General features: G+C 41.2%; 1 protein-coding gene across 1 annotated transcript; it reads left to right on the forward strand.

The window, feature by feature from the left end:
* The first annotated feature begins 2,148 nt into the window (after window positions 1–2,148).
* E2F7 (E2F transcription factor 7) lies at window positions 2,149–38,440 on the forward strand. The gene is made up of 13 exons (XM_087814525.1): window positions 2,149–2,357; window positions 3,034–3,126; window positions 11,140–11,430; window positions 14,864–15,032; window positions 18,943–19,233; window positions 20,628–20,783; window positions 22,229–22,363; window positions 29,528–29,713; window positions 30,202–30,271; window positions 32,204–32,702; window positions 33,775–34,030; window positions 35,590–36,008; window positions 37,363–38,440. Exons 2-13 carry the CDS (start codon window positions 3,034–3,036, stop codon window positions 37,531–37,533), a joined length of 2,736 nt encoding a protein of 911 aa, XP_087670651.1. The 5' UTR covers window positions 2,149–2,357; the 3' UTR covers window positions 37,534–38,440.
* Window positions 38,441–72,089: the final 33,649 nt, after the last annotated feature.

Genomic DNA, 72,089 nt, shown 5'->3' on the forward strand with positions numbered 1-72,089 from the left:
TTCCAGGTCACCCTGCAAGTTCCTAGCCAAGCTTAGTCTAGAACTATGTCTCTCTACCCCTCAAGTTAATCCCTTCCCTTCTGGGTAAGGTTCTGGAGATTAAGGAGAGAAGCTTGTCCCCATTTTCTCCAGAATCTCAGTTCTAGGACAGTGGTCAATACTCATTTTTACTGTCCCAACCACTGTGGTCCCTCCAAAAAACCACACCCAAACCTGCAGCATAAAAATGGCACCACATAAAGGGGTACCCATGACACTCTCCATCATCCCACTGTTCCAAGAAACACCCAGCCTGGCTGAAAATCCATCCTATTTGTTGTGCCCTGGAATGTTTATTACAACATAATACTTACCTTCAGTATGCACACACAAGAACACACACGCACACGTACACCAAATGTACTATCCTTTCTTTTAGTGAGAATGCAAATTACATGCTCTTTAAGGAAACAGACCTTGCTCCATAGGGCTAAAAATGAAAATGTGTCTGTAAAGATAAAGAATGAATTCCCTCTGTACTCTATGGGACAGGGAATCACAGCTTAAGCACCTCCTTTTGAACAGCTGGACATCTGATGTCATTTGAAATGGGAGCCATTACTGCCCTTTGGCATTAATCTGTTGTTGTTGTTGTTGTTGCTAAGGCCATGAGTGGGAAACAATCATGGACTCATTCTCCATCTGACATTGCTTGGGGTCAGTGATTTTTAGGCTGTATTTATGACCAATCTAAACAGAGTACAAAGTGAACGGCTAGGTTGAGCATTCTGAATTCTGCAGTTTGTTTAAAAATATATGTATCAGGGAGGGGAGGGGTGGAAAGTGGAACACCTGGTACAGAAAAGATAGTAAGGAAGATATTCCTGCTATAAAGTATATGATTTGTAGGGAAATATCTGTAGACATGCTTTAAAGAAGGCTGTCTCAAACTCCAATAGTGGGACATCCTACCAAATGACTTACCGGTACTCTTCAAAACTCCCAAGGTCACCAAAAATTAAGAAAGACTGTCACAGCCAAGAGGAAGGAGCCTAAGGAGACACGAGGACTAAATTTAATGTGGTATCTTGAATAAGGTAATGACTTTGGTTAAGAATAATATATCAATATTGGTTCATTAATTTTAACAAAAGTATTATACAAACGTAAAATGTTGATAAATAGGTGAAACTGGTTGCCAGGTGGACGTATGGGAACCCTGTCCCATCTTCTCATTTTTTCTGTAACTTTAAAACTGTTCTAAGCAATAATGTCTATTAAAACGCACTTGCACACACGCCCAAGACTGTCTCTATCACTATTCATATTTTAAGTAAGACACTAAAGTTGAAGGAAGTGAAACATTTAATACAAATCAGTAACGTTGAGGAAATTTTCTCGACTGTTTCCCAGAATGCTGGTCCTTATTGCATAGAATTCTTTAATACCGCTTTTCCTCTAACTATTAGCGATGTCCTGAAAGGCGACCACCACCCCAGAAACTTCTCCGGACTTGCAAGAAAAGAAAAAAAAACCCAAACAGCTGGCTGCGCTCCCAGGCCGGTTTCCAGGGCTGAGCGGCGTGCCATCTGCTCGCAGCAGAGCGGTAACCATGGTGCACGTGTCACACCAGCGTTAGGTGTCCGCAAAGCTGCCCCAACACGCCCGGGCAGCTTCGCCGCTGCGCGCGGGGCCGGGGCCGGGGCCGGGGGGGGGGCGGCAGCATCCAGCGCGCGTATCTCGTTTTCCAAACTCCATCTGCCTTCCCCCCGCTCCGGCTGCGCCCGCGCGCTCCCCGCGCGGCAAGTTCAGGGGACTTGAGCGGGTCTTTTGCACATAACAAAAGAGCCGTCCTCCTCGCCCCGCGCGCCCGCCCCCACCTCGGCTTCCCGCGGCCGCCCGGGCCCGCGTCCTCCGCGGGAATTGGCTCCCGCGCCCAGGGTTTCCAGGTGCCCGGAAGGGGGGCGGGCCGAGGCGGCAACAATTGGGCGGGTGAGGGCGAAACGCGCGGCCAGGAGCGCCAAGACCCGGAGGGCAGAGAGCCCGGGCCGTGCTGCCGCGTGATTGGCCGGAGCCGCTCCGCCGGCCGCCGCTGATTGGTCGATTCTCAAATTCGGTCTCTAGGCGCCAGAGGAGGTGTTTTAGCGGGGACCGCGATCCTGGGCTGCAGTCGCCGTGGGCGAGTCGGGACGCCGGCGCCGTGCGGATGCCGCGGGGTCCGGGACATCGCGGGGCGTTCGGAACCGGGGTCTGCGCACCTGGCTTTCCCCGCCCGATGTCGCCGCCCGGCTGCTGATCGCCTGGCCCCACTGATCCTGCGCGGGCGAGAGGCCGTAGAGGTCCCAGTAGGGAAGGGAAACCTCCTTCGCAAAGCCGGAGTAAGTAGCGCCGGCGGGCGGGCGGGAATTGGGGGGAAAGGGAACCCCCCCCGCCCCGGCCGCCACCCCTCCCCTCCCCTCCCCTCCCCTCCCCCGCTGAAGGCGAATAGAGGAATTTATGCCGCCGGACCAGGTGCGCGTGGGGTGTCCTGGCTCCAGCCCATCCGCTGGCCGGGCAGCAGAGGGGACCTGCCTTTCCTCACTGCTTGGGGGGCTACACTGGAAAAGTTTATCCTTGGGCTCTGTTTGGGAGCCTGGAAAGGGGCTGCGCTACGAGCAGAAGGGTCTCGGTCTAGCGATCAGGTTTCCTTCCCCCGATTCAAACCTCCTTAAAGCCGAATTCCTCGCAGTTCTTTGCGCCAAAATTAACTGACCTTAGGAGACTCTGTACTTTCTAACAGATTTGCCCTACACCTTCTGACTGGGTAACTTTACTTTGTTCTGTTGCTCTTCATAAAAAATTACTATTTTTGTCGATTTTTTTTCTTCCCAAGTTTTCCCTAATTGGTGTTTGTGTTCGTTCGTTTTAGAGAGCTGGAGGTGGCTACGCTCCTAGAAATTCCCAGGATGAGTTTAGGGAAGGGAAGGTCATGTTCACGAGCGAAAAATAGATATTTTTGTTGGAGGAGAAAGCATCTAATTGTAAAATCATTTCTAATGTAATTGTGCATTACAGATGGAAGTAAATTGTTTAACACTAAAAGACCTGATCAGCCCCAGGCAGCCCAGACTAGATTTTGCAATTGAAGATGGGGAAAATGCACAAAAGGTAAGTGCACTAAGGTCTAACATATTTAGGATGGTGATGTCTAATTCAGTTAAGTGTTTCAATATGCCACTTGTTTTTGTCTTATAAAACCTAATGAATATGATGAACATTATAGAAATATACTTTTTTTAAATGGAGGCATCCAAACCATTAATAATTGAGTTTCTCAGTCATTGTGCTGTGGAAAGGGGCTAGGTTAGATGCAGTGTTGGAAACAATTTATATGAATCAAAGTTATGCTGGACACCTCAGTCAAAAGTTTGTAGTAGTCGTAGCTACCAAAACTGGAATTAGCTAATGCTGTGTAGGGACGTTAAGCCTCAGTACCCAGGAAAATAGACCCTTTGCTATAAATGCTGGATTACTAAAGTACTGTGAAATATTCTTCATACCCATTAATCAGCTCTTACAGGCTGTCCCATTACAGTACTACTGCTAGTCTGGTTTTGCACTGAGTCATTACTCCTCTTTTGCAACCCTATAATTTGTAAGACCATGGTGGTGTCTTCAAGAAACATTACCAAGTAAACTGGCCATAGCAATATCTAAACTATCACTGTACCCACGTCAACACAGTTATACTCACCGAGTGCCCTCCTGAAACACTGAAATAGCTTGTTAGTATCAAACATGTAAACAATTTTAGACAAAGGCAAATAGATATAATAAACCTGGATGTAGAAACTTCGAATATAAACCTGAGCATAGCAACTTCCTTGGGCATTGAAATTCTCTAGGATCCTAGTCTAAATTTTAGATTTAGCATCAGCAATAAAACTGCCTGGTTGCAAAGAACCTATTATGTGACCCTTTGAAGAATATTTGACAACCATTAATTTTGGATAGGTGTGAAATTGTATGCTTTCCTGTGTAGGGTCCCCCCCCCCTTTGCATTCGATTTACCTCTGTTAGGAAAAGAAGTATACCAAAGCATTCTTGTTTTAAAGAGGACTTTTTAAAAAATTACCTAAGCTATATGAGGGTGAAAATGCTCAGACTTTAGGAGTTTCAGAGCAAAATTTTGTTATGTTTTATAATTTGGATGGGATAGCCTTTAAAATACATATATACATTTATATAAAGCCTAAGTCAGTGTCCACTTTTTCCATTCTGGGTCAGTGACTTCTTATCAAGTGCCTTCAACTTCTACTCTAGTTAGCATCAGTAAGTACTATGTCCAGATGAGCTTTTACATTCTAATGGATATGGGGAAAAACTCAAGTGACTCCAGAGAGATTGGGAAAGTGGTTACAATGTTTGAAATGGAATATCTGAGCAGGAATTATTTCACCTCTCAGAGAGAAAGCAAAGGATAGAACAGAGTGCTTCTGCCTAGGTACTTGGGACTTTGTCTCTCTTATCCTGTTGCTGTGAAAGGATTTCTAAGGATAGTGAGAACATGGGATTTGGAGTCAGATCTGGGTTTGAGTTTCTGCACTGCCATTCATTAGCTATGTCACCTTGAACAGATATATTTATTTAGTCTTTCAACAAATATATCAAAGGTGCTAGGGGACAGAGGTTTAATAAGTCTCCTAACTTCTCCTAACCTGTTTCTTTTATAAATTGCAACTAATAAATAGCACCTCCCCCTTTGGCTTTTTGTTGAGCACTCAGCAACACATACTGTTCACACTATACTCAAACTGACAGCCCAAGACAAATATGATTCGGGCCCTGCCCTCCGTAACCTGAGAGACTTTCAGGAACTCAGATGTAAAACTAACCAACTGTATTATGATTTGATAAGTGCTGTAATATGAGTGAGAACAAAGTGGCCCCCACGGAACAAAGGAGGAAGAAATAAATTCATGGGGAGTCTAGGGAGAGTTGGAAGGCTTCAGATGAGCTAACATTAGAGTTGAAGATGTTCAGCCTACAAGAAAAGAGTGAATGAGAGGGACGTTTTAGGGAGGAGAAACAACACAAGGTGTGGACATTTAAGAAATGTTCAAGAGATTCAGCATGGCCACAAACTCACGGTGCTGAGTTGTTTCTTCTTAAAACCCTCTGAGGGATGTTTGCTTGCTACAGTGTCCTATGCATCAGTTGGCATATAGAGCACTTAATCTTTCTGGACTGGTCAAGAACTCTTACAAGTTCTGTATTATACATGCATTTTCTTACTACCATGGAGAAACTTAAAACATAAAGGAGTTTCAACTTGATTACCCAAATTTACTGTGCCCAGTTGTGGGATTATAAACAACTCTCCTAAGTTTACGGTGCATTTAGGCATGACAAAAGTAGAAAATGGATGATTTGGGACAAAGAGGTGAGCAATGAGGACTGAGCTGTTGGGAAGGCTTCGTGAGGAGGTCACACTGAGCTAGGGCTTGAAGAAATGAAGGTTAGACTTAGGCAAGTAGAGAAGAACTAGTAAAGAAGTAGAAATAAGGCTCTGGCTGGTTAGCTCAGTTGGTTAGAGTGTTGTCCTGATATGCCAAGGTTGCCGGTTTGATCATCAGTCAGGGCACATACAAGAAGCAACCAATGAAAACATAAATAAGTGAAATAACAAATTGGTGTTTCTCTCTCTCTCTCTCTCTGTCTCTCCTTCCCCCTTCCTCCCCCTTCCTCCCTCCCTCTCTCTCAAATCAATTTTTAAAAATAGTAGAAGTGAGTGGTATATTTGGGGACAATGTCTAGACTTAGTGGTCACTGGTTTTTTCTGGTCACTCATCTCTTTTGAGAGTGGTTAAGAAAGAATGTCAGTTGAATTTGAAATATATATCTGTACCTGTGTAATCACAGGTAAATAAATATGTGCAGAAGGCAGCTGGTTGCCTCACTTTGGAATTCATGGAAGGTGCTAGCCAAACACAAACTTGAAAATTATCATTATACCAGTTGGTTTTAAAACCGTGTACATGAGAGTGGTGATCTACCCCAGAGAGAGCAAGTTGAGAAGAGTGTTGGGCTGAGGTTTGTAAGAGTGGAAAAAGAGGAACCAATGAAGGAGACTGAGAGGGAACAGAGAAGTAGGAAGAGAACCAACAGAGAAAGACTGCTATCTCAGAAGGACTGACGGTTTTACAGAGCAAAGAACAGTCAGTAGTCTTAACCACTGCAGTGAGGTCAAATGAGGTATTCTGCCGTTGCTTTCGCACCTGGAAGGTGACCTCGGTGAGAAGCAGTGGATCGGAACACACTGATAATTCGAGGAACCCCTGGGATATGGGCATGGGAAAGCCCTCAGTGTGGATTACTCATTCCAGAAAGTATGCTCTGATGGGAAGGAGAGTCGTTAGTCACTAGCTGGGGAAACTTCCCAACAGGTAGTTTTTGCAGTGAGCCTTAAACAATAGGTAAAGTTTCAACAGGCAAGGCTTAGCCGATGGTGTTAAAGACATGATGGTGTGAGGAACAGCCCAGGCCTGGCTCAGCGGTTGAGCATCGACCTAGGATCCAGGAGATCACGGTTCAATTCCTGGTCAGGGGCATGAAGGAGGTAGCCGATCGATGATGACTCTTTCATCATTGATGTTTCTATCACTCTTTCTCTCTCCCTCTCCCTTCCTCTCTCTGAAATCAATAAAGATATATTAAAAAAGAAAAGAAAAGCAAGTGGACTTTTGGGGCAAAATGTAGAGTTTGCGTGAGATGAAACTGGAAAAGAGGTTGGCATGACATTACCAAAGGCCTTGACAAGGCTGATTACTATATTATTTGAGATAACATGATCAAAACTGTATCTGAAACAGAAGCAAGACCAAAACCAAAATCTTTTAACTACCAACCCTTTTCCAAGGCAACATATGGCATGGTTTTAATTCGGGTGTAATGAATGATGAACATTAGTAAAGCACTTCACAGATTACAGAATACTTTCACCTTCATTATCTAATCTGATCTCATCCTCACAGTAATTCTGGCAGGTAAGCCAGTGTGTATTACCTCCGTTTACATATGAAAACTAGAGAAACCTGTGTCATGGGTTATTTCTCCAGGCTATGTCTAAGGGAGGAAGTGATTTCCAGGGTGTTATAGCTTGAATTTCCTGACAAGCAGTTGTGACATGGAGCTTAGTGTGCAGGAGGTTTATAGGGAGTATTCTAGGAATTGGTGCCTGGAAAAGGGAAGGCAGCAGAGATGGGCAGAGGAAGAGGCAGATCTGCAGCACAGTTTCAGTGGAAGTCTGAGTTTAGCCTATGGGGAGTTCCAGGATAACCCCTCAGGGTGGTCCTGAGTCAGGCAAGGGGGCCAGGCTTTTACATATCAGGGCTCCGGGGAGGGGCAGGACCCCAGGTGAGTCAGCCCACTTGGCCAAGACATTCCAGGTAAGGGCTTCCTGTTGGCATGACTTCCAGCAGTTGGAATGAATCATTCATTCCTGAAGAGGTCTGGTTGCATCCCAGTTTCCACCACATAGCTGGGCAACCTTGCTGGCAAGCCTTGGAGAGAGAGACTTTAGCCTGAGTTCCTTATTTTATGGAACAGGAATCATGGTCCCAGACAGAACGAACAGTTTGTTCAGGATCAAAAAGATAGAGAGTTGAGACAAAAACCTGGTTTCCAAATTCTTGTTTCAATCGCCTTTTCACTGCCTTACACAGTGTGAGGATTGCAGGATAAACAGCTGGATGGAGCAGGGTCGACCAGATAGCAGTTGACTTTCTACCCACCTGAGACCTTGTAAAACAATTTGCTAGACATTTTTTCCTTTTGATATGGAGGTGTGATGCAATCACAGCATATCAGGTAACCTAACTCTCCTCCTACCTTAAGTACAGATGGTCCTGACTTAAGTTCAGCTTACAAGTATTCGACGTTACAATGGTGTGAAAGCAGTACGCATTTGGTAGAAACCATACTTGGAATTTTGAATTTAGCTCTCTTCCTGGGCTAGTGATATGCTGTAGGATACTCTGTGGTGATGCGGGTCAGCGGCAGCGAGCCGCAGCTCCCAGTCAGCCACGTGGTCGCAGGGTAAACAACCCACACTCGACAGTGTGCTGTGTTGCCAGTGTTTCTGGATACTGCGTTTTGTTTTTCCCATCCCATCATGTCTACAAAACACCCGCCTGGGTCTCCTGCTTCTGGTGAGAAGAAGAGGAAGTCAGTTACAGGTGCTCCTCGACTTACGATGGGGTTCCATCCCTGCAGTGTAGGCATTAAGGGCACAGTTAAAGTGGGGTAGGCTAAGCTATGATTGTCGGTAGGTTAGGTATAGTAAATGCTTTTTCAACTTACCATATTTTCAACTCGCGATTGGTTTATCAGGACATAACTTCATAGGTCGAGGTGCATCTGTATTACTTAAACTGTAGTGAAAATATATCAAAGTGTTGGAGGGAGTGATCTCTCTGAATTGCTCCTCGGTAGGGAGAAAGGAGGAGGCGCGCCTTGTTCCTTGACTCCAGGTGCCATGGACGGTAGAGAGGGAGGGAGAATCTCCGTCTGCCTCAGCAGGCCTGGGCCACGCCCTTTGCTGTAGGGATACCTTTTTGAATATCTAGATAATCAAGGCACAGTGTTCTCCATGCACCTGTACTGGGCAAGGCATTGTGCCAAAAACTGTGAGGAATGAGACATGCGGAACTTACTCCCTGACCTCCAGAAGTGCACAGTCCCGTGAATGAGACAAGACATATACCCGGGAAGTTAAATATATTAGCTCTGAGTGTCAGCATGAATGGTAATAAAGAATGGGAAAGAGAGGAGAAGATAATAGCTAAGTTTTATTGCATGCTCACTATGTGCCAGGAACTATTCGCATAACCCTTGAGGTTGATATTTTTATGAACTTCATTTTCAGTTGAGAGAATTGGAGACTAGTGAGGAGAAGGAGCTGGGCCTCCCTCATACTGCTAAGTAGCTGGCCCTGGAGCCTGCATGCAGACCGCTTCCCCATTCTACCTCTCCATCCATCCTAGTGGGGCTTGCTGGGGCCAGCTGTGTGTGGGAGCTGTGAAAAAGGTAGCTTCCCTAGGGGCACCCAATTCAAGCTTATTTCTAGATGCAGAATTTCAGAAACTCCTGCTTTCAGCTATTTCTTGCATACCAGTTACTTTTCTACGGAATAAGGTTGTATGTAACCTCAAGCACGTTATTTAACCTCTCTGTGCCTCAGTTTCTTCAGCTGTAGACTGGAAAACTAGTAGTATCCAGGTCACAAGATTAGATGAGTTAATATACATAAAGTTCAGGAAACACAGTGTGGCGCATAGTAAACACTCAATACTTTCCCTGGAGGGTTCCCTTGCAGAAGACTGAATCAAAATTGCACACTTGTAGGAACTTGTTAAGAGATGTTGGTAGAGAGGGGAGGAGAGTGGTAAGGAAGAGCTCAGCCAGAGAATGTATATGCATATATGCATAGCCCATGGACGTAGACAGTTATGTGGTGAAGGCCTGGGGGGCCTGGGGGGCAGAGAGGGGAAATGGGGGACATCTGTAATAGAGTCAGCAATTAAAAAAAAAAAAAGTTAAATGATAAAAAATAAAAGAGAGAGAGATGCAGTGCCCCAGGCTGGACGCTTACTGCTGTTGTGGTGGGAGAAACCAACACTCACTCCTACCCCCACCCCCTTCCTTCCTGTTACAGAAGGATAGAACCACCATGGCTAGCTGGCAGACTCTGCTAATCCAAGGAACAAGAGTTGGCATGCTAATACAAATTCCAGTTTCTCCCAGTCTTTTCCCTCTTCACATGTTGCTCATTTATAAGAAAGCACTTTTTTAAAACCACTGTTCAGCCAAAATCCAAGCATGCAGTAGCTATAGAGCGATACATGTACAGGAAAGGGAGCGACAAATACTTAACTACCCACCTTCCTAATTATGTAAGATGGTATTGCCTGGAGGTGAAGTCTTCTATAAGATGAGCTGAATTGCCCAGCTGGTGTTGCTCAGTGGTTGAGTGTCAACCCATGCACCAAGAGGTCGCCGGTTCGATTCCTGGGCAGGGGGCGTGCAAGAGGCAGCTGATTAATGTTGCTGTTTCTCTCTCATGGATGTTTCCCTCTCTCTCTGTCTCTCTCTCCTCCCCTCTTCCTCTCTCAAATCAATAAAAATATTTATTTTTTTTAAAAATCGAATCTTTCTGATTTTGAATGCCAAAAACTGGTTTTAGGGGAAAGAAATTTGTTATAATTTCTTGGTAGTTGGGTCAAATGTAGGTTCTCTATGCTCAGTCCTTTTTTACAATGGACTAATGGACATAATGGACCCATCATTAATTTTTCCATATAATTGTCTAAGATATTCTACTTAAAGTATACTCAGGGTAGGTTCTACTCCACAAACTGTTGCCAAGCTGGAAAAAATTGAGAGTTAAGCACTTAGAAATCTCTATTGCAATTTAATATCGCCCCCATGATATCTGAGCCTGTGATCAGTGGCCTCTTCTTGTTGAACAGGCTGTATGTAGATCAGTTTGATTGGCAAATTCAAGTGGAGAGTCACATGGAGTGAGGGTTGCATGAGTCCTGTGAAGTAAGACCACATATCAGTATGTGGGAGTTAGAAAATTAAAAAACCTGGTCCACCATGGATGATTTGAGAACTGCTTTGGGGGAATAGCATTAGACAGCTCCAGGTTCACTTAAATTGTGGCATTTTGTTGGATGTGCTTCCATTTAATTGGTCCTGCTAATTGCTATATTAGTGCTGGTGAACACTGAACTACAAAAGCATAATTTCTCTTCACTGGTTAGTGCAAACTTAAAGTGTTTAAAAAATATGGCACTTAGGAGCATATGGACCCAGCTCACATTTGCCCTTCTCATCCCCAACTATAACAAGCGTCCACCAGTGACAGATACACTCATGACTTCTTTCACAGAGATGCCATGAAAACTATGCATAAAAGAAGTAGCAGATTATAATCAGTTTCTCATTGGAGCCCCTCCTTGAGTCCCATGAATCTGTCTGTTTTCATTAGTCCTATCCTAATATTTTTCAGCCCTGAACATATGGTCTCTTTGTATTTTCATGGTGGGAACTAACTGTTCTCTTAGCTTGATTGCTGACCTTTCTCATTCTTACTAAAAGGTCTCTTTTTTAAAATAGGAAAATATATTTGTTGATCGATCAAGGATGACCCCGAAGACTCCAATAAAAAATGAACCAATTGACTTATCGAAGCAAAAAATCTTCACTCCAGAAAGAAATCCCATTACTCCAGTTAAGCTTACTCCAGTTAAGCTTGTCGACAGACAGCAGACAGAACCATGGACACCCACAGCTAACCTGAAGATTCTCATTAGTGCTGCCAGCCCAGACATAAGAGATTGGGAGAAAAAGAAGGGACTGTTCAGACCCATTGAGAACAAGGAGGACGTGTTTACAGACTCTCTGCAGGTAAACAGGCTGTGCTCCCAAGGGCTTTTATAGAATTATAGAATTAATTTTTTTACTTGATTATTTAAAAAAATCATAGAATTCTCAGTTTTTTAGCTACTGTTGAGCCAAAAGCACTATTAAACTTAATATCTTTTTTTATATAGCTGAAATGGAATTCTCACTCTGTATCTCATGTTTCACAATGAATGCTTTCTTCTCTTTATGATATTCCCTTGACCAGTACACATTTAAAAATCAATTTTTAAGCAATGATATTTAATAATTTTGATTTAATGAGGGAATTTGTTTTGTTTGTTTTTTCAATGTAGCTGTGGATTTAATTCTCCAATTTTAAGGATATTAATCTAAATATTTTTTACTTGGGAAGTGGTGTTATTCTCATATATGTCCAGTTTGTTGGGTTTGGGCTTTGACGTTATCTTTAAGTTACGTGTCCTGTGGAGAACCAGAGCTATTGAATAAGTGATATAGCTGTACTTTTTTAAGAAAAAAATCAGTGTTCACTAATTTTTCAGTCTCCCATCAAACTTTTGCTGAGAAATACTAAGAAAAATTACAGATGTGAATGTTATTTCTCTTCCATTTTTCTTTGTTTTGGTGGATTCTTTTAATCTGTAAAAATTACCAAAATGAATAAATTGGGACAGAAGACAAAAAGATGCCCCAAATTACAGCTTGAAATTTATAGACGAAAATGAACTGAATGTGCTGTACACTTTATTGCAGTGGTAGTCACAGATTCCTTTACGTGACTGAGTACACATCTGATCACACATTGGGAATCACTGCCCTAGAGAAACTCCTGCGTATGTACACTAGGGGACATGAACAAGAATATCAGAGCAGTATAGTTCCTATTAGCCCAAGTTGGGAACAACCCAAATCCTTATAAACAGGAAATGTTCAAATAAGTTGTGGTTTATTCATGCAATGGTGATCATACACACAAGAACCTGAATGAATCTTAGGATGTACAGTAAGTCCTCACTTAACGTTGTAAATAGGTTCTACGACTTTAAGCCAAATGACAAAAACAAAACAAAACACCAAACCAATTTTACATAGTTAATTGATATAAACAAGAGTTAAGTTCCTACAGCATCTCATCAGCATTACAGGAAAACAATGTTGAACTAAATGACATTATTCAAGGCGAGGACCTGTTGTATGTTGATTGAAAAAAGCAAGTCTCAGAAGGACTAAAACCCAAACAAAACCAGCCTAAGTGATATATTATATAGGAATACACATCTGTATGACAGAGTGATTTAAAAATGGCAAGGAAATGATAAATACAAATTCAAGAGATGGGTTACTCTATTAATGTAAACTAATAGTACTATTCTGGTTTGGGGATTGGTTGGGAGGTAAAGTCATGGTTACTAAAGACATTATATAAATGTTAAGTGGATTTTATATGACCAACTATTCTATCAAAAGGCAATAAAGAACTAGTATTTTTTTAAAGATATTCCTTAGTATTTTTTAAGAACTTAAAGGGATCCTGTGACCACAAAGTTTGAGAACTACTGTTCTAGGATATACACCAAATTGTGCAATTACTAGGTTATTGGATATTCACATACTCACAAGATAACAGTGAATTGTTTTCCCAAGAGCTGTTTGCGTCCACCAGTAATGTATAAACATATATTGACCCACAGCCCCTCTGACACTTGAAATTCTCAAACTTATTAATTTCTGCCAACCCAGTGAGGTGTTCATTTGCTTTTTCCTGGGTTACTGATGAGGGTAAGCACCTTTCCATATCTTTACTGGCCACCATGTTTTTTCCTCCTCTGTGAAATACCTGTTCATGTTCTTTGCTGATTTTTATTGATTCGTAGGGTTTACTGTATACCTGTGAAACTAAACCTTCATCAGTTATACGTGCTACATTTCAAATTGGTGCCTGCCTTTTTCCTCTTTATGTTGCTTCTTATAATCAATTGTCCTTGTATCATTTATTCAGCTCTTCCTCTTCCCTGGAGCTGGCAGTGCTACCTCTGTCACCTGTCAGAGTTCCATTTGTGTGTACGTCTGTTTCTGGGCTCTTTCTGTTCCACTGGCCAATTTGTCCATCACTGAACCAATCCCATACTGTAATAAGCCTTCATATCAGGTGAAGCAAGAACTTCAATTTGCTTTCCTTCAGAGTATGTGGGCTATGCTTTGCCCTTTTTTCTTCCATATGTACTTTAGATTGGATTTTAATTGTAATTGCATTGCATGTAGATGAATTTGGGAATTAACCTGGTTATGGTACTGAGCCCTCCTATCCATGAATATATGTTTCTCTGAGTTTTAAGTCTATTTCTTTAAAATGTAAATTTTAATATTTTATGCAAATAAATGTTTGTTAGATTTGTTCCTAAAAACATTATCATTCTTTTTGCTAATAGAAATCATATCTTTTTAATTCATTTTCTGTTGCTGTTGTATAGTGATGTAACTGACTTTTTAAAATAGTCTTCAGTTTTTCGTGTAACCAATCATGTGTTCTGCAGAATGAAAGTTTCGCTTACTTATTCCTTCCAAATTCCTGTGCCTCAGTTTCTTTTTCTTGTCCTCATGCCCTAGCTAGACCTCTAATATGATGTAGAAGAGGGGCATCCTTATCATTTTCCTGATTTTTAAGGGAGCGCTTCCCAGGTTTGCTCTTTAAGACTGATGTTTTCTGTTGGGTTTTTATAGACACACTTCATTCAAGCTCTCCATTCCTAGTTTTCTAAGGGCATTTTTGAAAATCATGAGCTGGTGTTAAATGTATTAAATGTTTTTTCTGAAGCTATTGAGATCATCATATTGCTTTTCTCCTTAAATATATTCATTGAAAAACCTTTTACTTTCTTGGGGTTGAACTCAGCCCTTTTCAAATGTGGGTTGATGAGACAAGGACATTTGTTTTGTGTACTTGCAGCAAGAAAGAGTAAAGAAGAGTAAGGTTTATCTGCTCTTGTTCAGTTGCGTCAACCCTTGGTCATTTGTAAACATATGAAACTGTTTAGTGACACAGTGGAGGCCAGTGCATCTTAAATTTCATGTCAACAGAAATCACATAGGATCTATGAGGACAGATTCTGATGGATCAGGTCTGAGATGAGTCCTGAGATTCTGCATCTCTAACAAGCTCCTAGTGATGCTTGATCTACAGTCCAACAAACATACAGTCAGCAAGAGTATAGCAGCTTATAAATGACTGCACTGTTCATTGTTTTAACCAGTATGCTCAGCCTCAAATTGCAAAGGAAAAAAATTCAGTCCAGAGAAGGCAATAGGTAGAAAATTACTTTAGGAAATGTATTTTAACTGGAATCTAGGATGGTATGGATTGGGATGTCCCCCTGACTTACCAATACTGCCCTTTGCAGTTTCTCTACTAGGATGTTAACCGTGACATCTTCCACTCCCTTCTATCTGCCCTCTGTAGCTTTGTGTGGTTGGGGACAGTGCTGTGGACAAATTTGAGAAGCGAAGGCCAAGCAGAAAACAGAAAAGTCTGGGACTCCTGTGCCAGAAGTTTCTAGCTCGCTATCCAAGTTATCCTGTGTCAACTGAGAAAACTACCATCTCCCTAGATGAAGTTGCTGTCAGCCTTGGTATGTATGGTCAGGCTACCTAGAGGTCTGTCCCCAGTTATAGTGGGAAACTGGTTCCCGCGGGCAGGCTCTAGGCATCAGATTGCCTCTTTTATTAAGTAAAGGAGTAAGGACGGGCAGGTGGAGCTTCCTTCTTCCATGATCATTATGTGTAGGATTCCAGGGAGCCTTCTTGGCCTGAGGGTCAAACAAAAATTTGGTTTTCTTAACCTTAAAAAATACTTTTATAGGACTCACATTACAGAGTCCTATCACATATTTTAATTTCATCTTATTTCAGGCAGGCTCAAAAAATATTTTGAAATATCCTGTTGTTTATTTTTAATAATGCCTCTACGGGGTCAGAACTGGTGTTATTTCTATTATAAAGCAGGATTCGAGAGCAAGAGCATTCATTACGTTTGAAGCCTTGTGCTGTGCTGTTCACAGCAAGCCTGCCAAACTAGGGAAAGCACATCTGGACATAACTCAAACAGCTAAATCTTATAACAAAGAAGAGTACATGTGTTCACATGGGATGGGTATGTGTAATGTGCAATGGTGTATGTTCTATAAATATGTACAGCAGCTTCCGAATAGAGACCCCTAGTGGACATGGGTCGCATTTGGTTTCAGGATGAACATGACTGTTGACAATCATTAAATAAGCAGGAATCACAAAGATTTGCAGGTGTGGGGTGTCTCCTTAGGAGGTTTTACATACATAATTTTAGATATTATTTTTAGTTTGTCTGTTAGTTCTATTTCTTCCCATAGCCCAGAGAAATATGCACCAGTAGATGATTGTCAGTCTGAATTATTCAAACTGATGGCTAAAAAGATTGTGTTTGCTGGAAACCGAAATAACAAGGAGGCAATGGTTGGTGATGGGAAGACCACAGGATGGGCTTTAGATCAGGTCAGACAGGGCTGGATTTGGGGCCGAGCTCTCTAATTTACAGGCTGTGTGAGCTTTAAAAAGATAATTAACCTTTTCTCATAGGGACCGTAGCACCTACCTGGCAAGGACTTAGCCAGGTTGGGGTAATGTCAGTAACATGCCTAACTTGGGGCCTGGCGTGGGTAACTCTTATTGTTACATGGAAGTTTTCACTAAGCTGTCCTTTCAACCTCTGCAATTAGGAAGAGGGAGTAGAGTGCTTTGATTGGGGAGCCTGTTTGAAGCCCAGAAGTAGAACACAGTATTTGGCACAGGTAGCAATGAGACAAGAAGGGGAAAGTGACCCAGCTGGAAAGAGGTTTGGTGTAGACCCATTTGAGGCACAGCATCCTGGAAACTAGTCTTACAGAAGATGAGGGTAGAACAACAAATCAGTGTCCTCACTGGGGTTCAGGAAACCGGGACCTTGCACTGATATTAATGCAGAAGACGAGAGGTTAGATGTTGGGAGGCTGTGTTACAGGACAGACTCCTACTCCTGGGCTGCAGGTCATTCTGCAGATCCCCATGTTATGACTGCCTGGGACAGAACTCAGAGATGTTTGCAGCAGCTTCCTAATGCCTCACATCATCCAGACCTGCCAGGTGACCTTGCCATCTCTCTTTACGTGAGGTTGAAAATGAGGTCCCTTCCTGGAAATTATTTCAGTGGTGATCGTCTCTTCGGTTGAATATAAACTCCCTGCTACATCCCAGGTCACTAGCTCTAAGACCATATTTTAACCAAGGATGTGCAGAACATTCAAATTGCAGTTTCCCATATTCTGGTCCCATGTAGATTTGACATGGATGTTGTAGGTAAGAAAGAGCTGGAAGTGACTTTATTAAATGGAAAATAGCTCAGCCTAAGAAACTCACCTGCAGGGCTGAGAGATGTTCTTGATAAGTTCCGTCGGGGACTAAGGGTAGCCTGGTAAACATTGGTAAATCCTTGAGGGCATAAATAATGCAATGAGTAGGATTAATAGGATCGCCTTTGTACAAAAGGAAAAGAAGGCTGAGTGCCAGGGAGAACCCTCCTGGCAGGGCAAGGCCCAGAGTAACCTGCACGCATTGAGACCTGTGAAATGGGACTTTTCAGTGCACCAGCCAATGGACAGTTACACTCAGTCAGATAGAAAAGGTGAGTGACTGTGCAGGCAAGCAGCTGCACGTGCTCTTACCAGCATCACCTACTAGACACCTGTTGTGCACATTAAATAGCTTCTTACTCTCCCAGTGGTCAGAATCTTCCTTTATTTTCCCTTCTTGGGATGTCTAGCCACTAGATGGAGACTAAACAGATTGTATCTAATACAGAACAACAAAATGGCAGGCACATGGCTGGCCCTGGGGTGTCTCAGTTGCATTCACGTGACATTTCTAATGGGAAGGCTTATAGAATGCTACACTCTGAACACGATGTGTTAATATATGAAAACAGCCTGGAATAAGGAACCCAGCGGGTCTGGACAGGGGGCTGCTGACTGCCCCTGCCACCACCTTCCAGCAGACATCTGGCCCTGAAGCTGGAGAGTTGGAGGGTAAGGAGCCTTTCAGGGTCATGAGCTGAAATGCTCTGATGGACTATGAAATGCCTCTTCATGCATGTGATGGAACTTTCTCTTGGCGAGGCAGTGCTCATTGTAATTCGATCTGTTTCTCCTGTTAAGTTTTTGAACGGCCGGAAGCTACATTTGCTGAGTCTGCCCTGATTATATAACAGTTCCTGGCACATGCACAGAAAGAGGGCATCTTTGTAGCTGGGCTGGTTTTCTAGGAGGTGCCTGGAGGCCTCTGTTACGGATACTTACCTGAGAGCACAGAGGGAGGTGGGTTCCAAAAGCTGAAGGGCCTGTTGCACAACAGTATGAGTCACAGACAGGAGATTTCAAAAACCTGCTTCTACTAATCCACTTGTGATGCTAGCAGAGATCTTAGGTATCCCCTGTGCCATGCAGGAAGTATTTGCAAAATAATATACAAATAGTAGATAAAGTAAACATCTGTTGGAGATACATTTGTGGTCGAATTTAACCCTCATCGTCTTACGAGATAAATCCTAAGGCACAGACAGGTTCCATAACTTCCCAGGATCACCCAATTGCTAAGGGACAGCACAGGGATTCAGATCCAGGCAGTCTAACCCCACAGTCCCCACGCTAACCACCATGAATATTTTGGGTAAATTCAGTAGACAGCTCATAATCCTAGCTATCTGGGGAATGTTGGGCAAGGAGTAGGGAATTGATGAAGTTGACGGTACAGAGACTACTGTACACGAAGTCTCTGTTTCACCACTGGCTGCTTGGCAGGGTACTGTGAATGAGAGCACCGGGAGAGTTGTCAGCAGCCATCGTGAGCCAAAGGGTACTCAGGTGTGGTCCCAGCCCTGGCTGTAGCTTCCTCCATCAACTTGAGAAGGGGCCCAAGCTCTTGACTCTTGAGTTTCCAGTGTAAAATAGGACACAGAGTATTTACCGTATTTTCCTTGCTGGACCATTAAGAGAGTTAACAAGATAATTCTTTCACATCATTCAAGCTCCAGAAAAGGATAGTGTTGTCCAAACAAGGTATCAGTTCTTGGACACTATTTTATAGTCTGCCTAATTAGGAATATAAGTCAAAATCAGCCATCCAGCATTCATCAGGTGTCCATCGGGTATACTAGCCTTGTGTTGCTCAGTCGCACCCATTTTAACTTGCTAACAGGCCTAAAGAAAAGACATAACCACTTGTGTAATATAGACGGGACATCAGGCTTCTCTGGGTGGAGGTTTTATACTATTCTTAGTGGGGATTGGATCCTAAGAAAAGGAAAGAAAAAAATTTCCATTACTTTCATCCTTGCAGGATGAATTTGTGGCACATCCACGCTTGCTGGGTATCCCACCGGGCATCACACAGAGTAGTTCCTAGACATGGTCCTGGCTCTCAAGGAATTTATCTGCATGTCTGCATGGTGATGGTCGGCTTCTGTTTTTCAAACAGGCGTTGAAAGGAGACGCATCTATGACATTGTCAATGTGCTGGAGTCGCTGCATCTGGTCAGCCGGGTGGCCAAGAATCAGTACGGCTGGCATGGGCGGCACAGCCTGCCAAGAACCCTGAGGAACCTGCAGAGACTAGGAGAGGAGCAGAAGTATGGGGAGCAGATGGCGTACCTCCAGCAGAAGGAGCTAGAGCTGATGGATTATAGATTTGGAGACCGTAAAAAAGATGGCTATGCAGATCCCCAAGACCAACACTTGCTGGATTTCTCTGAGCCCGACTGTCCCTCTTGTGAGTTCAGCGTAACCACATGAGTAATAGCACAGAGACAGGGATGGTCTCTTCAGAACAGAGTCACTGCTGAGGTGGGAAGTGCCAGATTGACAACCCTGGAGGGAGGTGTCCTGTTACTCTCTCCACTGAAGAGAGGGAGACAGATGGCTCCCCAACTGGGTTGCCCACTCAACCTCACTGAAAACCTGTCTGGTTTACTTGGTATTTGGTGTTTGGACCATAGATCGCTAGCAGAGCTCCTGTTTCAGATTGGCAGCCCCATGCTGATTTCTCTTTGTGAGCCTTTAAGGAAAATTTACTTTGAAGAAGTTATCGTTACAATGAATTCAATTTTTCAAATTATATATAGGAGGCTACTTGGAAAAGAACCTTGTTAGCCGCAGATGTTGATGAGAAAGATAGACGGCCCCGCTTTCATTCGATGCAGAACTTTTTTCCCTTACACCTGCATTGTTCTTCCCCTCCTGACTCATTTGTCCTAGGCCTGTTTTAACCGTTGGTCTTCATCGTTCTCACACTGCTACCCCTGGCTAAGATGATAGAGTGCAAGTATCACCCTCATTTCGCTTGCAAATTTAAGAAATAGGAATGGAAAGGCGGGCCTGGTTTTCATTCAGTTTACTGCCTCATGCCTTTTAGTTCCACCCCATGAGCCAGTTCTTATCTTAATAACCAGGGGAGATAGCCATCTGTCGGGATGGTTTGCCTGCCATCCACAGCAACACGTATCGCATCAGTGTCTCCCATTTAGTTATAGTTTATTTCTTCACCTATTTCTGAAAAGAAATGCAAGAGGTGGGCACCTACTGTGTGTACCATGTATTCTAGATACAGACACACTTCAGAGCTGTTGTGGGTTTGGCTGCAGTAAAGTGCATTGTAACCTTTTTGCTGGTGGAGCGTTCTTGCCTTCATTCTATTAAAAAAAAAAGCAATATCTGTGAAGCACAATAAAACAAAGTGCAATAAAACAAGGTCTGCCTGTATTGTGGGCACAGAGAAATTAAAGTGGAATCCTTGCCTCTGAGGGAAGAGTTGATGTTTAAAAGCAGTTCATCCCTAGCCTATACTTTTCTCCTACATTAATCCTGGCAAAAAAAATTGCTTTAGGAAAACTACCTCCTGCATCCTATTCCATGAAGTATGAGTATAAAGCATTAAGAGTATTTAACATGCACATTTCAGAGTCTATTGCTACTGAATATGCGCAGCAAGAGAATCCGTTTTTTTTCCCCATGAGCCATCGTTTGTGATGTGTGTCCAGAAGGCTCCTCTCTGTAACAAAAGTGATCTTTCCACCAGCAGAGGTAGATAGTTCTGACAAACTCTAAGTACAGTCTTTCTTGTGATAAATTATCTTCTTTGATGCCTTCGTTTCGTTTCCTTTATAGCATCTGCAAACAGAAAAGACAAGTCGCTGAGAATCATGAGCCAGAAGTTTGTCATGCTTTTCCTCGTGTCTAAAACCAAGATTGTTACTCTTGACGTGGCTGCCAAAATACTGATAGAAGGAAACCAGCATGCGCTGGACCATAGCAAATTTAAAAGTAAGCACCTTCACCTAAATCCACCTCGCACAGAAAGGATGGGATTCATAGGTTGATGTTTTCTGCCTCTGAAAGTAAAAGAATTATTTTTTTTGGAGAAGTGCACTCCTTCCTGCATCCCAGGGTTCTTGGTGCTGTGAGAGGTAAGTTGATCACATACTAGGCTTCCCATTGACGCTTCCTCGGCAGTTAGAGTGGACGGTGGAAGCAGGATGCCATCCCGCAAATGCAGGTCAGGGAGGGTGTGAGACGCTTTGCATTTCTCGTTAGTATCGCTGTATCCAAGACAGAATGTCTGAGTTTTCTTTCCCCTTTCTTCCCCGCCCCCTGCTTACTCTTCTGATGGGTGGAGATGAAAGTTATCCACAGGTAAGAACCAGAGGAATGACCAGAGTAGGGGAAGGGTGGTGGGACGTGGCTGCCAGATGAGGAGAGCGTTTCTGAGTTTCATCCTCCGCGCATCTTCCTCTCTGTTGAGCATGGGTCCCGAGCCAGGTGCCCTTGGCTGCTGGTAGCCCTTTCAAGCCCTAGGAAGCCATGAGCTTAACATACCCTAGCTATTTGTTTGTTTGTTTGTTTGTTTTCAGCTGGAATTATAGCCATCCTGTGGGAGAAATGACTAAATAAAATATAGCTCTCCCACAGTTGGGAAGAAAATTGCATCTGGGATGAATGCTTGCTGTTTCTAGACTATAATCAAAGCTCCTTTGCCTGATCTTAGCCCTGAAGCCAAGTGGATTTCCTACCCATAAATTGATTTCTTAAATAGAAATTACTTTGTGGGCATCACCCTGCCTATTTAATGTGTTGCCACCCCTTCTGAATTTCTCCTCTAGTCCATGCATTTTCAAATGTGTCCCAAAGCCCCTTAAGACTCAGGGATTGTGCCTCCCACCCCTCCCCTACTAGGTAGCCAGAAGGCCAGGACTTCAGGTGAGGAACTGCCTCTCTTCAGCACAGCTGTACCTCAGAATCTTGAGCCCTGAATGCCTTATGTACCCAGGATACAGCCTTGCAGGAAGCTCTGGGGAATCCCTGTCGTTTTCACAGCCCAGCTGCCTGGTGAAGCTGGTGCCACAACCTCCTGCCGGGAGAAACTCAGGGCAAGCTATCAACATGCCACACATCAGAATCGCATTTACTAAGCCTCTAATTACAGCCTGTTTCCCTCCCTCGGGTGTTTTTGCAACCATGGCACTCCTTGCTTGTCTGTAAAGGTGTGAAGCTGTGGAAATGGAAGGACACACCGACCTTAATGTGTGTCTGCAGGTACATCAGGTACATAAATCCTGGGATTCCCTGACAGAGCCATCACTCATTTCAGCCCACCCCACAGCTTTCCCCCTGAGGCTTATGTGGTGGCCAAGAAAAGTGACCTATCACATAAACTAAAATGTAGTGGTGTCAGAGGCAGTGTGACCATAATTGTGTTTTATATCTTCAAGCAAAGGTACGACGTCTCTATGACATCGCCAATGTTCTCACCAGCCTGGCTCTGATCAAGAAAGTGCACGTCACAGAAGAGAGAGGCCGTAAGCCAGCCTTCAAGTGGATTGGGCCTGTGGACTTCAGTTCCAGTGGTAAGGCTTGCTTTTGTGAGGGACTATTTTATTTATAACTCCCAATTCCTTTTCTAAACCATACATCTATTACAGAATGAGATCGATCTTCTTCATTTTCCATTACCCAGGTCACATTCAAATTAGACTGGTGATGTCACCCTTGGAAAAATGAGTATTAGTCTACTAATGGTGTGCTGTTTGGCTAACACAGTAGGAAGGAAAATAGTGAGAACTTATAATGTGGGAGTTTCTGTAACTAGTAAATTACAGCTCTTTAGTATTTTCTGTTTTATCCAGAAGTTTTTTTCCTGGAGGTTTGGGACTGAGGATTAAAAATGACACTTATGAACTCGGATTATGTCTGCATTAGTGGAATAAAATGTTGTTTTTCTTTGAAATTCCACATGATGTAAAAATTATATATTGCTATCACAAAACTGATATGTGGTAAAATGGCTTCTAAATATAGTATAGATGTAATGAACATCTTTTTTTGTAATTTGAAAGGCTATAAATGTCATAATTTTACTAAACTGGAGCAGAAGAGGGTATTATCTTCTCCCTATTTCACAGGTAATAGCTGAGCAATTGGAGACTGGATTCTACTGTACCAGCTACTTTACATACAACGAAGCTGCCTGGGAAAAAGCCATTAACGTGATTTTTAAATTACTCTTGCAATTTTGGTGTTAGTGATATAAATTCCTGCCACTTAACCCAGGCTTATGAAAGATACAGCTCTCTACCTCATTGTAGCACATTATTCACTTAGGACCTAGATGAAACCACTTGAAATCTAGTATAACTAATTCAACCCAGCAAGTACTCGCTGAATATGGACTGTGCACGGTTACTATGCTGAGTGCCTTGAGAGATTTAAAGCTGTATAGGACGCAGTCCCTGCCTACGTGCAATACACAACTTTGCCATTTTCTATTGCTCTGCCTTTGGCTTCTCTTCATCCTTTCACCTGTGAAGCCCTGCCCTCTTCTTTCTGACATGGATATATTCTGTTCACCTTTCAAACTTTGCCACAAATGTCAGCTCCTCCATAAAGCTTTCCCTGATCACCCAGAGCAGAGAGTTTCTCATCTAAAGTATGTCAGTTTAGTGTTGTGCTGTTGTACTTGGCGATGTTGATGTTGGGCTCTTGTCCCTGCTCCATGCATTGGAGGGCAGAAAAGGTCTTTGTTCATCTTTGATTACCTGAAGTACCCAGATCTGTGCCTTGCTCACTTTAGTTGGTTAATGAGCTTCTACTGAAGTCGTATGATTAGCACACATTTGAAACTTAGAAAATAGTTAAGCACTACACGTGGTGGTAGTGGCTCTGCAGGAAATCAGAGAGGATATGGGTTAAGTTCTGATGAACTTCTAGGTTTTGGAGGGATGGAGTGCTTTTTAGTTGAAGGAACTGAGACTTAAAAACAAATCTGGTCTGTGTTGGAGAGATCAGCTATCCTGATTTAAGTGGAGGGTTTAGGTAGAGAATGGTGAGATAGGAAATGTGGTCAGTTGGAACAGCATTTTTGGAGGGCCTCAAAAGTTAAGCCAAGTTTGCACTAGATATAGTAGACTAAAGTGACAAAGGGTCTTTAGATAGATTATAAAAGAGGAGGGACTCAAAGGTGGTGGCATCATTGCAGAAAATGAGATGGTTGGGGAAATGAGCTGGAGTTGGGAAATTGAGTTCATGTATTTGCATAACCAGTGGAACAGCAACTGGGAGAGCTCTGATCTGATGAAGGAAAGAGGGCTTGGAACCAAGTCAGGAACCTCGAAAGTAACTTATCTACCTTTCAGAAATGTGATCCTCTTTCTGCATTCCCTAGTTTCTACTGACAACACCAACATCATCAACCCAGCAGTCAAATTTGGAAAGTCAAGTTACGTTTGATTCCTTAATTCACTCTCCTTCACTCCTTGAGTAACAATTCCTCACAGTTAAGCTTCATAGATGTCTTTCCACTTCTCCCTTCCCACCGTTATGCCTTTTCTTCCTTTTAACAGCTTTATTGAGGTAGAATGACACACAATAAATGGCACGTGATTAAAGTTACAAATTGATAAGGTTTTGTGTCGTGCATAATCACCACAGTCAAGATAATGAACCCATCACCCTCCAGAGTCTCCTCCTGACCCTTCAAAGTTCCTTCCTTCCTGTCCTACCCCCAGGGGAAACCACTGATCTTTCTTTCATTCTAGATTTGTATTTTCTAAAAAATTTTATCAGTGAGTCACACACAGTCAATGTTTATTATTCACAGATTTCCATATTTGTGAATTTATCTACTAATTAAAATGTATTTGTAACTTCAAATTTAATTCAGCATTTTCTAAGTTGTTCACAGATACGCAGAGTGGCAAAAAATTTGAGTTGCCAGCACACACATTTCCAGCTAAGGTCAAACAAGGCAGCGCTCTGCCTTGATTCAATTTTCATACTATAAACAAGTGTCCTTTTCACGATCTTTTTAATGCCATGTTTCACATTTGTATGCTTTGAGTTGGAGATTTCGCTTTTAAAAATCGTTCCCACATGTTGTACTGAAGAGTTGTCTAATGTTTCTAAGTGATGTACCTTACAGAAAAAATATGTACATATGTTAGAGGAGCTTCCGTAGGCATGAGTTCTAGTGCTCTTGGCTATGAGTTCAGGGCTAATGGATCAACAATATATATTAAATAAGGTGTCTTTGAACAGAAACACATAAAACAGGGTTATATATTGATGAGTTGACAAAAATGTTTTGACCAGAGGCTCGCAGGAACCTAACTTGGTATTTCCTCTAGGAGCAATGATTTGGTGCATGCTAATTCATTGTTCATGCTTACTTTATAGAACACACAAACCACAAATAACAAGAACAGACTATACTCTGCATACTCTTTACCAGGTATCTTTCACTCAGCAGAATTATTTTGAGATTAATCATGTTGTAGCATGTATCAGTAGTTTATTCCTTTTATTGCCAAGGAGTATTCCAGTATATGGATAGGTCATTCTTGACTCATTTACTTGTTGATGGATATTTGGATTATTTCTGGGTTTTGGCTATTATAAATAAAGCTGCAATGAATATTCATGTACATGCCTTTATATGGCAGATGTGGGCCTGCAGTTTCCTATATGAGAAGGTTTTTAACAACAGATTAAATTTCTTCAATAGTTAGAGGGTTATTCGGGTTCTCTCTTTATTAGTTTCTTCTACTTAAAGTTCCATTTGTTTTTTTCTAGTTTCTCACAATAGAAGTGGAGGTCATTAATTGGAGACCATGCTTCTTTTCTAATAGCTATTTGGTGCTATAAATTTCCCTCTTTATCTCTGTACCACAAATTTTGACTGTTTTCATTGTCTTCCAATTCCAGATACTTTGAAATTTCCCTCTTGATTTCTTCTTTGATCCACAAGTTATTTAGATGTGTGTTATATAGTTTCCAAATATTCTGGGATTTTGCAGATATATTTTTCTTATTGATTTCTAATTTCATTCCATGTGGACAGGGAACATACTTTGTATAACTTGAATCTTTTAAAATTCACTGAAGCTTGTTTATGATACCAGATATGGTCTATCTTGGTAAATATTTCATGTACACTTAAAAAAAATGTATATGTTTGCTTTGTTGGGTGGAGTAATCTATAACAACTAGGTCAAATTGGTTGATAGTGTTGTCTAATTCTTCTATGTCCTTATTGATTTTATGTTTGTTTACTTGTTCTATCAGTTATTGGTAAAGGATTACTGAAATCACTTATAGTTGCAGATTTGTCTATATCTTGCAGTTCTGTCAAGTTTTGCATCATTTATTTGAAGCTAGATAAATATTTATGATTGATCAATATGTCTTCTTGAAGAATTGACTCTTTTATCTTTATGAAATGACCCCTCTTTGTGCCTGATGGTACTCTTTGCTCTGAAATCTACTTTATCTGTCACTTCAGCTTTCTTTTGATTAGTTAGCATAGTGTATATTGTTCATCCTTTTATGTTTAAACTATTGGTACCTATATTTAAAGTGAGTTCCTGGTAGGCAGTGCAGAGTTGAGTTTTTTTAAAATCTAACCTGACAATTTCTGCTTTTTAATTGGGTTGTTTAGACTATTTTCATGTAATGCAATTATTGATACATTTGGATTTTAGTCTATCATCTTGCTTTTGATTTCAATTTGTCCTACCTGCTCACTGTTATTTCTTTTACTCTTTTTCTCCTTTCTTTTGGATTTATTAAATATTTTTTATGCTTCCATTTTACCTCCTTTATTGGCTTGTTAGCTATAACTCTTTATTGCGTTATTTTAATGGCTGCTTTAGGGTTTATAGTATGCACCTTTAACTTATCATAGGCTACCTTTAAATTTTATACTATTTATATTGTATAAGAACCTTACAATAACGTATTTTCACTTCTCCCTGCCTGCCTTTGTACTGTTGTTGCCAAACGTTGTACTTGTTCTATACATTATAAACTTTATGCTTTAAACATGTGATTGTTTTTTACGAGATTTTACTAAGGGGAAAAAATTGATATCTAGCCATGTAGTTACCTTTTCCAGAGCTTATCATTCCTTTTTGTAGATGCAAGTTTCCGTCTAGTATCATTTTTCTTGGGTTGGTGGACTTTATAGAGCAGGTCTGCCTATAATGAATTCTTCCAGTTACTATATGTCTAAAAATGTCTTTATTTCACCTTTGTTTTTGAAAGATATTTTAGCTGGGTAAAAAGATTCTAGGTTGGAGGGTTTTTCTTTCAGCACTTTGAAGAAGTTGCTCCACTGTCTTCCAGCTTGCATTGTTTCTTGTCTTTTTTCTTTTTTATAGCTTGCATTGTTTCTGACAGGAAATTTACTGTTGTCCTGTTTCTCTGTATGCAATGTTTCCTTTTTCTCTGGTTGCTTTTAAGATATTCTTTATGACTGGTTTTAAGCAATTTGACTATGTGTGCCTTGGTGTACTTATCTTCATGTGTCTTGTACTTGGGTTTGTTAAGACTCTTTGGACCTATAGATTTAAAGTTTTCATCAAATTTGGCAAATTTTCAGCCATTATTTCTTTGACTATTTTTTCTGTCTCCTCCTCTCCTGTCTTTTGGAGTCTCCAGAGATGTTTATATTTGGCTGCTTGAAGTTGTCCCACAGTTCACTGTCATTTTGTTTATTTCTTTCCATCTCTTTTCTCTCTGTGTTTAATTTGGATGGTTTCTGTTGCTTTGTGTTCAAGTTCACTAATTTTTTCTGCAACATCTGATTTTCCTTTAATCCCATTCACTATTATTTTCATCTCCAACATTGTCATTTTTATCACTAGAAATTTGACTTGGGCCTTCATGTTTTCAATGTTCTGTCTCTCCTTTACTTCTCATGTTCAGTCTTTCCTCCAATTTTTTGAATTTATGGAATACAATTATAATAACTGTCTACTAAGTCTATCAGATATACTAAGTCTATCAGATATAGACTTAGTAGACACATTTAAGTCCATTTTAATTGATTTTTATCATCACTGTAGGTTATATTTCTTTGCTTCTTTGTGTACCTGGTAATTTTTAATTATATGCCAGACACTGAGAATTATATATTGTTAGATGCTAGATTGTTCTGTATTCCTAAAAATGTTCTTGAACTTTGTTCTTGGATACAGTGAAGTTACTTAAACAGTGATCCTTTCAGGTCTTGCTTTTAAGCTGTGGTAAGCAGGATCCTATCAGCATTTAGTCTTAAGGACATTGTCCCCACTATTGAAACACATACTTTTTAATACTCTAACCAGTGATGCATAAATTAGGAGACTTTTCCACTCTGATTATTGGCACCAAGCACTATTCCCAGCCCTGTATGAGCTGCAGACAGCAGTCCTTCTGCTCCTTTTGAGTTGTTCTTTCCCCCTGGCCTTGGGTGGTTTTCTCATTTGTGTGAGTACTCTACTGAATACTCCTTCTGCTGATCTCCAGCATTCTCTTTCTATATGGCTCTGCTCTCCAATATTTTGACATACAGACTTTAGCTGCCTTGGCTTTCCTGGCCTCCCAGCTCCATCCTCAACTTGGAGAGGCTTCCAGGCTCCCTGTAGGTCCCTCTCTCTGCATCACAACCTGGAAACACTCTTCAGGCAGTAAACTGGGGCAGTCATGGAGCTCACCTCACTTGATTCCTGTCTCTAAAGGATCATTGTCTTTCACGTCCTTCTGTTCAGTATCTTCAGAGCCATTGTTTTATGTATTTTGTCCAGTGTTTTGTTTCAGGATGGAGGTGAATTACAATCCCTGTTGCTCTTTTAACCCATTCTCTTTTCTTTGAGTCTGTAATTTCTGATTTTCTAAAAAGAACATTTATTGGGTTTTTGTTATAAGAAATAGAAAGCCATAAAGGTGATTTTCTTTTTCAATTTTTGTGTGTTCTAGAGAATGTAAGTGTAGCTGGACCTTTCAGTCTATTTAACCAGTCATATTAAAATGTGCATGCTTTGAGCTTAGAAAAAAATAGCACAGATAAACAGGGTAGGAATAACTGTGTGAGCAACAGGGACTATTTCTATATAGAAATATAGGCCTAGTTCTATGTAGAAATTCTGTCCCGACTTCATATAGGCTGCTTTAAGCATAAAATGGTCCTCTAAGGCCCAGCCTTTTATAATCCTCGCTGTTCTGCAATATTTCAACCACGAGGTTTCTGCTCACCTTATTCCATTTCTTATGCAGCCTCCCTGCATAAGAAATAATAAAGCGACAGAAAATAGAAATTCTTCTACTCATTGCCCTAGAGCTATGGCATAAGGGGCTGATCTCAACGTTAAAAATCTCAAAATGTGCATGTTGGGCTGAGCATAGCTGGGTTTTCATTTGATATGCTGCCCAAGGAAAGTATCTAAAATGTCAGGTCCATTCTTATTTGGGATGAGGAATATCTTCCTCTACTTTTAAGTAGTTGCAATTAGATAATTTTAGAATATATATGGATTCAGTCTCACTTTATAGTCATCCACTAACTTAAAAAAAAAATCTACATCGAAAGAAATTGGGCTTTGAGATGGGCTTATAAAATTCCTTTGAATGTGTTAGTTTTTAATTTATAGGGTAGCTCCATTACAGTTATAGGCTCGCATAGCCATATCTTAAAAAGGGTAAAACTACCCGGAATTATAGCTGTAATAACAACACTGTAAAATCTCTCGTTTATTTAGATGAAGAACTAGTGGATGTTTCTACATCTGTGTTACCAGAATTGAAAAGAGAAACATATAGCAAAGTTCAAGTCTGTGCAAAACAGAAGCTGGCCCGACATGGTTCTTTTAACACAGTTCAGGCTTCTGAGAGGATTCACAGGAATGTGAACTCAGAACCCAGCAGCCCTGCCAGAGAGGAACAAGGTATATATCTGCCTTTGCATAATCCATGGAATCCATCAATCCATGTCATTGTAGCCTTACCCGTGCATTGACACTTTAAATGGAGCTGACTCTATCCCCTGCCTGTTTTTTCATTTACCTGAAGTGAAACAGTTACTGGGGGTAGAAGAGTTGGTAACTTCACGGGGTATGAACGTGGCCCCATTTCTTGACATTGATCCTAGTCAGCCTTGAAGATCAATTAGCTTGCCTTGGTTGGCCTGTTTGATGCATCTCAAAAATTCATTCAGCGTACAAAGCAACACTTGTTTTGTTTTTTTCTTACCAATTCTCAATGAGACCTGAATTTGCCATTAACAGATAGCTTCTGAAAATTTCTTTGAATCAAAACCAGAGTGCATTTGAGATGGTCTTATTATCCCTGAGCTGTGAATAATGAGTCCTGCTGTATATAATTGGTATGTATAAGTCTCTTGCTATATTTGTTAGACCTTTATTTTCCTTTATAGGACCAGGTGGCTTCTTAGAAATTGGAAGTCTGGCAGCTATTTACCAACAGAAAACAGAAGACAATTCACAGTAAGTAGTAGTCTTTGAAAAACTCCAGGTGTATTCTTTACTATTTCTGAGTGTTAACTTTGACTAAGTTGAAATGCCACCCATCAAAAGGTAAATTTAAGTTTGTTAGCTTTCCCATTGTGCAAAACACTGTTCAGGGTGTAGCATCAGGGACACAAAAGTACAAAAAATTTAACCCCTAAACTGAAGCATATAGGGGGGGAAAAATAAAACACATTGAAAAAAGATAAATCACTACTAGTGTGACACTGAGAAATGATGCATCATAGTTCGTGAGTCCCTTTGTCATCATTGTAACATGTCTACAAGGTACTGTTCAAAAGTTCTATGTATATTAACTCATCTAATCACAGCAGTCTTTGGAAGTTGGTACTGTTATCTTCATTTTACAGAAATCACATATCACCAAAGGAGGCAGGGGAAATGCTAAAGAAGACAAGTTTTTAACAATAGAAGTGGGAAGGGTCATGGAGTTGGGGGATAATAAGCTGATTATCAATAACAATTTATCCAAATAGGATAGTAAAAGGAAATCTCATTCAGAAGAAAAGCTTGGGGTGTTGGAGGTAAACAGGTCAAGTTGGCAAAAAGCTTTGAAGCCCAGGTAGAGGAGTTTGTATTTATGAGACCAACAGTACAGAGTTGTTCCACATTCACTGGGGAAGACCATTTTGGCTGCTTTCTACAGGTGGGACTGAAAGTAGAGAAGGCTCTCCAGGTGAGCGTATCGCAGAGCAGAACATGTGCAGTCATTCTGGTCTGTGGTTCAGGCCTGAGCCAGGTCAGCCGGAGATGGAAAGCAGTGTAAGATGGTGAGTCAGCAAGACCTAAGACCTACCAGAGTAGAAAGTCATCACAAAGAAGTCATCACCTGGGTCTCGGGTGATGGTGATAGTGGTGAAGGTGGAGAGTTGACGGTAGATGGCTGGAGGTAGGACTCTGGACACATTGAGTTTCACAGAGCTGAGTAATTGGGATGACTTAGAGGGGGCTGTGGCTGAGAGGTTACTCATCTCTAGCCCAGTGCACTCAGGGTTATTCCCAGCAGCACAGTGGACAATGAGATGTGGGCAATACAGGTCTCAGCCAGCGATTCCATCAGAAAGGTTTCGAGAAATCCCTGTCCCCTGTTTACTGGTTCCAAAAGGAGTCTTAAAAGGAGTTTCCTCATCTATTTCCACAAATATACTGAACACATAAACATGTTTCAATATTTGAAAATTTTTCTGTATAAAAAGCCAGACATTTTTTATAATCTCACATATTGATGAGCCTTAATTTTGAATGTGTGTTGCCTAAAAATTCTATAGTAATATTGAGCAGAATGGGACAATTTTGTAGCTAAGTTTCTTACTCACTGCCCACTTCCTTTATCTCACAGTGGATTTGAGACAAATGAGATGTGTCCTTGAAATCAAAGTCTGGTCCTGTCTCTTATGCACCCAGGATCTCTCACAGTGACAGTGTGAGGCCCAGCTGGGTGACCTTCAGCAGGTTGTTTAGTCTCTGAACCTCAGTGTTGCTCCCTAGTAAACAGGGGGAATAAGAGTGGCTATCAATATAGTGATTATGTTAATTATTATAATATTATGCTAATTATTGTAGTATCTGTGTGCCTGGTAAGGGGTACGTGCTGGGTAACTGATAACAGATGTGGAAGCAGCAGGTGAGGAGCCAGTATTCGCTCTAACCCGAGATCCGCCCAGAGCAACTCCCACGGCAGCTCCCCCGTCCCTAACTGTCCATCCCGGTTATACCTGGTTGTCCGTCTCTGTGGTTAGGTTAGCTAGTGTGTGTTCAGGGGATACACTTTAACATCAGCCTGGGCAGTACAATCTCACTCCTGCTTTGGTACGTCTCCAGAAAAGCAGTCAGGAGGTGGTAGACTGTGCTAAATAACTCAGTGGTTCCCGCTTTGTCTCTTTATTACAGGGGGAAACCCTCTGAGAGTAAGAGAGCGATGCTTCCCTCGAGCAGCCTGGGTGCCGCCGCTCCCTTCCCTGTCCACCCTGTGGACTCCGAGTGCTGTGTTAACCCTTCAGCCCACCAGGCCTTGTCCGTGCCTCAGATGGACTTGCAGGCCCTCTCCATACAGAATGGCCTGAACGGACAAGTGGGTTTCTCTCTCGCTTCCGGAGCCTCAGATGTGGAGAGCCTGAAGCCAGCCCTGCTGGCCGGCCAACCCTTGTTGTACGTGCCCTCCACCTCTCTGTTCATGCTCTATGGGAGCCTGCAGGAGGGACCGTCCCCAGGGCCCGGGTCCGAGATGGACAGCAGAAGCTCAGAGGTCCCGGCAGCAGCAGAGCGCTCAGCCACACCTGCAGCCCAGAAGCGCCTCAGTGAGGAGAGGACGCCGCAGCAGGAGGAGCCGGCCGCCAAAAGACAAGCCAGGGACCACGAAGACGGCCCTCTAGCTCTTGTCATGCCCAAGGTAAGGGAGCCCGGGTGGACGTGTTTAGTGATGTCCCGTTAACCGAGAGCTTCTTCCTAATAAGGCCACACAGATGTTAATAAGCCACTGAGTCTAGAATGTGAGGTGTTTCATATGTCACTTGTATAATTAAGCCCTGAACTAGCTTTCCCAAAAAATCTTACCATAAAATAGTACTGTAAGTAAAGTGGTTTTTAGAAAAGTCACACTTCATATAAAATGATAAGTTTAAAGGGAAAAAACCTACCCATAGTGCCACCACATAGAGGCAATCGCTTTTAACATGCTTGTAGAGTCCCTCCCAGTCTTTTTGCCATACTTCTGTTTTAAATATGTCGAGATCCCTGAAATAATTTTAATCCAGGACACAGCCAAGTTCCAGAGTCAGGAATGTAGATGCTGTTTGACTTTCAGAGTCTGCTCGGTCAGTTTTCGTCTCTGCTCAGAGAGCCTGTTTCCCTGGCCACAAAATGAACAAAAACATGAGCTGCCCATGTCTCCCGCTTAGTAGCCACTCAGAGGTCACTGTGACGTGACCAGGGAAACTCAGAAAGCAGGAGCACTGTCATTAACAGTGGGTTGTGTGGATCAGCCAGGCACACTTCATGGGAATTGGTTCATTAATTAATACCTTTTCCCCTGCCAGAGTGACTTTTGCTAAGTGTGTATATAGCTCTGTTGTAGAACAGAACTGAAAGATGACTGGTATATGCCTTAGGTGACCAAGACAGCTTTGGGCCCCCCTGCAGTTTTTATCAGGCCCCTAAAAGACTGTGGTATTGGCACCCTTTCTGTGTTAGCAGCTCAGAAATTCATTTCACAGTCTGAACACCATGGCCAGTTTTCTATTGTTACCTAACCTGTGATAATTTCTATGCTCGAGATGTGACATTGATTTTTCAGGTCACTCCTGTAAAATGACTGAGACAACTGACATAAACACATCCCTGTGGTGCACAGCTGTGTTTGACCTTTCTGCTTATATGTTAGCTTTTTTGATTAAGCTGTTATTTTAATATTTGCTACTGGGATTTTGACTTGCTTCTCTCATTCCTGGTTTGGTTGTGCTTAGAAATCCTCAGATTACAGAGACATTGCCTCTCCCAAGATGCTGGGTACGAGGGGGTCTGTGCCCCTTGAAGACATGCACATGAATAGCCAGCTCCCTACTGCAAAGGAAGTTTGGGGAAAGGCTACAGCAAACAGCTTCGTTTCTGCTGACTGGGGGAATCTTTCCAGAAATGCAGAGATTGAAAAGCCCTCCAAGGAAAATGAAGGCACCAAGGAGCCCTCTTTGCTGCAATGTCTTTATGTACAGTCACCGGCCGGTAAGGGATGTCATCATGTCTTAAAGTCCCTTGGGGTAGTCTGATCATCTGATGGATTTTTAAATCTTGGTCTGGGTCACCTGACCAAAGCGGTTCATCGATGAGCCTCTGAGTCATTTTACTCTTAGCCCTCTGGTTTCCTCCATTGAGGAAAGGAAGGGAGAGGCTACTTTACACTTTCACCATCCTCGAGGATAACGGGAAAATAATTATGGCAGGTGATTTTTTAAAAAAAAAAATGCATTAAACTTTATTTGCTAAAACACTACGGATTCAAAAAATGACTCTATTTTTGTAATTCAGCTGGGGTTAGCATCGGTTCGGTGTGGCACTATGAACCAGTCGGCCACTTTGTGCACCTAGAATGCTGATCTCCGGAATGTCCGGGAGGACTGAGCATGTGACTGGGCCAGGGCCAGGGCTGCAGCACTTGTTAGCTTTGTGAACTTAAGACCATCCTCGTTGGTAAAAGAGCAGTAATCATAGCACCTGCTTCATGGCGGGGAGGGTGTGCTGTGGAAATTAAATTAAATTTAATAAGATAATACATCTAAAGCATTTAGAATAACAGTGCCTAACTCTTAGTAGGACTCGATAAATTCTCTTACTATTTTGAAATAAAGCTGAAATGTAATAGATACCTAACTTACAAGATATATACCAGGTACATGAAGCTGCTCTTGATGCAAAGAGACTTAAATTGATTTTCCTCAATTCCTTGTCTGCTTTACAGGCTAGGTGGGTATTGGTTATTATTCACCCCTCTAGAAAACATCCTTTATTCTTTCAGCAAATATTTTTTGAGAATTTAAGCATGATAGTGTTACGGATGCACTGAACAAAAAACAGACTCAGCCCCTGCTGAATACAAACGACAGCCCAGCACAAGGATCGTTAGCTTTTTCGGGGCCATGGACCCCTTGCCACTGTGGTGCAGCCCGTGGATTCCTCCTTAGTACATTTACAAATGCAGAGAGCACAGGAATTACAAAGTAAGCCAATTATATTGAAATCCAGTTAGAAAAATGGTTTTTTAAAAATATAGTAATAAAAAGATGTGACAAAAAAATCCAACACTCTCGTAATTTCAGAGTTGTGATGAGCCTAACAGTCTATTCAGCAATCTGCCATAGCTATAATGTTCTATGAATATACCTTTGCTTTTTTCTAGTGACAAAGTCAAAGTACTGTTAATACTGTTGTGATGTATTGCCTGTGGTCTTAACTGAGGGAAATATAAGTTTCAGTTAGAAGTTTGTAGAAGTAAAGATACAGTTTTTCCCATCCAAACTCATGTTCCTCCTCCATTTGTATTCAGTGGCCCTCACATTTAAAAACCCTCTCAGGAGACACAGGCCTCCACCAGATTCTCACACAGGAATATGGGGGATTTCTGCTGCGAAGAAGCGGTGCAGGACTGGGAGAGGACAGAGGGGGGTTGACCGCTTAGGTGGAGATGGTTCACTGTGGGCTCCCATTTGCAAGGGCCCTGAGGAGTGCGAGCTTGAGTGGTATCTTCATGTTGTGCTGACTTTTGCCTTGTTCTGCTTCTGTTTCAGGATTAAATGGTCTGAGCGTGCTCTTGCCTGGCAATCAGACTCCTCATGCTATGGGACCACCTTCGGGTCAGCTGCCCTCCCTTGGTGTCCCTTGCATGGTCCTACCATCTTCAACACTGGGCCCGTTTCCTGTTCTCTACTCTCCCACAATGGCTGGGCCGGTTTCCCCTGCTCCTGGCACTGTCCCAAACTCGGGACCTGTGAATTTCAGCTTGCCAGGCCTCAGATCCACGCCTCATCTTCTCATCGGCCCTGCAGCCATGGTGAATCCAAACTCCTCAACACTCCCTTCTGTAGACCCTCCACTCCAGGGTCCACACTCACTTAACCAGAATCCTGTGGTGTCCAGATCCCATGTCATCCAGCCCGAATCCCCGGTTTATGAGGGACATCCTGTCTCTGTGGTAAAACTAGAGCAGGTGAGTCCTGAAATTTCCTTTTAGTTTGGCACAAGAGGGCTCATCCCTCTTGGACAGGTGTGTGCGCACTGAATTACCGTTGGTTTTAGTCACCTGACTGTAGGACAGTGGCTCCGGTCAGGTTCTCCCAGTCTCCATTACAGACCCAGAGTCACCTGCTTATTTTATGAAGCACCAAGGCCTAAAGCAGGAGAACATGCTTTAAAGATAAAAATGTTTTTTAGTTTTATTAAATTAAAGGAATTTATTTTAGGCTTAGTTCAGATAAACTTTTGACGAATGCTGAATATTCAGATTCTCCAAGCTTTCAGTCCATTAGGTCCATAAAGGAGACCACCCTGAATTTTAATTGTACAGGTAAAGAAACAAGGGAAGCGGAAGTCTTGATACCGATGTAAAGATTTTTAGCATCTGTCATTTCTTAAAATGCATTGTATAGGAGTTGGTGGATAAATATATATACACACACACATCTATATACACACACTCATAAAGTATGTGTAAATGTACACATATAAATGTATATGATCAATATAAATTTTTCAGTACTGTTTTCCCCCCCAAACTCCATTTATATTTCAGTCCATAAGTACTTGTTGAATTCCTGTCATACATTAAGCATTGTTCAGAGTGATTACTTTCTCTCCCAAAGAAGGAGTTATGTTGCAGTCAAAACTGTTTTAAACAGATTATTCAGAGCCTAAGAAGTTTGGTAGACGTTGAAATAAACATGTTAGTTTTTAAACAAGGTGATTATAACTTAACATATGCTTTTTGATCACCAATTGTGTGCCAGGCACTGACCTAGGCAGTGACGATATAACAGTAAACAGGATAATAGTCCCTGCCCTTTTAGAGCACGATAAGTGGATAAATACTTAACAGTTAACAGGAGAGGGTAAATATTAGTAAACAAAAAGAGCCAAGACACATATACTTACTATTTGCCTAGCATGCTCTAAAGTGCTTTATCAGTATTATATTGCTTAGTTTTTACAACCCTCTGAAGTCAGTACTTTTGTCATCCCCATTGTATGGATGAAGAAACTGAGGGACATACTGGTTAAGTCTTTTGCCCAAGATCATAAAGCTAATTATGGCAGAGCCCAGACCCTGGCTCTGGATGCCCTGCTTATAAACTCTTTGCTCGGCTGCCTTTCTGCATACAAAATAAATAAGTTAATTCCCAATTTTGATACGTGTTGAGATAAATCAGATGAATGTGATAGAAAAGCACAGAGGTGGGAACACCTGCCCAGGAATCATAATGACACAGGGCAGGGCTTCCAGTTCAGAGACTGAGAACAATTTGCCTTCACTTCTGCTTTTCTTTACTCTTCTTATTCTTTTGTAGTCACCAACTCCAGCGACCCCCAAGAGCACCCGACACACACATCGGGAGACATTCTTCAAGACGCCTGGCAGCCTTGGAGACCGTGTCCTTAGGAAAAGAGAGAGCAAGCAGTCCCAAAACGCCAGCTCAGCGCAGAGGAGACTCGAAATACCCAGCAGCGGGGCCGACTAACTTGGCACTCTGCCGGGGGCGGGGTCAGGCCACCTGACTGTCCCTGTGTCCCAGGCCATGTTCTAGACCCGGAGCGGGAGCGGAATGCACACCTCGCGCCTCCTTCCTCTTCCATCCACTGTCCTAATGTTATCTCCCCATCACCGTCTGTTTTCCTGAAAGTATTGGTATTAACTGTGCATTTATTACCAGTGAGAGTCCAGACTCTGTGCCTGGTGTTGCAGTGAAAGCACAGGCTGACTTGTGGTTTTGCTCCGAGAATTGTCTTATTGCTGGAAGTAGATCTGAACGGGCTACTGGAGCCTTGTGGGTTTCCTAGCGGTGGGGCCTGTCTAGCACTTAACCAGGGTGAGCATTCTTGACGTGTATTCCCACTCACCCTGAGTGATCTGTGGTGAGAGAACCTTCCTTCCTGCAGTTTAAAAAAGCTACTGCTTCCTTAGGCTTCATCAGGAAGACAGCTTCAGCTGTGAATCCTACGGTGTTATTTATTTTGTTCCTGAAGTGGGACTTAGTGCAAAAAGTTTACAAGTACAGCAACACATGCTTTTCAGGGTATGACTACTTGAATGTTTGTACTTTTTTCCTGTAATTTGCCCTGCACTTACTTTACAACCTAGTGATAATGTGGATAATTTTGGTACACATGACAGAATGTCAAGACCAAAATAACTGTGAATGGCACACCTCACTACAATGAACTGTGCTAAATAACCCTGTCTGGGCATGAGAACTCAGATGAACTCCAGCAGCCTGATCGCTGGTTCTCAGTAACTGGAAAAAAACCCTACCATGTTCACTTTCCTTCACTACATGCCCCTGTGGGTGGGTTTTTTTTTAATTTAAATGTTAACTGTAGAGTATCAGGTATGGATTCCTTCTAACAATTGCTGTTTATTGAATAAATCAGGATAGTGGAAAGTAATTGTATGGAAAATTGGAACCTGAGTGGGATCTTTTGGCAGAATTTTGAAGAGCTAATGTAGACATTGATAATAGGACAGTAGGTGATTCTTTTTTCTTTTACTTTTTTCCTTCAATTTGGGAGGGTAAGAGGAAAGTGGACAGATGATAAGTATCTAAGAGTATTCAAATCAGTTATTTTTCAGAGGACTGAAAAGCAGGCTCGGTGAACACAGGGGCTTATTGTTTTAGCGTGACTGCAATTCTGGAAACTGTTAGGCAGTATCCCTTTGTCAACCATATTACTTCAGGGTTTCAGTAAATAGCCAAACTAGATCTTTGTACCCCTAGATTTATTGATACTTACCTCGCTCTTGTCTCCTCAGAATAAATGTCTCCCTCCCTTCCTGCTTTCCTTCCCTCCTTCCTTTCTTTATTCCTTTCTCTTTTTAAAAATTTCTATCTTAGATTTGGAATCTTGCTGTAGGTTTTTATTTTTATTTTTGGACCCAATAAAATGTTCTATGAAAGAATAAAAATATTAATTTAAGAGACTCTGGGAGTCTGCATAAAGTAGCTTTATATCAACTACAGGATAATATTAGTCAGACTAAGTAAATTTGCTACTATATAAAATTGTTATTAACACTAAACTTTTAAAGTTTACAAGATGCTATTTTTCTCCCTTTTTTACAACCTTCTCTAGAGTTGAACAGGTAAAGGTGTTCAGTCATCAACAATTGCATGGTAATGATTACCTTAAATGAATATTATGGGTTCCCTCTCGGAACAAATAAAAGTAGGCCCTTTTCAGGAATCCTGGCGTATAAACCTGCACAGGGCGCTGCAGTTTAGATCTGCCGTACTCTAGACTCCCCAAAATATGTTCACTCAAGAGGTCTATACTTAAAACAAAAACTGATGTTCTCCACGCTATCCTTAGATGTTCTTCACTTTAACTTTCCTTTTTTAAAAAGTCTTTTCATGATGTGACCACATAAACCTCAGAGAATTCACGGTTCTTGAGGGGTGTTAGGAAGCAGCCCCATAAATGAAAATATCATGACTCCGCGACTATGCTTAGCAACAGAAAATGAACAAGTTCCTTTTGTATTCAGTACTCAATGTGGCTGTGTGATATGTGAAAATAATAATAACGGATCTGCTTCTTACAGAGCAACCGATGGCAATGTAGCTGCTGAGCTAGACTTGGGTGTTTGGGGCAGTGGCACAGCAGTGGCAATCTTGAGTCTATCATTGTATAATTTACTAAGAGAAAAAAATAATCATTGGTAATCCTGCTAAGGAGCTGCAGCTCCGAGTTGGCACTGAGGAGGGTGCGTGCCCTACCCTGTCCAGGGTTTGTGAAACCCTTTCATTCTGGTACAAGAGTTGGGGGTATAACTTTTATACTTGAATCTACCTACCAAGTTTACATTTCTCAATGCTTTTCGTAAGGTGCTACTTCTATATTTAAATAACTTTTTCTTTCCCTGTAAAGCTGCTTTCTGCTTATCCTATTGCACTGCTAGTTTTATGTAGGTGTTAATTTTATTGCTGCTTACTGCTTTTGTTTTCATCTTTTTTTTCTAATGGCTATATTATCTATAGCTGTTTACTTGTACCTTTACTACATGTAAACTGATTCCTTTTTTTTAGAAAAATATTAAGCTTTATAAAACAGCAATAAAAATGAAGAGATGTTGGTTATGTTTGTTGAACTTTTTGTGTGTGCCGTTTTCAGGAAAACCATGAACAGCTGCAGGATAGCCAACAGGCCCTCATAAACCCAAGTCAGATCTTTTTCCTGAGACCTTCTGGTGGTTCCCAAACATCAAAACTTGCTGTATCAGAATTACATGGGAGCTTGGGAGGGTGGAAGGACGGTGCTGCTAAGCTTCGGAATTCTGTTGGAATCTCTGGAGGTTTGGAGCTTCCAGATGATTCAAATGCTTATGCAATATAAGAATCACAGGTGAGTGCAGACCACCTCCCCAGCATCTCATGATATCTGCAAGGTTAAATGCTTCTCAGTCCAGCAGGTGCCCACTTTTAGTTCAAAGCCAAATTACATTGATAACCCTCACTTTTAAATGAACTTCCAAGCAGACTTAATCTGACTTACACTAGCTCATTATATGTCCAGAGTTAATTATGTGCATTGTCAATCTCCCCTGCTAGGTTGTGAGGTGCTAGGGAAAAGAACAGCTTTGGAATCCCAATATGAAGTCCGGTGCTTCTACCCAGTAGAAGCCCCCAAAATTGTGAACAGAGGAACTACAGGACCCCACAACAGGGCTTGCCCCTTTGCCAGTGTTCAGTTAGATTCAGCTTATTTTACTGTGACCTCTTCTAGCATGTCACTTCTTGCCCCGGTTCCTAGTCTCACAAGACATAAAATAAACCAGGGTCAATTTGTTCTACACAGCACCAGGTTTAGGATTTTACTGGCATATATTTAGTGGCAGATGACATTACGACAGGATATTGTGTAATTCATTTGCCAATATATATGCCCCATCTTGGTTGTCTTTAATGGTGTAAACCGTGCATTGAACAGTCAGGACTCGGAGTAATCATGAAAGCAGCTCTGACTTGTCTCCCAAGTCTTTAAACCTCGTCACTGGGGCAACCCACTTGCCCTTGTATGAACATTAGGTTAGGTGCTATGACTTATCTGGTTACCGCAAGTAATAGAAGTTCTATAATGATTTCAATCTACAAAGACAGTCTCAATTCATTATGTGGGAGGAGTACATATTTAAAACCGCACCTGAGACTCAGTTACACTAGAGGAGGGCACAGTCCTTTGTATGCTGAGCATTTCTCCTTCCTCAGCGTGCTTGCCTAGATTTCTAGCCCCAGCGAGGGCAGGATTAGAACAGCCCCAGGCTGGCACTACCATCAGCCCACATCGGTGCCCTGTGCCTTGATTCTTGGAGTAGAGGCGCAGCCAAACTCAGCAGCCTCTTCGTCCCTTCGGTGCCAAAGCTGCTGGCACCCCCGCACCCCCTAGGTGCCCCGGGCCAGAGTCACACCGGAGCACGCTCCATTTGCAGGAGGGGCGGGAGGCAGCCAACACCCACACCTCCCGGCAGTGGCTCTAAGGAGGCAGGGGTACAGCACCACAGCATAAGCCTCAAGAGCAGTCTCCACAAAATTCATTCCTTTTTCCATTTGCTCAAACCTTTCAAGGCCTGGGGGTGAAGGGATTCAACAGTTGTGTAACGGTTTGCAAAACCTCCTGTATCAACTCTTTGGAATGCAGCTTTTACTACTATCTTGTGCTGCAGCCGAGCTCCCCATTTCACACCCTGTTACAACAGTTACACACTAACTGTCCAAGATTTGTATTCTAGATGATTGTTATGGCACTTTATAGCTCATCTTTATAAATTTTGGTAGCTGTTAATTTATTATTAGTGTTAAAATTCCTTTGATACAATGTTTTTTCTGACCTGAAAATGCTTTTGAAATTATACCTAAAACTGAAATAGTTTTCTTCATTTTATTCTCATATCTAAATCCTCTTTTGGAAATGGCCCACTGGTAGTCTTTCTTCAATATGATTGCCTCTCCTATACACACACCCAGTCTCCTCAGTCGTGCCCAGAAAATCTCAAAAGTGGATAATCCTGGTAAGACAAAGTTAAGCAGGGGGAATATATATACAAAATAAATTTAACTGGTTTGATAGCGAGTGGGTTTTTTTTCTTAGAGCGTCTTACAAGGTTCTGCAGAAGGTACCATGAGAAACAATGAATTAATCCACTAAACAACCCTCTACAACATTTTTAGTTTTCACTGAAAAGGAATCAATATTAGCTTCTTAAGGGCAGAGACCATAGATGATTTATATCTGTATTCACAATTCCCACAAAATGTACATCCACCAAAGTCATCCTTAGTCATTTACTCAATCAACAAACATTTACTGTTACTATTATTTTTACTATGCAAGTGGAAGTAATCTTGGGGGCAGGGGGCAGCATTCCACTTTCTGTCTCTTTAATAATAGTAGGGAATTATAGAAATGTGGTTCCCAAAGGAACCTTGAAAGTCATCTTACTCACTGCATTGCATGCTCTTGCCTCCTTTGTCAAATATTAACTGACTGTAAAGGTGTGGGTTGATTTCTGGGCTCTCTGTTCTGTTCCATTGATCTATATGCCTGTTCTTATGCCAGTGCCAGGAGGTTTTGATTACTGTGGCCTTGTAGTACAGTTTGATATCAGGTATTATGATACCTCCAACTTTGTTCTTTCTTAAGATTGCTGAGGCTATTGGGGTCTTTTTTGGTTCCACAAATATTTTTGGAATATTTATTCTAGATCTATGAACCATACCATTGATATTTTAATAGGAATTGAGTTGAATATATAGATTGCTTTGGATAGTGTGGACATTTCAATGATGTTAATCTCCCAATCCATGAACACAATGTATGTTTCCACTTGTATACAATGGGGTAAAGACAGTCTCTTCAATAAATGGTGTTGGGAAAATTGGACAGGTACATGCAAAAAAAAGAAAGAAACTAGACTACCAACTTACACCATACACAAGAATAAACTCAAAGTGGATAAAAGACTTAAATGTAAGTTGTGAAACCATAAACATCCTAGAAGAAAACATAGTAAAATCTCAGACATCTCACGTAGCAGTATTTTCACCATCCATAGCCTAGAGCAAGGGAAACAAAGGAAAAAATAAACAAATAGGAGTACATCAACCTAAAAAGCTTCTGCACAGCAAAAGACACCATCAACAAAATGAAAAGGGAGCCCACTGTATGGGAGAACATATTTGCCAATGATACATCTGATAAGGAGTTAATATCCAAAATATATAAGGAACTCATACAACTCAACAAAAGGAAGACAAACAATCCAATTAAAAAATGGGCAAAGAACTGAACACTTTTCCAAAGAGGACATACAGATGGCCAAGAGACATATGAAAAAAGGCTCAGCGTCACTAATCTTCAGAAGATGCAAATTGAAATGAGATACCACTCTGCACTTGTCAGAATGGCTCCATCAACAAATCAACAAACAACAGTGCTGTTGAGGGTGTGGAGAAAGGGGACCCTAGTGCACTGCTGGTGGGAATGCAGACTGGGGCAGCCACTATGGAAAGCAGTATGGAGTTTCCTCAAAAAACTAAAAATTGAACTGCCATTTGACCCACTGATCCCACATCTAGGAATATATCCTAAGAATCTGGATACACCAATCAAAAAGAACATATGCACACCTATGTTTGTAGCAGAGCTATTTACAATAGCCAAAAACTTGAAAAAACTCCAGTGCCCACCAGTAAATGAGTGGATAAAAAGCTGTGGTACATTTACAAAGTGGGATACTATGTGGCTGTAAAAAAGAAGGGACTTTTGTGATAGCGTGAGTGGACCTGGGGAGTATTATGCTAAGCTAAATAAGCCAGTCAGAGAAAGACAAATACATATCATATGATCTCACTTACATGTGGGGTCTAATGAACAAAATAGAACCAGAGGCACAGATACATGGAGCAGACTGAGAGATGCCAGAGGGGAGGAAGTTGGGAGGACTGAGTGAAGGAAGGTGAAGAGATTAGCCAAAGAACATATATGCATCATCCATGGACAAAGACGACAGTGTGGTGACGGCCAGAGGGAGGACCGGGCTGGGGGGGCTAGGTGGAGGTGGGCAGAGCAGGGGTAAATGGAGGACATGTGTAATAGTGAAAACGACAATCATAAAAAAGTCATCTTACCCACCTATTTTACAGAGGGGAAATCAAAGCAAGGGGGTTAAGTGACTCACCCCGGATCATACAACTACTGAACCAGAAAACTGAGACTAGAACCCAAGGCTCCCAGGATCCCAGTCCAGCACACTTGGCCCAAAGCCATGCCGCTTATCAAGCTAAGGCAAAATCTTTTAACAACATGTTGAAGGAGTCGTCCACACAAACCTATCCCATTTTCAGGATGTATGAATTTTATAGACCACAAACTTGAGTGTGCAAAAAGGGGTGACTTTATGACACAGGCAGACCTCTCTTTGCACAGCCAGCTGAAACCGTGCAAGGTAATCTTAACATTTGAACTGGTCTGGGAAGATGCATATGAGATCGCCAGGTAGAGCACAGGAAATGGGGGTGGGAGGAGAGCATTTTAGGCGGAGGGAATGGCTGGTGCAAAAGCACGGATGCATAATTGCAATTGTTCTGTGATCGTTAAAATTTTGTGTCAAAACATTAAAAACGCTTACTGCCGACTATAAATATTTCAGGAAATAAAAATAAAGTAAAACCAATATTTGATTAGAAAGTAATTTAAAACATCAGAACCATTGAGAATTAAAGTATTTTATTTCTTCTTTTAAAACTTAGCAAGTATTGTTAAGCAATAGCTTAAACAGTACTCATCTTCTCATTGTATAAATTAGATAAGAACTGGTCATCTATTCTATGCCATGGATGAATTCTTATACTCTTTCCTACATTTGGGACGGCTTCCAAATCGTAGGCGTTCAACTCCGTGAACCATCTCCAAGAGTCTGTTTGATGTAAAGTTTTTGCAGACCTCACTTTCTCTGGGGCATTGTCATTCTTTCCATCACAATCACTTTCCTCACTTATGTTGATAAACTCACCTTTGTTGAGTTCCTCTAACTGCACGTCTAGAGTCTCTGGAATGGTGGCAGTGTCGACAACCCCCCCCCACCACCACCAAATGCCCTTCCTAACACCCCGTGTTCCAGTGCTGCTCACCCCCAGGGCAACCACTATCTGCTTCTTCGCTTCGCTCCCTCTGTTGGCCAATCCTCTCCCTCAAGGACACTAACCCTCGAACTCAGGGCTTAGGGGAGCTGACCACCTGCAATGGAAATCTGGGGATACCTTAGGTCTACCTTAAGTTGGCCCTTCGCACATGTGAATTCCCAACCACAGATAGAAGTACAGTATTCATTTTATTAAAATGTCATGTGTTTTATCATTGGGAAGCACAGAGGCAACATAACTACATGCTTTTGCTATCTGCATGAAAAGCCTGTGAGCAAACCAGCTTTAAAGGAGGGGCGTGATTGGCCCTTGGTCACGATTGGCAGCTGTTTTTGATGCAGTGATTTGTGGACTGGAGCAGCCAAGTTTCTACATTTACACAATTACTCACAATCGATATATCATTTCATAGTAACTGAACTTTGAACCATGCTACTTGGAGACTGGTGTTATTTAACTAAACCATGGTAACTGGCAAGCATGCTTATCAGAACAGAGCAAAGCGAGGCCTGCTTGTGTATATTCTGCGATTGAAATGAGTTCCTATTTTAAGCTTCTGTTCTACCTGGTGGCAGAAATTAATTTCAGTCAATTCAGAGTACTATCAGTCAACAAAGCCCACTTCTGCCCCCCACACACTTCCTGCCACCCTAGACGCTGTGCTTTTAGCAGCGAGTATTTAAAAACATAATTCAGACAGGCTTAAACAATAAGGGGCCTTGCTGGCTCACACCGCTAGAAGCACAGAGATAGGACAATGACTCCAGTCCACTCTCACTCCAACCTTTTTACTCTGCCTCGCTCCATATGTCAGTTTTATCCACAGGATGCAGCAATCACAGCTCCGCACCAGCCAAGATCAAAGGAAGAGAGAAAACAACTCTTTGAAAGTTCTTTCAGAGCAGTAAGAAAGAACCTTCTGAGTTTCCCAGAAAATCTCTTCTCAGTTCTTATTGGCCCAGATTGTGTTAAATGTCCATTTCTAGACCAACTGCTGGCAAGGGCTGTGGGACTGCCTTGATTCCATTTAGAGCCATCCCTGGAACTGAGGCGCATGGGCTCTGCAAGGGAGGGGCTGACACCTGAACAAAATGTTGGTTCTGTTAGGATGGAAGAAGCAGGAAACAGAGGCTGACCAGCAACAGCAGCTTCACTAGAGCCCTCTCCCTCTCCCTGCCATCATGAGGCGTCGGGCCCGGGGAAGGACAAGCTGGCTCTCAGTCCTTACCTGTTCAAACCGACATCAGCTGAGATGTACCTTTTTCCTTCTGCTCTTTGGTCTCTGTTATCCCTTTGACAACCACTGTGAGTTCCCTGGACACCAAGCCCACTCCCCTGGCATCCCCTGCTGGGCCTTCCTCACCCAATCACAAAGAATCTCTGAGTCTGCTGGTTCTCAGGCCCCCGCTCACCATACCATGCACAGCCCCAAGGAAAAATGCCAGGTTTCTAGGATGATAATCTTTCAAATACTTTGCACACAACGCAGGGGCCCAGGAAAGTCCTACAAGGTTGTTTCTCACTCTCTCTGCGAGGATGGTTTCAGATAGGACCTAACACTGAAATCAGACCCTAATGAGGTTTTTTTTTCTCTCTCTCTAGTGTTTTTTTGTTAGTTTTTTTGTTGTTGTTGTTTTGGTTTTTTTAAAGTGTTTTTCAGCAGACACAACACCAGGTCACCTCACAGTGCTCCAGAGACCACCAGACCAAGCCAGATCAAACTGGTCTCAGAAGCTTGAGCAGGTACAGTTTGCAGACAAATGACCCTAAGCTGACCTCCAGAGCATATCAGAACCAAGATTCATGGAACTCAAGAAACAGCAGTGCCACTGTAGCCATTCAAAGCCCTTTAAAAAGGGAGAGGTCCCAGGATATTTTATTGAACTAATAGAATTCTTTTGCTAAACAGAAGCTCTATTATCAAATTATTGCTACAAAGAAAAAGGTAACAGCTAGAAAATAATAATTTTTATTACAATAGAATTTTATTTGAGTTGAATACCTAAGGTACCAAAATATTTGTCAAAATCCCTCTCAAAAGTTACTGATGAGTCTGAAGAGAAAAGTTTAAATTATTAATGACCAAACTTAGGATAAATATTACTACAGAAATAAAAACTTTGTACTAACAAAAGACAAAAAAGAAAGAAGAAGTGATTTGTACCCAAATAGTATTTGGCTCAGAGTATTGTTTGAAGAATGGTAATAAAGAGTAAGTTAAACAAACAAACAGACGAAAACAGCAAGGAGCTTCAACAAGGAAGCTCGGGTGCCTAGACCAACTGTGGACACATATAGAACTGACCAACCAAACTCTGCTAGACTGAATCACTTTGTTCCCTCCTGCCCTTCACGTTCCTCCCCTTAGATGGCTTCATTCCGAGACTATCCAATCAGAATGTCCTCCTGAGTTAGAATTAATAAATATACACAGGCCCCTCTTTACCCCTGTCCTTTAAATTTGCCTCAAATCTTTATTTGAGAGATGAATTTGGGTTTTCTCCCCATCTGCTCACTGGGCTGCCTCATGAATAAAAACTGCTTTTCTCTTTGAAAAACCTGTTGTCCCAGAATCTAGCGTCTCTTTTAGCAATAGGCAAAAGACCCACCAACTTCCGTCTGTAAAAGGATTGGGCTACAGTCCCATTTCCCTGTAAGTCTGCCTCTCTGGATCCACCATTTATAAAGCTTCATTTTTTATTTTATTTTTTTTAAGGGAGAAAGAGAGAGAGAGAAACATTGATGTGAGAGAAGCATATCAATTGTTTGCCTCCCACACAGTGCCCAGACCAGAGCTGGTGATCAAGCCTGCAGTCGAGTTACATGCCCTTGGCCGAAATTGAACCCAGGACCCTTCAGTTTGCAAGCCAATGTTCTAACCACTGAACCAAACCTGCTAGGTCCCTGTGAGGCCACAATGGTAAAGTTTTTCCATCATTTTGAGGGCATAAATCTTAGAGAAACTCTTGTCTTATACACAGACAAACATATAAAGGTGTTTATCATTCCATTTTTGTAACAAAAAAAGCTATAAAGAAACTAAAAGTACAACATAGCTAAATTGTGGTCTATTCGTGTCACATACGGCAGTTGAATACAGTCAAACCTCAGTTCTTGAACATGTCCCATCTCAAACAATTCAGTTCTCGACCAAGTTGTTCATGGAAAAAACATCTCAGTTGTTGAACAAAACTTGAGTTTTTGACCTGACAACCCTTTCATGTTGATATATCAGCAGGACAAAAAGTGTCTCTCAGGCCACAAACAAAGGAGAGAATGCCAATCAGTTTACAGCCATACCTTGCCTTGTTAACATCTCAGGAAATTGTGCTGTGAATATTTTTGTGTGTGTGTTTTTGTTTTTGTTTTGCTTTTATTGCTGGAGAATTGGATGATTAGCACAATTTTAAAACCTAAAGAGGCCATCAAGACTGCTAATGCTGCTAAGGGTGTGAAAGAAACAATGATCACAGGCAGTTGAAGAGGTAGAAAAACTGTTGATTTGGATAAAGGAAAAGCAGTCAGCTGGTGACAGCATTTTGGAGGCAGTGATATATGAAAAAGTGAAGATGCTGCATACTGATCTCCTGAAAGACACCCCTGGACTGAGTGCTGAAAGTGATTTGGTTAAGGCTAGTAGAGGATGGCTCGATACATTTAAGAAAAGAAGTGTTTGTTTATATACTAAACAATACATTAGACATGTACTATATCTAAGAAAGGTTAAATCAGGGAATCAATTAATTCTGTAGTGAATTAATTCAATTTACATTATTTCTAATGGAAAAAAATGATTCATTTTTTAAACAAATCGCTTCTCAAACAGCCTTCCAGAATGAATTAAGTTCAAGACTCGAGGTTCCACTGCACTTTAAACAAATCAACTAGATCTAGCCCTGGTCAGTGTAGCTTAGTGGTTAGAGCATTGGACCGTGCACTGAGGGGTCACAGGTTCAATTCCCAGTCAAGGGCACATACCTGGGTTGTCGGTTCGCTCCCCACTCCCAGTTGGGGCGCATGCAACCACTGTGTATCTCTCACATCAATGTTTCTCTCTCTCTCTCCCTTCTCCTGCCTCCCTTCCTCCCTTACACTCTCTGAAAAGCAATGGGGAAAAAATATCCTTGTGTGAGGATTAACAAAAACAAACAAACAAAACAAAAAAACAAAAAAACCCCAACTAGATCTATATGCATCAACATGGATATTTCTAAAATATATTCTGCTGAATTAAGTTGCCAAAAGACATGTACATTTTACATTATGTATATTTTAAAGCCCTTTTGTAATAAATACATAAAAGAATAGACACAAGGAATACACATCAGAATAAGGTTACTTCTAGAAAGGTAGGGGTTTAAAAAGAGGGATGAGATGGGATTGGCGAGGGTGCATCTACAATGTTTTCTTTCTTTTTTAACAAAGGGATCTGAAGTCAATATAGCAGATGTTAAATTCACAGTTGGTAATTCTGGGATGTATGCACTTGTGTCTTTGTTATGTCAATCTGTACTATTCTCTGTGTTTGAAACATTTTAACCTGAGGATATTTTTTCCACTGGTTTTTAGTGAGTGGAAGGGAGAGAGAGAGAGAGAGAAACATCAACATGAGAGAGACATTGATTGGTTGTTCTGCGCGCACCCCAAGCAGGGCCAGGGAACAAGCCTGCAACTCAGGTATGTGCCCTTGGCAGGGAAACGAACCTGAGACCCTTTAGTGCGTGGGCTGGTGCTCTACCCACTGAGCCACACCAGCCATGGCTAAAATAAATATTTTTAACATAATAATTTTAGAAAATGATTGTGCTCTGTTTCCTATAAATCAATAGTTGCTAGCTTTGGGGTTTCCATGGTGTGGGACGTCGCAGTATCGGTCAAACTATCTGCTGCCTCTCCCTGAAGGAAGTGTGCGCGCCCTCACCGTGTTGAACTCAGCAAAGGTCACGAACTTACTTTTCCGACGAGATGTAGACGGAAGTGATGCATGTTCCTTTGGAGAAGTTTTAAGAGACTGCTTTTTCTGGTCTTCTATGTCTGCTTTTTCCTCTGCCAAGAAACCAGGCGTCCCAGGAGGGGCTGCCCTGTCACGGTGTTAAGCGAGGAGTAGGGACATAGCCAACCTGCAACGAACATGGGCAAGAGCAGAAGTAAAACTCGTTCTCAAATCACCAAGATCTGGGTTGTTTGCTACCTCAGCCTAGTTTAGGCCATCCTAACTGACACAATTTGAAAAGCATAATAAATGGGGCTAACAAAGCATGGGTTTTCAAAGTCGCTATTAACATCTAGCACCATTTTTTTTTTCAATGCAGAAGACATAGCAAAATAAGGAAGAGTTATTTCAACCCAGTAAATTCATTAGGTTGAAAACTTAACTATGCCCCCTTAACCACCACTGCTGCAGCCCAATTTAGCATCAGGCTTATGACAAGCTTCATCATAGACTGGCTCTGGCGATAAACCAGTGATTTCAACCTGGGGTGTAAAAAGAGTTCTCCAGGGATAGGTATATATTAAAATAACTTGGAGGGAGTCAGCTTTTCTTGTAGCTTCAAATCTCCATTTGTATTCATTTCTAAAACCGGTAATTTTAGTAATGACTAAAGCAGATAAACTTGAAAGCCTTGGTAATCAATCTCTGGCCAATTGTGCTGGTATAACCATCATGTTGTGTTGTTATAGTAGTTTATTTCATCTCCCCCTTTTAAAGTTCTTTCACCCATTAAAAAAGAAGAGCTTGCCTCCTAACAATGGAAGATTACACAGTTACACTGTTTGGGTTATAGAAATCTATGGGATGTCCATCAGAGGGACAATTTTAAATACTGGTATCTATGCTGAGAAAGTGACTGGGTAATAAATCCTTTTACAAGTCAGGTAGCTTCCAATTATTTTGCTCTCAATACCATTGAAGCAAAACTAAGCAGTTGTTCACTGATCATTAAACATAAATATATTAAAATAGTACTAGGTCATATTTGGCAAGTAAGTCAGAAGCAATTCAAAGAATTGAGTTATGTTGACTTAAAATTTCTCCCAGTCCCATTACTTATTTCTGTGAATGAAGTTTCTTGAGGCTTACGACTAGAAGGAATGAAAAGGATAGACTGTACCAATGTGTACCCTCCTCTCATTCGAGCAATAATAAATATCCACCATAGGTAAGTGAACTAATATTTTAAAAAGCCCTCTCTCACTAAGAGGTAGATTTCCAAATAAAGCTCTACTTTTTAATGTTTAAGAATTATTGATCAATATTTGTGTTTTTTAATCAATTGTGTACTTAAAAAGTATGAATAATTAGAGCCTTATAGTCACAGAAAACTTTTGTAATTTAATTTCTAATTTATATATTTATTTTTGTTACAGAGAAATATACATATATAAAATGTAATACATAGCATTATATGTATAACATTATATACTTATATAACTAAAATGTATATGTATAAAACATCAGTATATAAGTCTGACGGGGAAGTGGAATTCAAATATAAGTTTAAAGAGGGAAAGGAATTATGCAAAAATTACTTATATAAAAGAGTATTCTCATGTAATTTTAAAATGACTGATGACATGTATTAAATCCTTTAGATTCCATTTGGATTCCATTGTATACATTTGCATGGGTGGGGGAACTTTTTTCTGCCAAGGGCCATTTGGATATTTATAACATCATTTGGGACCATACAAAATTATCAACTTAAAAATTAGCTATGAAAAAAGCTCCTAGATTTATTAAATTTCAAGTCCCAACTGTGGTTGCCTTGGAAGGGCCAGACCAAATGATTTTGAGGGCCCGATCCCTGTTTTAAAGGAATGATATAGCAGTTTTATTTTAAAAAGTCAATATTCACAAACTAAGGAGATTATATTTATTACAATTATTTAAACTTATAATTTAAATTTTTATATACCAACTTTAAAATGTACCAGAAATGTCCAAATTATTCTAAGGGACACGAGCAAAACCATCTGCAGACCACTGTCATATCCCCGGAGGTGGGCCCTCTCACACCTCTCTCTCATCCTTCAGGCCCCAGCACTCTCCCAGCACTGTCCACACGGTGGCAGTAGAATCTATGCAGAAGGACGGGTTTCCAAATCTAGAGGACTGCTAAATCATTCCCATATTTCACTTGCAATCAACATGTTAAATAAATAGTCTACATATTGCATTAAGACAATAAATGTCCACTGTGAGTTACCACTGCTGAATTTCATACTATTTCATTAAATTTTTCAGTCTCGTAACAAATAGGCTATAGCCATAAATATTAAGGCTATATAAATCTCTTTTCAATCACCTGGGAATGACCCCGACATTAAATTCATTTTTTACACTCCTTTCTGCTTTTCTCTTCTCCACTGCTTACACAGTCTCTGCCCACCCGAACCCAGCTGCAGTTGCTAAGCAACTAAAAGAGCTTTGCTGTTCTTGAGCACTAACCATTAACTGCCTTCAAATTCTCTAATAAGGACATAGCTGCAGCCCAAATTACCTCCTTTTCCTGAAAAATAGAGCAGGATGCTTATGACTTATGCTAATAGTAAGGCAAATCACATCCCAATAGATAAATGAAAGAAAACCCAGAATTCTCAAGCAACTCTGAATACAATCCTCAAACACAGAGTTCACTTTGCCTGATAAAAAGATCATGATATTATTGAGCACCTATTACATGCTAGGCACTTCACATATATGCTCGGTGCTTCACATTTATTTTTTCAATCTTTAAAATATTATTTTTTTTAAGGTTTTTATACCTGGGACAGAGAAACTTTTTAAGATTCGGTTGAGTGCAAGGTATGCTATTTTTTTATTTATTTATTTTTTTGAGGAAGGGTTATTGACAAAAAGGACGTGGGAAAAGAAAATGTATAGATAACCACTCATCAGTGATTCCTAGACAATTTTTTTAACTTTAATTTTTACGTTAATTTTCCAGATTGGAAAGCTGAGACCAGTATAAGCTAAATGATATCCCTTACAGCAAATGGCAGGTTTAGATTCTGTCAGACTCTGACACCATCATTGCTTCTTGCCTATAACGGGTTCAGAAGGTTGTAAGAATTACTGTCTTAGCTCGCTGATTTATACAAAGGTGTTCTTTTGTCCAACATGTAAAAGCGTGATGAGAATTTCAACAGTACAACTCCAGCAGGCTCTTCTCTGTGCATGAATGGTAAGTTTGCAAATAAATAATACCTACCTCATGGGATGATTTGAAAATTAATGTGTGCATTAGGCAGGATATGTTGAACTGCTGTGACAAGTGGGCTCCCAGATATGTAATGGCTCCAACGCTACCAGTTTTCTTCTCATGTTGTGGTTTGAGGCAGGCGTGGAACGTAAGCAGCACCTCTCTCCCTCAGCGTTACGGGTTGATAGCAGTTCCACTGTCTTCAGCAAAGGGCTTTTGAGATCACCCTGGCACATGTCCCCACCAGCTAAGCTAGACGTGGGAAAGAGCGGGAGAAGCGGGTTCGAAGGCTTTTTAAAGTCAGGCCTGGAGGCTGGGCATCACCTCTGCTCTCACTCTGTTGGCTGCGGCTCAGGCCCATAGATACAGCGTCTGCAAGAGCCTGGCAGGTGTCACGTGGCTGAGTTCCCAAGAAAGGGCCCAGTGTTTGGAGGACACCTAGCAGTCTTTGCCAGGGATCAGTGTTAGTTTCTTCCCTCCCTGCTTTCCTCCTTGCTTTTCTTTCTTTTCATCATCCATTCCTCTATAAAGAAAATGTCTCATATCAGATACAACTATTGATTACACTACAACAATTCTTCCATTGACATTAAAAGTGTAAAATAGAGATGAGATGGTTTTTATAGCAAGTAACTTCTTGTCAAGTAGAGATCTAAGCCTACTCAATAAAAACATTAGCTATTTTAATTATGATTTCCTCTTTTCTAAATCATCATTGGCTACAAAATACTTGATTTAGTAAACCACAAAATAAAATAAATATATTCATTCTGCATTCTCCACATTTCACTTCATAAATATTCTAGAATATCATAAGTGATCACAGTTGAAAAATCCTCTCAAGGTCGATTTGTCAAATTTCCTCAGTTCAGAGGTGAGAAAAACAAAGTGTCGGGTGAAGTGATGTACCCAAAATCACATGGCTGGTCAATGGCAGGGCTGGAGCTCTTGAAATCTGGTCAAGATGAGGAGGAAAAACATATCCAGAGCCTTTATCCAGCACTCAAGCAATGGTTGCAATTACTGCAGAAGTCCATACAATGTGTTTTGAGAGCCTGGCAGAACTGAACAGAAGTGTGGAAACAGTCCCATTTCCTTAGAAAGGTGATATTAAAGTGTTAAAATTTTATCTAGGATCAATATTGTTTTTGGTTAAAGTTGTTTATCAATTTAACTAAACAATTTTAAGGCAAGAAAATAAAATTAGGAGGCTTCATGTTTGATGGAGAAATAAAGTGAGAATTGGGAAGGTCCAGACCAGGGTGGGAGGAGGGGTTTGGCAGACACCCCTAAATGGAGCAGAGGTTTGCAGGGGGCAGGGCAGGGGTGCTGGTGGGGGAGGGAGGAGGGAGCTTCAGAGGCCAAGAACGAGCACAAAGATGTTGAACACCCGAGAGAGAGGCTTTTTAAAAAAAACTTTATTTATTAAAACACTTGAGAGCTTATATAGCAAAAAAAACCCTCAGAAGGCAGGTGGACATGTGTCATCACATCATTTTAAAGACGAGTAAATTAATTCTCAGAGAGCAAAATGACTTGTCAAAAGAAATAGCAACGCTGAGATTTCAACCTGTTCTTTTGACTTCAAGTCCACTATGCTTTCAGCTCACGTGCTATAGGAAAGGGAGCAGTTACTTATCAAAGACAAACTTCATTTACTTCCTGATTTTGCTGTTACGCCATGGCAGACAGATTGTAAACTCTGTGCCAATTCTCCACCCACCCTCATTTATCCCTGTTCACTGCAGTGGGACTTTGCGGTTCTCCCTATCAGCTGGCAGAGTCCATTGCCCCATCCTTTACATCTGGTTGGCCTGCAGGGGAGGTGGGGACATCTGTCACAGTGTCAACAGTAAAAATAAATAAAAATAAAAACAAAATAAGTCTGGTTGGCCTTGTGGCTGTTTAACAGAATGAAGCAGAAATGATGACACAGCAATCTGAAGCCAGACCATAAGAGACCTCATGTGTTGCAGCTTTCTCTACTTTGGACTCTTGCCTCCACCATGAGGAAAAAAATCTGGGCTAGCAAGCTGGAACACAGTGTAGAGCTGATTCATGCCAGCAGAGACCTTCCTAAACAAGGCAGCTTCAAACCAACACACCAGCTCACAGAAAAAATGTGAACAAGCCCAGCCAATGTCAGCCAAGCCGACCCATGTCAGCAGACCTGCCCAGTGGTACCATAGACTAGTGAGTGATCATAAATGTTTGTTTTAATCCATTATATTTGAGGATAATTTGTTAGCAAGCAGTTGCTAACCGATACAAGGGGAGTCTTGCATCAGAACTATATTGAGAATCAGGCTAGCCCAATAATCCATAAAGAGTCACCCAAACATTAAAGAAATATACTGGAAACACGTGCCAACTACTCTAGTTTCCACAGCTTTCTTGTGTAATGGGTAAAATGTATACTGCTCCTGCTTCTTCCAAATATCCTTAAGTGAAAAACAAAAATTACTTTTCTCAGTCACACCCACACCCCCATTAAATAAATGCTGAATAATACTTTAAAAATATTAATCCAAAGGACATCAAATAATTATATTGCCAAGGAGCCTCTGTTTTTGTTCAACTTCACCTGCTTTGTATATAGATCATGGCATTAAAAATCCACCTGAGTCAGTGTACTAATTGCCCTCATTTCCTTAGGAAATGTCAAAAAAAAAAAAAAAGACAAGAGTACTCTTCTAGTCCAGAAGTAGAAAAATTAGTAGGGCTTTGAGAGGTAAAATCAGGTCAAAATTTGATGGCTGAAAAAGCTGTCTCGTTCCTCTTAAGCTGTAAGTCTCCTTTCCTTCCTGAACAGCCTTTGGAATATCAGTTCCAGACACCGGTTCATCTTCAGACTTTGCTGAGTTTGGAGTTTGGAGGGTCAAGTTTCACGAAAACCAGGAAAAGTTGTGTATGAGGTATGTGAGAGTGGAAATTCCACATGGTTTCTGACTTGTAAAAGAATAATAACATTTTTTTAAAAACTCTGTCTTCTCCATCCAAGCTTGTTTTCTTAAAGTATAACCTTGTCTGGTGGTTACTCTCTAAAAGGAAGCATTTTAAAAGGTCTCCTTTGGAAATAAAAAGTTACTCGAGTTCACTGTTGGTCTGTGTCAGCAAGTATTTCCACACGCCGTCCACCAGCAGGCTGTTGGTGCCATACAATTCACTGAAGACATCCTGCCTTTCTTCAGGCCTAAGGTGGATGGGAAAAGGAACGTGATTTGACCATTACATGTTAGATCTAGTTAATGTTGAAAACGCTTAGAGCACAAGGAACTCAGTTCTCTTATGTCAGGCCAGTGATTCCCACACATAACTTAGGAGACAATACTGTTCAGTGGTTAGGAGAATGGGTTTCAGATTCCAGCCCCAGCTCTTCCATGGACTTGCTCCTCAGTTTCCTCCTCTGTAAAGTGGGAATAACACTATTGTCACAGGGCAGTTTCTAGGCAAGTATGCCAGGTACATAATAAAGAGCTAAAATTTATTGAGCTGAGCACTGCACTAAACGTGTGACATCTCATTTAACCTCAGATGAGGAATGGAGGCTGAGGGGTTCATGCTTAGGCCACAGAGGAGCTCCTGTTGAAGCTCAAGTGTGTCTGATTTGAAACCTCCTGCACGCTCCTCCTCTCCGCTTCTGCCAGCTTGTTGGAGGCGAGAACAGAACTCTAGGGAATGGTCAAGACACAAGTGGGACGGAACTTGATTTGCTGATTCCCCACATGGAAAAAGAGTCATTTGCTAACTTTTCTGGTTGTCAATCAAGCGAGAAATAAACCTCTATTGTGTTTGAGCCGCTATATTTTGGGGTCTTGTTTGTTAGAGCAGTTTGGTCTACTCCAGCCAATAAAGTTAACAAGTACAGAATTAAAAAACGAATATGTTAGTTGAATGACGCTAAAAGCTAGTGGGGCCCATCTGCCACGGCCTAATGTCCCCACCGCCACGAGGAAAACATACACCGGGGCAGAAGGGCAGCAAGCTAAGAGCATGCTCTTCCATCTCAGGCAGCCTGGGCCCGAGCTCCAGCCCTGCAGCTACCCAGCTGGGAGGCGGGGGGTGGATCATCTAACCCCCCAGCCTTGGGGAGCCCAGGTGTCGAGCGGATCACAACAGTCACCTAAGGTTTTGTCGGGATTAAACGGTGTTATCACATAGAGCATTCAGCACAACTAATAAACTCTATGGCAATCATGCTGTCGATCTAACAGCCAATTGGGCAGGGAAGTTCCTACCAGCTGGTGAGAGCAGCCTTGCAAAGGAGCAGAGCTGGGGACACACTGAAAATTCTTACTCTCCGGACTGTCCTTTCTGTCTCCAGCTCGTCTCCCTCATGCCCCTTGTCTTCAGATATAACAGTAGCCCCAGTTAGGGTGCCACCTCCTCTCACCTTCCTTCGGATTTATTATATTCCCACTCCTTGCCATGCTTCCTTTTAACCTATGACACATCATTTTTTTTAAGGTGTTCACCCAGCATGTGTGTGTTATTGTACTAATTTAATTCCAAGAGAGTAATATTATTTGCCTGTTTTCCAGGTTCTAATGCACACTTTACTGTCAGCTCCAAGTACTGATCACAGACATTAAATTCTGGGCTCACGTTGCCCCCTCATCAGTGGGAGAGGAAAGCCAGGGGGAGGAAGACTATCTCCGCAGGCAGCTGGGCTGGTCCACAGAGTGAGAAGGACTCTCTGACCCACTTACAACGACAAGTCGTGTCCATCACTGCAGCGCAGCCCCACTGGAGTTTTCTAAGTCAGCCGACACAGTGACACATCTGTGTGGACTTGCATGGTGTGAGGAAGACTGTAAAGTGGCCGTTCCCTCTTGTTTATCCTGATAAGGTGAGGGTCCCGGGGTCCACCAGAGAGACAGCCTCAAAGGGGCATGTCTCCCTTCCCCGAGGCTCTGCTGCCATGAGGAGAACGTCACTGACCTTGAAGACTTCCCTGTTCCTAAATTCCACTTTTTGCCAGAATCTTGGGGCACAGCAGCTGTGTAGCCACCTGCACAGTAGCCCAGGAGGGTTACATCATCGCCTCTTCCCCCATATATACCCCACTTAGTGCCACCCTCTTCGGGGTGTTTGCTTGGGTGTCCCCCACGGGTAAAATTCCTTGCTGTTTAATGTTGTTTAAGTATTTCTACTTTGCTTTGTTTTAATATTTCTTGAATTAAACTAAAGAGCCCAGGAAATAGGAGAGCTGATTACTCCTAAGGCAACCTTGATCTTGTTCTATATTTTCAAGTATCCGGTTAAATTCCTTTGCCTTCTCCTGGGTCTAATCACCAAGGTCGTAACCAGACTTCCATGTTCATGAAAATCTTCCGCAACACGTTAAACTGTACCCCAATGCACCATTTTTTACTTGACTAAATTGGCACCACTTGGTTACAGTGTTTCCTGGAATAACTTCAACATTTACTTTATTGCAAAATATTAAAAACCACATTGTGTTCACAGTAATATTCAGCTAGCACTCTAACTCCAGTATGCCTGGCCCACCTAAACCTTTTCCTCATTTTCTTCTATTCTAGTGTTCTTCAATAGCCAAGGTAAAAAATAGAAGTTATTTAAAGAAATGGATATAACTCTTTGGAAAATGTTATTGCTGCAATTTAATTTTTTCTGAACCACAAATTTAACCTTGGTTACTGGACTGTCGACCAAAGTTCATAGGAATTTAGGTAGCTCTATCGATTTCTCTTGTTTAGCAGTTTTTCAAAGCTATAGATCAGGCATTGTCAAATTATAATCCCAGCAAATCGAGCATGCAGCCTGTTGTTGTGAGTAAAGTTTTATTGGAACACCTTCATGCTCCTCTGTTTATGTGTTGTCTATGGCTGCTCTCACACCAGCACTACAGAACTCATGGTCCACTAAGCCCAAGACGTTTACTAGCTGGTCCTTTACAGAAAAGTTTTCTGACTCCTGCTGTAGATGAAAGACTTTAAGTGAATCGATTTGTACTTGTGAGGTTGGGGACTGGATGAAAGAAATGATGTCTTCTTGATTAAATGGCAGTTTATACTCAAGATTCCCCTCTGTCCTGGGGTAAACAGTGGCCCCTCAAAATTCATTTCTATCCAGAACCTGTGAATGTGACCTTATTTAGAAATAAGGCCCTTGCAGATATAATCAAGTTAAGATGAGGTCATACTGGATGAGGGTCCCTAAACCTTGTGAGCATGAAGGGGCTACATGGCAGGCCTGACCATCTCAGGGGCTGCATGGCAGATCAGACAGGCTCAGTGACCAAAGTAACCACACAGGATGGTCTAATCATTGATTCCTCACTGGGCAGGTTACGGCGGGGAGGCACGTCCAGGCCTATAGCTTTCATACACAGGTCACCCTTTACCTTAAGGGAGCCCCGTCCATTGTTCTTATGCATCTAAGATAACGTACTTTTGCAAGCTCAGAGTAATTTTCTTTCCCAGGCCTCAGACGCATAATCCCCAGCACCGGAGCGCGAGACCATGAAGGTCCTCGGTGTTATCTTATTGCCCACATAAACCTGTGTTTACTGTAAATGCTAAATGTTAACTGCTCCGTACCCACCAATGCAAAAGGAGCGTGTGTCTCCATTTTACTTTGCATCACATCCTAGAGATTTCCCTTTGCTGTCTTCCGCCTCCTTAACCTACCAGCAGTAGGCTTCATGTGACCTTCCGTACGACTTCTCCCTTGATTCTAAACCATAAAAAGAATTACACACCTGCAGCATTTTCTCAATCCTTTGAGATTTTGCTTCTGGGTCAGCTTTCTTATTTGGCTCAAATAAACTCTTACAAAATTTTGGTATAGGTTTGAACTTCCTTTTGTAGACCCTCCATGACTGCTGTCCCTGTAAGGAGAGAGACTTGGAGATCCAGAGGAGACACACATAAAATAAGGACATGTGACGACAGAGGCGCAGGCTGGAGCGGTGCGGCACAGCTGAGGAGCGCCGAGGATCCGCGGCCCCCGGCCCCCGGGGACAGACGCAGGCCAGGAGCGATTCTCTCCTGGAACCTCAGAGGGAGACTCCCTGCCGGCATCTTGATTTCAGGTTTTTGGCCTCCAGAAATGTGAGAGAATAAGTTTCTGTGGTGTTAAACCACCTACTTGGCAGTAATTTGTTACAGATGCTGCAGGAAACTAACATGCCCTCTGTTCAAGCGTTGGCGGTGAAGTCCTTTGAGTGGTTTTCTGTTTTACCATAAAAGGAAGACCAAGTACCTAATGCAACTGCAGGTCACTGATGCACAGAACATTTTAAATACATGTAAAGATGACATAAAATATTTTTCCGACTTTGTTAGGTAGGGTTGGGTTGGAGTAGAGATAAGGAAGCAAGTGGCTGGCCCGGCCGGGCGTGGCTCAGCGGTTGAGCGTCGACCTAGGATCCAGGCGATCGGGGTTCGATTCCCCGTCAGGGCACATGCCCGGGTTGCGGGCTCGATCAATGACTCTCTCATCATTGATGTTTCTCTCTCTCTCTCCCTCTCCTTTCCTCTCTCTGAAATCAATAAAGATATATTTTTTTAAGAGAGAAAGAGAGAGAGAGAGAGAGAGAAAGAAAAAGAAAGAAAGAAAGAAAGAAAGAAAGAAAGAAAGAAAGAAAGAAAGAAAAAGAAAGAAAGAAAGAAAGAAAGAAGAAAGAAAGAGAGAGAGAGAGAGAGAGAGAGAGAGAGAGAGAAAGAAAGAAAGAAAGAAAGAAAGAAAGAAAGAAAGAAAGGAAGGAAGGAAGGAAGGAAGGAAGGAAGGAAGGAAGGAAGGAAGGAAGGAAGGAAGGAAGGAAGGAAGGAAGGAAGGAAGGAAGGAAAGAAAGAAAGAAAGAAAGAAAGAAAGAAAGAAAGAAAGAAAGAAAGAAGAAAGAAAGAAAGAAAGAAAGAAAGAAAGAAAGAAAGAAAGAAAGAAAGAAAGAAAGAAAGAAAGAAAGAAAGAAAGAAAGAAAGAAAGAAAGAAAGAAAGAAAGGCTGGAATACTATGCAGCTGTAAAGAAGAAGAATCTCGTACCCTTTGGGACAGTGTGGATGGACCTGGGGAATATTATGCTAAGTGAAATAAGCCAGGCAGAGAAAGACAAATATCACATGATCTCGCTTATACGTGGAATCTAAAGAACCTAATATACTGATGAACAGAATAGATTCAATGACATGGAAGCATAGATGAGACGGATGAATGTCAGAAGGATGGAGGAGGGAGGGTAGGTGGAGGGGGAGAGAGTAACCAAAGAATTTATATGCATATATGCACAACCCAAGGACGTGGACAATGGTGGGGAGAGGGACTGGGGAGGGGGAAGGAACAAGGGGGAACCGGTCATTGGGGACAAAAAGGGACATCTGTAATATTTTAAACAATAATAAAATTTTAAAAAATTAAAAAATTAAAAAATAATTAAAAAAAAAAAAAGCAAGTGGCAAAGAATTCTAAAAATAAGGGGTGGGGACCAGATAACAAAGACAGTATGTGCTCCCATAGTGCCCGCATTTTCTACCTGAGCAAGCAGAAAAAGATTTTTACTTCTAGCAACTCTCAGAACCACACATTGAGCATTTTTTTCTACCAGTGGCTACTCCTTCTACTCTGGGCACTTTTGTTTTGATATCTACATTGTTCATCCCTCATTTCCTTCAGGTCTATACTCAAGTGACACTTTATCAAAGAGGCCTTCTCCTGCATCTCACCTCTCTCTCTCTCTCTCTTTCTCTAAATATCTCTCTCTCTCTCTCTCTCACACACACACACACACATCCCTTTGCCCTGTCTCTTTGTAACCTCTTCAGCTTGGCTTTTCTTCCTAGCATGTATATGTTTTCATTTGTTTTATTGGCATCTACCCACATGAGAGCATAGCTCTGTGAGGTCAAGAACTTTGTTCTGCTTTACTCACTGATGTATCTCCAATGTTTGTATTTATGAAGCGGGAATTTGGAAAGACAGGGCTGATGACCTGAGTTCAAATTTTGAAACTAGCATCTACTATCGACCTTGGGTATATTATTCAGCTCTCTGAGCCTAATTGGCCTCACCCATAACAATATATACCCAACGCATTGTAGCTCTTCACCCAATATTATTGTCGATGTGGAAATATGAAACTAAAGTATAGTAACTCCAGGGTCATTCTCCAGTTTCTGGAGTGTTTAGGGCAGTAGTGACTTCACAATTGAGAAATATGAAACTGACCTTTAAAAATAACCTTTCACACCCAGACATATAGCCAAAATGTCCATCAGATTCATAAGAATTCTTAAGATTCATAAGAATTGATTAACCATTTTATCTTTGAGACAGAAAATTTAAAAAATGAAACTTAAATTAGCTTAAATTAAAAGCAGATACAGTCGTGTGTTGCTTAACTGCAGGGATAGTTCTGAGAACTGCACCATTGGGTGATTGTGTCATATGAACATCATAGAGTGACTTACACAAACCTATGTAGCACAGCCTACTGCACACCTAGCCTACGCTGTATAGCCTATTGCTCCCAGGCTACAAGCCTGTAGAGCATGTTACTGCACAAAACAAAATGAGGTTAAATCAAGCACGAGAGAAAATGATGCAATCAAGAGAAACAGTAAACACAAGATGTAGGAGGCCGCTGCCAGCACAGCATGACATATCATCTCACAGCAAACTTTCTTTTCACAAGTAAAAAGAGTGCACTAGCAAATAATGAGAAAAGGTATAGTAAGTACATAAATCAGTGACATAGCTGTTTATTATTATTAAGTATTATGTAATGTAAATAATTGTATGTGATATACTTTTATATGACTGGCGGTGCAGTAGGTTTGTTTACATCAGCATCATCACAAACCTATGAGTAATGCATTGTGCTGTGATGTTATGATGGCTACAGTGTCACTAGGCAATAGGAATTTTCCAGATTTATTGTAATCTTATGGCACCACTATTATATATATGGCCCATTGTTGAGCAAAACATCATTCTGTGGCTCATGACTGTATTTAAAACTAGGTTATAAAGTGATATCCAAGTCAGGGAGGGTAGCCAGGATTCAGAAGGGTCTCCAGGAGAACAAGAATTATCAAGAACCAAGGCACCTTCTCTCTTCTCTTCCTCTCTGTTCCTTTTTTTCTTTCCCTCTCTCCCTCCACCTCTCTCTCTCTGCCTCTTTTCTCTTTTACTCATGCTAACTTGTCTAAAGTTGTAGACTCACTTCCCTCTGCTTCCACAGGCAGACATTGGTTGCTGTAGTCCTGGCTCCACGTATCCTATCAGTTGACATGACCACCAACCAACCAGAGCCATGTCTCAAGGCATGATCTGCATCAGAATTTCATGGAAGTGCTTGTTGAAAAATGGACATTTCTTCCCTGACCAGGGTAGCTAATTCGTTGGGCGTCATCCTGTGCACAGAAAGGTTGCTGGTTTGATTCCTGGTCAGGGCACATGCCAGGGTTGTGGGCTCGATCCCCAGTAGGGGGGTGTTCAGGAGGTAGCCGATTGATGCTTCACTCTCACATCAATGTTTCTCTCACTCTCCTTCCCTCTCTCTCCTAAAATCAATAAAAATATTTTTTAAAAAGAAAGAAAAAGAGGCATTTCTAAGACCCACCAGAAGTGGAGCACTGAATTCTTCCTTTTTCACAAGCTTTTCATGATCCTGATGCACATGCAATTTAAGAACCACAGAACTAGAATCTGTGTTCTAATTCTCTATCACGAGAGAGAGAGAGAGAGAGAGATTCTGACTGGCCTAGCTAAAAATATGTTAATCATCTATGGCTAGAAAGGGGCAAAGTCACAGAATATGTGTTGCCACAGGGGCTCATATCTGGAGTAGGACACCATCCTTACAAATAGAAATGACTTTTTCTGAAGTTCCAATTGCCCCCCAAAATGCTCAGGACACTGGAGAATCAACCCTGGAATGCTCCTGTGAGAAAGATTGACACTTCCAGAGCCTTACATGACAGTGGAAGTAATGGTCAAGAACATACAGGAAGATGATTTCTACCATATTTTATCTTTCAGATCTCTCTTGGGTTCATTGATTGGCAGAACTGAATTCACACCTAGACCCTAGTTACAAGGGGTCTAGGAAATGTAGTTTTAATTTTTCAACCTCTCCAGCTGGAAGAAATGGAGACTGAGTGAGCTAATGTATAGTATGGAGCGTGAATGGCATTCTTTATCATTTGTATACTTTTATAGCATAATAAGAATCAATTTGCCATTTTATCTTTAAATTTCCCCATATTTAGATTCACCTGTAGATTTCCCTCTATTTAGAAGAGAAAGAAAAAACATGTTCTGATATCTTAGTAGCAAAAGTACACTATTAGGATTCTTCAATTTAGCCAATTTGCTGTAAGTCATTGGGTTAATGGGATGCCACCCAGAAGTCTTCTAATACCAATACCAATACCCAAGTAAAATTGGCTCAAACCCCTAACCAAATACCACAACCTGTGCAAACATAAAGCCTACCCCCCAATTTCACTGAATGCCACATGGACTTATGCTCCCCAAAGCAATTTGATCTTGGGACTTCTACTTCCACATATTCTCTCTGTTAAACACCTTCTTTGATCCAGGCAAGAAATTTAACCATTCTGTCTCATTTCCACAAGATTTTATTCACAAAATATTAACAAGTTTAACAGGCCTCACTGACAACAATACAAAACTAGAATCAACTTTGAACAATAAGCATTGTAGGTCTTGAAATATCCCCTGGCCACTCCAGTCCCATGAGTTTTAATGACCCTCGTCTACTGAGACTCTACCATACCCCATCTTGTCAGCTGAGTCATCTATTCTCTAGAACAGGGGGAGAAAGCTCTCATTCTCTCACTCCTAACGGTTTAGTCTTTACTAATTGACAAGAGTGTCTTTGTCTGCAAGTAACAGAAATCAAACTACAGTGGCCTAAGCAAATGAAGATTTATTGTTTTGATATAAAAAGATGTACAAAGGTAAGCATTCTAGGGCTAATGTAATTACTCAGTGATTACATACATGTCCCAGAGTCTGCCAGTATTTCTGTTCTACTATTATTAAACATTGTTTTTTGTTCTCATACGTATGGCCTCGTGGTTACAAGATTCTTGCTGCACTTTCAAGCATTAGGTTATTGCCTAAGTAATTCTAAGGCTCAAAATCAGGTGTGTTGACTAAGATATTCATTATTTACTTTGAAATACCATGAACCATATTATATACAAAATTTTAGAAACTAAAACAGCATTAGGTTTTTAATATATAATTGTCTCAGCATAGGTCAATTGATGTTCTAGTACAAAGATAACAAACATTTAAGAAATTGTAATGAGCTGCTACATCATGAATGTCTCAGTTAGGTACCAGAATCTGTAATAGGCATTTTATATGCACTATTTTATTTTATTTTCGTGACTCATCATTTTACAGATAAAAAGACAGGTTCAGAGATGTTAAGTGATTTGCAAAAGGTCACAGGAATTCCACACCTGGTGAGCCTAATTTCCAACTCCAGGGATCTGGAGCCCTCCTTCTACTTCCCACCAAAACTGAACGGCATCTAAGCCACAGTCCCTGAGGATCTAATGTATGTTTGCGCACTGTGAATTTAACATACACCATAGAAATGAAATACACTTTATCAATGTTCTACTTTAAGATATTTTAGTGGTAGTGTGAGGGCTGTTACATTAGTCTTAAAATACATCTACAACATTTATTTATGATAAGATAGGTTGTAGATCTATTCTTAGACTACATTTCTGTGGCCTAGACATTACACCAGAATATAATGCTTCATCCATTTGGAAATCCTCTGAAAAAAATGAGTTTAAGAAAAATTTATAAATTATGCAAAAGAACTAGCTGTGTTTGCAACTGTGTGGCAAAATGACCCAAAGGGCTCCAGCTCATTTTCAAGAACAAAGTCAATAAAGCTGGACACAGTGCGTGCTTAGTATGTCATCTTCAGTCCTCTTTCTGCACCTCAGCCTGCTTCCCCGCCCTCCCGGGTTTCCTTCCTTTGTTTTAGGTACAGTAAAAGCTCCAGTTTCCTTCACCACTTCACCCTATCAAAACAAGGAAGGATTTATCACATGGTTATGCACATTAGTTAAACTAGTGACACTTTGCTGAAACATATTCAAACTAAACATTACCTCATCTAGACATTTGCATTTTGTTTTTCACATCAAATTGTAGAGGGAAAGATTGCTCCTAGGAAAGGAAACTGGCATGTGCCAGTATATAAGGAAATATGAGAGAGAATGAACAGAGGGGCCCTTAACATAGAGTAGACAGACCTCTTGTTAATGCTGAAGGCAAACCTAGGTAAATACTTTTAAGGAGACTTAGAGATGAGAATGAAAGAAACTGGGTACCTCCCCCTTCTGCTTATGACACCTCACCAAAAACAAAGGGTACTGTAACACTGATCATCACCATCCTAGCATACCATGTCCCTTCATCTGCAGTATTATCTGAGATCTGAGATGCCTCTCACTCTGCTCTGACCTAGGTCTGTCTCTGTAACATGAAACAGACGAGAGCTGCCATTTCTGCTCACCAATCGTGTGCCACGATGTGCCCAGGCCTGTTTCACAGGCCTGATCTCCTCACCTCTTCTATGAGACAGAATTCAGTATTTCCCAAAGGGTTTCTGGGACAGATTGTATCAGAATTGCCTGCAGTGCTTACTTACAATGTAGATTCCTGGGCCCTGCCAGTTTTGTTGAATCACAGGAAGGATCTTATGCACACTAGATTTGGGGAACAACTAGGTATACTTATTAGCCCAGTTTTACAGTTCAAAGGTATAGAGAGAAATTAAGTAACCTACCCATGGTCATCTGGCTACTAAGTGGCAGGGGTTTGGCTCTATAACCTCTGGCCTTACACACAACTAACCCTGCATTACTGAAAATTCTGAGTATAATGGCAGCTGTTCTCTTCAGACCATAATCCCACCAGGTCCAGGGTCAAATTATATAGTGTATGAGTGTAATATATAAGCACTACTATCACTCATCTGGGTTTAAATCTTGGCCCCACCCTTTTTCAGCTATGTGATCCTTTACTTAACCTTGCAGTATTAATTCATTTATCTACAAAATGGGGATAAAAGTACCTACTTCATAGGGTTGTTGTAAGGCCTAAGTGTATTACTATAGTGCTTAGAACAATGCTTGACATATTGTAAGTACTCAGTGTATACAGTGTGAACATTTCCTGCTTAAGCTTAACCCTAACCTTAGCCTAATTAAACCCTGGCCAGATAGCACCTCTAAGTCAAAGCATATTTCACATTTTTTTGGTTCACTTGACTTTCAGTTTATGTTTAATCTTTCAATTTGATTTGGCTGATTACTGTTCTTACATTAATTCTACCCTTGTATTTCTAGGGCATTATTTGATATTTATAAGTTTGGAAAAACAGCCAGCTCAGTGTTATTTTAGAACATGGTATACATTAAAATTGATGGATACATGTCACCTTTCAGAAATAATTAATGAAAAAAAGTTAATGCCCCCCAAAACTTGACCTTTATGCTAGCATATGCTAGAAATTTTATAAGAGCTCAAAAATATCAAAATACAAAAGATAGGCCACTTATCATTTCCTACCAGCTCCCTCAAATCATGTCCATAAAGGAAAACATTAAGTCCTCTGGTAGAACATTTGAATGATGGATATTCTTGGTGTTTTCACTTTAATTATTCTCCTACCTGACTCGTAGGCTGAATCCATTGATATAAACAAGATTAAAGAGATTACTAAAGTGTTTGATTAAATTTTGAGCTAAGAAAATTCTCTTTATACTAAAGTGCATTCATGCTTTTAGCCAGAAGCACTTGAACTTAAAAAAAAATAAGAGTTTTGAAGTTAAATTTCAACTCAAAATTATCTTTGTTAGCTTCTAAAGCCACCTGATTTTTCCACATTAGTAAAAGAGTTTCCCATGCATATGGCAAAGCCAGATTCTACCTCAGAGCCCAGTCATTCCTCCTACTTTTACAATTTGCCCATGATTATTTAGAATAAAATGCTTTCAAGATTATGCCAACTTAAGCAACAGCTAATAGACTTTCCAATCTTGTGACCAAATATCATTTTCTGTTCCTCACTAACCAGCTCATTTTTGTAAAATTTTGCTGTGACCAATTTAAAATATACTGAGGATGAAGGCAACCTTTCAAGTTGATGGAGTCTAACTCAATGAAAAAACATTACCTTAATGAAGAACTACAGTCTTTCTGCTGGAGTTAGAAGTCCCACAAGACACAATGGTCACTAAATCTGAGGCAACCGAGAATTGCCCAAGGAGAGGTTCCACCATGGACAGGTGCCTCCAAGACCATGCCCTGCACTTCCTTGCAGATCACTGTTAAGCTGCACCTCAGACCACTTACCACCCACCAAGATGACACTAATAATTGCTTGATGACATAAATAATACCTGCTTACTCTAAATCCTAAGACTGCTACTCTTTTCTTGCTGTGGTTACAGTTGTTGATTCTCTAACATCTATTTACCTGCTATGATCAGCATCAGCTAGCAGGATAATCTTTCTTTCCTTTTAACTTATCTAGCCAATGAGAAGTGAGTAAATACCTGCACTGAGGGGCGGTAGGGGGGAATTTTTGGTAAAGATGTATCCACACCTTAAAAAGAGAATTAAATGAGAAGATTTCTCTTCTTCTAGATGTTGTCAAGCCATGAAAGCCTAAAGATGACGCTAACAGAATCCAGCAGAACCCAAAGATCAGAGGGACAAAGGAAAAGCCAAGGCATTGACATAATGCTCCCAGAGCCCTTTCTGCTTGTGGGCTTTCGTTGTATGAGATAATACCATTTACTATTGTTTTACCCAGTTTGAAGAGTTTATCATTAGTTGAAGGTGAAATCATCCTAATTACAAGTTCCTTACTCCCATGAATTGTTCCAATTTGGGCTTGCTTAAAATCGTTCTCTATCTCTGTGCTGGGCCAAGGGAACCTGAAAGTTAAACAATAAGTTTCTGGAAGCTCAAAGTGGACAAATCTGAGAGATAAAAATTCCAGGGAGAACCAGTCATCAGGAAGCCCTTACACTTATATGAGTTTTACATCCTGGAGCCATACCAGGTTCTCAAAGTAAATATCAGAGAAAAATCCCCTCAAGCTTCTGGCATGGGGAGAGGAAAAGGAACCATTCAAAATATGCCAGAGCATTCTATTTTTCTTAACAAGGTCTTCCCTCAGGAAAACTATAACCAGAGCTTAATCTGCTGGAGTTTTATCAGAGCCTAACTGAGCTGGGGGAATAGAAATACACAGTTCCAGGTCCTTCTAGCCTATCACATGAGAGAAGAAAAATATCTGACTCTAACCATTCTGTCCTGCCTAAAGGGGGGTGGGGTCAGGAACAATTGGGGAACACTTGTGAAGTCCACAGTTTATACACATAGGTTCACAAAAAGACTGTGGCTTAATCATAAGGCTGTAGAGGACTTCCCTTCCCCCACACCTCACCACCATATTATTCAAGCCTAATTATAGCAGTTCCTTTTACCTGATACAACTGTAGCTATCAAGAAAAATTTACAAGGCATTCTAGAAGGCAACAAACATAGTTTGAAGAGATAGAGCGAGCATCAATCAGAAGCAGACTCAAATATGGCAAACCAGGAATTTAAAACAATGATGCTTAATATTAAAGGGCTTTAGTAGATAAAGAAGACAGCATGCAAGAACAGATGGGCAATGTAAGTAGAGAGATGGAAATTCCCAAAAAAACCCTCAAAAGAAATGCTACAGATTTTTTAAAACTATAATAGAAATTAAGAATGCCTTTAATGGGCTTTTTAGTAGACTAAGCACAGCTAAGAAAAGAATTTCAGACCTTGAGGCTATTTCAATAGAAACCTCCAACTTGAAAAGCAAATAGGAAAAATAAAAGCCTGAAAAAAACACACACCTAAAACAGAATATACAAGATCTGAGGGACAGCTACACGAGGTGTAACATAAATGTAATAGGAATATCACAAGAAAAAGAGGAAAAGGAACAGAAGAAATGTTTGAAACAATAATGACTAAGAACTTCCTTAAATTAATGTCAGACATCAAACCACAGATCCAGGAATCTCAGAGAAGAAAAGGCAGAATGTAGGCATATTATATTTAAACTATAGAAAACCAATGATAAAGAAAAAAACCTGAAAGAAGCCAGGGTGACAAAATGTCTTAGCTACAGAAGAGCAAAAATAGGAATTACATTCAATTTCTCCTCCAAAACTATTCAAGCAAGAAAAGAGTGGAATGAAATATTTAAATTGTTGAGAAGAGAGAAAAAAAATCAATCTCGAATTCTGTAACCTGCAGAATTACTCTTCAAAAGTAAAGAAGCAATAAAGACCTTCTCAGACAAATAAAATTAAAGCAATTGTTGCCAGTAGGCTTGGCTTGCAAGAAATGTTAAAAGTAGTTCTTTAGACAGAAGGAAAACAACATGATTATGTTTGTTCATGTGGATATGTATGCTACATAAAAATATATACATACTTATGAAATGAATGACAGCAATGATACATGGGGAAAGAAAGGAATTAAGATTATTTTATTACTATAAGGTACTCACACTACTCAAAAAATGATATAGTGTTATTTGAAAGTGAACTTGGATTAGTTTTAAATGTATGTTGCACACTCTAGAGCAACCACTAAAAAAGTAAAAACAAGTATAATAGATATGCTAAGAAATTAAAGAGTGAACCATATAAAACACTCAATTAAAATCACAAATGGCAGAAAGAGTGAAAATCAAAAATAGGAACAAAGGCAACAAATAAAAAAGCAGTAACACATTGGGAGATATTAATTCAATTATATCAATGATCATTTTGGATATTAATGGTCTAAATTTACCAAATAAAAGACAGAGACTGCCAAGATAAATCAAAAAGAAACACATAAAACTATATGTTTTCTAGAGAAACACACTTTCAATATAAAGACACATAAGTTAAAAGTAAATGGACATGGACAACAGTGTGGATAATGTCTAGGGAGGAAGGAGGGGGGGAGGGGGAGGAAGGCATTGGGGGGACAAACGGTGGTGGATGGAGACTTGACTTCGGGTGGTGAACACACAATATAGTGTATACATATGTTGTAGAATTGGGCACCTCAAACCTATATAATTTTGTTAACCAGTGTCACCTCAACAAATTCAATAAAAAGAAAAAAATTTTTTTGAGTACTGTAAAAAAACAGTAAGTGGATGGGGAAAGATAAACCATATTAACACTAATCAGGAGAGAAACAAGCTGGCGGCGTAGGTAACAGCTACACCCGCCGCCTCCCGCAACCACATCAAAATCACAACGAAAATACAGAACCACCGTCACTCAGAGCCTCCTGAGATCTGGCTTCACAGAAGCCCCACAACCAGGGACCTGAAGGAGCATCGAGACCGGCGGGGGGGGGGGGGGGGGTGGATCTCAGAGACATGGCCGCGGGCCCACACCCGGTGCCGAGGTTGAAACCCAGAAGGGCATCTCTGCGGGGGAGGTTTCCCGGAGGAGTGAGGGGGTCCCAACCCCACAGCAGGCCCCCAGCTCAGGGCTCCATGGCCAGGAAGAGACGTCCCCACAACTCCGGTCTGTGAAACCAGCGGGGACTGTCCCTGAGGTTCGAGGAGGCTGTGGGACTCACTCGGACGCTCCCTCT

This window comes from Miniopterus natalensis, chromosome 2 (assembly GCF_054644295.1).
Source record: "Miniopterus natalensis isolate mMinNat1 chromosome 2, mMinNat1.hap1, whole genome shotgun sequence".
In the NCBI taxonomy this organism is placed as follows: Eukaryota; Metazoa; Chordata; class Mammalia; order Chiroptera; family Miniopteridae; genus Miniopterus; species Miniopterus natalensis.

Excerpts from the sequence above, each read along its gene's own strand:
- E2F7 (XM_087814525.1), top strand. The coding sequence starts at position 3,034 with ATGGAAGTAAATTGTTTAACACTAAAAGACCTGATCAGCCCCAGGCAG. Across the intron at positions 3,127-11,139 it reads ATGGGGAAAATGCACAAAAG|GAAAATATATTTGTTGATCG; the intron begins GTAAGTGCACTA and ends TTTTTAAAATAG. Across the intron at positions 30,272-32,203 it reads AAAACAGAAGACAATTCACA|GGGGAAACCCTCTGAGAGTA; the intron begins GTAAGTAGTAGT and ends TCTTTATTACAG.